The sequence below is a fragment of the Bidens hawaiensis genome, unplaced genomic scaffold (genome assembly GCF_021521415.1).
Source record: "Bidens hawaiensis isolate Kalapana, Puna unplaced genomic scaffold, B.hawaiensis_p1.1 tig00023838_1, whole genome shotgun sequence".
NCBI lineage: Eukaryota > Viridiplantae > Streptophyta > Magnoliopsida > Asterales > Asteraceae > Bidens > Bidens hawaiensis.
Genome location: NW_027493753.1, coordinates 193 through 72281, shown reverse-complemented (window position 1 = coordinate 72281; position 72089 = coordinate 193). Strand labels below are relative to the sequence as shown.

The following is a 72089-nucleotide window of genomic DNA, read 5'->3' as shown; positions in this document are numbered from 1 at the left end:
TCAGAAAACCAGGACCCATTGGTAATATCCCATGGAGGGACAAACAGATCAAAATCATCTCCCAGGTTCGCATATTCGTAATAACGAGAGCCAGAAGCTTCAAGGAGAACAGGGATTGAGGTCGATTGTCGAGGAGCATTCTGTGTTGTCGCCTCCCCGGCACTTTGAAATACATGTACAAATTGAAGATCTCCTTCCCCACCAGTAGTTAAAGGGGAAGAAGTAGCAAAAAGTTGTGGAGGAGGACGAGGCGGAGATTCATCGGTCCTAAAGCCCTCCGCATTCACAGCCGGGCCACCCTCTTGAAAACCAGTAACAGTTCCAGCTTGAAAGAGATAGTCAAAAGAACTATCATTCCCGGACTGGACGTTTGGCTCTTCCGCCGTAGTCTCAACCGGAGGAGTAGGCGGCCTATCTTCTGTTGTCTTCTCAGGAGGAGAACACAGTTGTTTCTCAAATATGGGTGTTGGCGATGGTAAATTTTCAGACACATCGTCCCCAAAGATCAAAGGATCTGCACAAGAAAGTCATACTTAGCTAACATTTCAAAGCAGTAAAGTATGAGAAATGAAAAACATACCTTCTACTGTATCCATACGCTCAGCAAGACTGTACTGTGGCTTCTTGGGACGATGAGTCTTCCGCTTCTTCCTTGAAGATCCTCATCCGGCATCCGCAGTACTTGCGCCCGCATCACTCGCCTGAAAGAACCTAAAAGCCCTTTTCTTCTCCAGCTCTATCAATAGGTGTGAGACATAGGAAAATTCAGAGGCATCGTCATCAGAGCTCCCCTCTTCTTGAGTGGCGGAGTCGTTACTCGATGAAAGAATGGCGATCACCCCATTAGAAGTGAGGGCATTAAGGGGAGGAGGGTTTAAAACGTACGCACCTGATTCAAAGGTCGCGTCTGAAACTAAGGGTTCGGCCCGCACCTTTGTCGGAAAAAGAAATCGGTCTTTCGTTTTCTCAAGGATGGGTTTGTCACTAGAATCGCGGATGCTCTTTCGGACACAACCCCTATCCTCGAAAAGAGCGTTTATCATGGGACCCTGACCTGAAAGAAAAACACAAAAAAATCAGTTATAAAGTTTCAAAGCAAGAGAAAAATCATAGAAAGTAACTTACGTTCGTCCAAGCCAATAAAAACAGGCTCCAAAAACTCCGAAGGCCATAGGCGGCTCATGCCCGCCCATACAAGAGCTTCCTCGGGCAGCGCCCGCATCGGTGTCGGTTCCGACATTAGGATGCGAAACCAATCACGTCCCTCGTGGGCGGTCGCGACAACGTCTGGGAGTGCATTATTGATCGGACGACAGACCATAGCAACAGGCACCACGTCCTCAGATATCCAGAAGAATTTGCTACGCCAATCCTTTGACCCTTTCTCGACCTCGTAACCGATACTCATGTCGGACAACCCTTGGCACGTAAACCAACTGCCACGGTTGGAAAGTCGGTAGAAAACGAGAAATCGGTCAAAGTGAGGTAGTATCCCATGTGCTGTACACACAAATTCATAATGGCGAATTCGCATGACGGCACGTGGATGCAACTGGGATAAATGTATCCCACATGCACTTAAAATCTTCATAAAAAACTTCATAATGGGAAAACGGAAATTCCCATAAACGAAGTAATCAGAGTACACAACCATTTTGCTAGGAGGTGGCAGGCTGGCTATGGAACCAGGGGAGGGAAACTCCGGTTCCCACTCCGGTGGGATACCATAAGTCCCAATCAGCTTTTCAAAGTCAGACCGATCCCACTGAATCTCTATCTCGTCAACCTCAGATTGACCAGCCATCGTATTACAGTAAGAACAATGAAAATTGGAGGAGATTTAGTGATTAATCGGAAGTCTTAAGAAGGAAAAGCAGAAAAATACTTTGAAATCAAAGGCGATAAAACTTCGAATGGAAGATAACTCCCACTATTTATACCCATCACAATTAATGCGATGGGATATGAACAGTGGAGAGAGAAAATCGTCACTCAATCAAAGGTCGCCACGTCACGCGGGAAATTTGAAAAAAAGAGAAAATGTTGCACAGTTGGGTACAGTGACAGCCGCCATAAACATCCCATCGTCTGTTCACGCGCCTGCGAGTGGTCAACTTGTCCTTTTTCATGATTATCCACACCAACAGAAGATATTTTCTACCTAACTTCAAAATCCAAAAACCCCCAATTTTACCTTAAGTCCAAAATTTCACCCGCATAAAAACTTCACGCAGAAGAAACACCGGACTGAGGGACTTATAGAGGTAGGGTACCAACAAGACCTAAATACCCTTAAGTACCATCCGCGGGTCGTAGAGTGACCCCTCATATATCACCCGCGGGACATATGTATCACCCGCATAACATGGTAGAGGAAGAACGTCCTTCCACCACACGCAGAAGCATCCAGGCATCCTCAGAAGTCATCCGCGGGAGCCAAAATGACCGGAAGGCAATGCCAACTGGACAACTGTCATTAACTATCTGCCCTCTGGAAGAATATCCACGATTGTTACTTGAAGAATACGTGACTCGCCAGCCAATGAGCGAAGGACACCTGGCCAGGTTGTTATAACCGTGCACATGGCCAGGGTGTGGTCCATCCTATCATAAGTCGAAGCGTGTCCAGGTTGTTATACCCATGCACATGAGACGTATAGCTCAACCTATCACAAAGGGACACGCATCCAAGCGGTTATCAAGATCTTCTAGAAGAGGACAGCTGGCCCAATCACCTTCCTACATCCTTCGGCTATAAATACCTTGTCAACCTGCCTGAGGTATCCATTCACATTCACTCGCATACTCTCACTGTACTTGCTCTGTTTACTTAGTACTTTCTCTCAAGAATTGTACTGATTCTCACGCCGGAGGGTGGTTACGGGAAGACCCCCCCTCTTGTCATTCCCGTAACGAGACTCACGGTGTCTGTTTTGCAGATTCCGGTCATTGAACTTCGAGAAATTATACTCATACTGTGTTAGTTGTTATCATATCCTACTCTGTGGACTCTTCGAATCCAGCACCCATAATTGAAGATAGGATCCGTGTTTCTTCACCAATGGTTATTCGTTAGCTTGAACCTCCAACCGAACGTACCCTATCAATCAACATGAGATGAGATATTTTAATAGGCAGGCGTGTTTGGCATTGAAGCCGTTAAAATTCGTTAGATAACAAACTCCTCTATCTTCTTCTTCTTCTTCTTCTTCTTCAGATTGATTCTGCAAACCATGAGCAGCTGCATCTTCCATCATCTTCTTAATTCACGAATACTTTTTCAACATGATTTTAATAATCATTGTTGCAAGCTTCAACCATTCAAACAAGTCCCCAATTCTTCCATTCGATTTCGAACAACCCTATCTAAATCATCATCCAGACAAAACCCTAGCACATCAGCTCCACAACGCCCTATTCAAAAGCCCGAATTCGATTCCGAAAAAGATGATGAGAATTCGGATGATATTGATTCACCTTCTTCTAGTTTGTCCTCATCCGATGCATTCGTCTCCATAATTCACCACTTCAGGTACGGTTGGTTTATTAACTCAAATTGGGGACTTTTATAAACCCCTAGGTTGTTTTGATTTGGAGTGCAGAGAGAAGGTGAAGTTTGATGAACTTGGAATGGAGATCATGTCAATTGCATTGCCTGCAGCATTGGCTCTTGCTGCTGATCCAATTACCTCACTTGTTGATACCGCATTCATCGGCCATTTAGGTAACTAAACCAATTCTCATTTTAATGTATTTCAATTACACCAACTAGTTAGATATCCAATTACATGGTTTAATAATTCAAGTCAATGCATAACCAAGTTCTAATAAGTAATCGTTACTAATTATGCTGTTGATGCAGTAATAAAACAAATAAATTTTGTCTAAAACAACAGGTTATACTAACATCTTCAACTTTTTCAGTGCACTTCATGTCAGTAAACCGATGTTTTTCTAGAATTTTGATTAACAGAAGCTTAAATATTTTTTCAGTTTACTTATAAACGTATGATTTTGGGTCACACACACACGTTTGGGCGAGCCACAAGCCAAGCCAACCTCGGCTTGGGCTCATCTCGTTTACAGTTTACAGTCCGAGCCGGCTCGCTTGTTTGAAGACGAGCCATGAGCTTTTTGAAAAACCCTACGCTCATATGCATCTGACAGTGTTTTTGTAATTTGTTTGTCGTTGTAGGTTCTGCTGAATTGGCTGCTGTTGGTGTTTCCATATCAATATTCAATCTGGTGGCAAAATTGTTAAACATCCCTTTGCTCAATATCACAACGTCATTTGTTGCTGAAGAACAGGCAGTATTAGTCAAGACTGATGATGGTAGTGATAAGTTCTGCATTTATAACAACCAAATTTGACCTAATAATTGTTTTTCTTGATTTTGTTTGTTCAGATGACGTGGCGGACCTTCCAAACAAGAAGTTTTTGCCATCAGTTTCAACTTCTTTGGCCATGGCTACCGCCTTTGGCATTGCAGAAACCATAGCACTTTATTTTGGTTCTGGTTTCTTGTTAAACACCATGGGTATACCTGTTGTACGTGATAAATTACCAAAACACCCTTCAAACACAATGTGTCTTGCACATTAAAGGTTTTAACTTGGAGTTGACAGAGCCTAACTTTTTTTCAGGATTCACCAATGCGAGTACCAGCAGAACAGTTTACTTCAATAAGGGCCTTTGGTGCACCAGCAATTGTGTTAGCTTTGGCGGCACAAGGAACGTTTCGTGGGTTTAAGGATACTAAGACTCCTTTGTATGCGATTGGTAAGTATTTTATTAATCTAATTATTATAAGATCATCATGTACATATGATATTTTATCATTTATATCTTAAAAGAGTATATTTTGTTTGGGGGTATCACAGTTGCAGGAAACTTTCTAGCTGCGATACTTGATCTGATATTGATATTCTTTTATGGACTTGGGGTTAGTGGTGCTGCGATTGCGACGGTAATTTCTGAGTACGTCATGCTGTCAACGTTCTCATGTATTTCTAGTTAGCCGCGCTCTATAGTTGCTAAATAGTTATGTATATCATAGGGGTGACAGTTATTAACACGGCACAAAAATAATCAGTTTTTAGTTTGTCATATCTAACATATTTAATAAACGGGTCACATTCGTGTTAACTGGTTTAACCGTTGACCAATTTAACTCATTTATCACAACCTCAAACCCGTCATTAACCCATTTATATAAATGGGGGTACAAGATTTTAAGTGTCTATTGGTTGGAGCTTATGTCTTTGACATAAATATATGCACGGATCATGTTTGGTTCAACGTTTAACCCGCCAACGCTTCATGTAACTAGAGAATATTTAACCTATTTAATAAACGGGTCGCTTTCGTGTTGACCCACGCAACCTATCTAATCAAACAGGTCAACACATCAACCCATTTAATTAAACAAGTCAACCGCCAATTCATTTACAACCCGCTTAACCAATTCATTACAACCCTCCAACCCAGTTAAAACGTTTACAAGTTGATTATTATCCGTTACTCTAAATGTCCTCAACCTGTTTGACTCATTTACGTAATTGGGTTAAACGGATCGTGTATGAGTTACACGATTTTATGTGTCCGATTAAAGTTTACGTGTTTGATACAAATAAATACATGGGTCATGTTCGGGTTCAACATTCAACCCAACAATCAGAAACCTGTCAATCAGACACAAATCATCACTGGCACCCTTAATATTGTACAATAATCCTTTAATTTTCTCACAAGTATCAACTTATGAGCAGATATCTGACTGCCTTCATCCTACTATGGAAGTTAAATGAAGAAGTTGTGCTTGTTACTCCAAATATAGATGGCGAAAAAGTTGGTCGATATTTAAAATCCGGTGTGTTTTCATAACAACATATAAGTAACTGATATGTAAATCTCAAAAAATTATAATACTTCATTATCTAACACAAGCTTTCGTCCTTGGTATTTTGCAGGCGGGCTTTTAATGTCTAGAAGCTTTGCCGTACTTGTAACTATGACTCTATCTACATCAGTGGCAGCAAGAGAAGGCTCTGTGCCAATGGCGGGTCACCAGATCTGCTTAGAAGTGTGGTTGGCTTTGTCTTTGCTTACGGATGCTTTAGCACTTGCAGGACAGGTAATTAGTTATCTTTTGTTGTTTGTAGCTGTTTCAGTTCCTGCTTTTGAGTTGGTTGTTACTGTTTACCTTCATTCTAGAATAACGAATGGATTTATCTAAACTATTTGATAACAAACCTAGGGGTGTAAACGAGCCAAGCCACTCGTGCTACTCGATTGGTTCGCTAGAAGCTCGAATCGAGCCGAGCTTACCAGCTCGAGCCTGAGTTTAAGCCTGAAAATAAGCTTGTTTAGTAAACGAGCCCGGCCACTTGTCAAGCTAAAGCTGGCTTGATAGTCTAAGCTAGCTCATTATTTATATAACTTTTATTTAATATTATATATATATATATATATTATATATATATATTGTAAGATAAGAAAAACGAAATGACATATATTAAAATTATAATTAGATTAATCAATGGATTAATCATCATCGTACTCGGTATATCCCACCAATAGCAAAGCCTTACCTCATAGGGATAGAGAGGCTGCTTCGAGTGAGACCCCTGGCTCGATAGTATTTTTGCATCAAGCCTTGGACATAAGGCACATAGCACTCAACCATCGGGACACCGCCGATTAGTACATGTACCCTTGTCTTTCGGCTATCAACGCCACCATATGATGCCTGATTAGCCTTCCGCCACCTTTAACGTTTTTTTCACGGTCAAAATTAGTGCAATTTCACTTTTGCCCACCCGAGGGTTCACACATATATACATTATATGCGCGCACCGCAAGCAGGGCGAAATCAATGGATTAATCTAAACTATTAAATTATAGTTAGAATAATCATAGAATAACTAATCCATATACATTTATAATTATATTTAATGTTGATTTTAATTATAAGTGTATATGGATATAAATACTCAACGAGCTAAGCTTGAGTTTGGATATAAAGTTTGAAACGAGTCAAGCTCAAGCTCTTGTAAGTTAAATGAGCCAAACTCGAGCCCAGATGAGCTTGGGCCCAACTTGACTCGTTTACACCCATAAGCAGAACTTATGGGTTAAAGGCACTAGGTTTCTGACTTTAACCCCTAGACAGTCACGTATTTTAGCTGGTCCCATTGGTTAGTAGGGTATTGGTGAGTTTTCCTATGATGGGTTCTCATGATTATCAAAGTAAAGTTAGAGTGTTTCATATTCTGTTATAGGCGATTCTTGCTAGTAGTTACTCACAAAGGAACTATGGTGAAGCACGCAGAGTAATACACCGAGTTCTGCAGGTTAGGGATTGTATTATTTGGCTTAAAATATTTTGGCAAAAAAATAGAAATAAATCGGCTACTGATCCAACTTTCTCTTCGCAATGATGATCAGATTGGCTTAATAGCAGGAGCTGGCTTGGCATTTATCTTGTTCTTCGGGTTTGGACAGCTGTCTTATTTAATCAGCACCGACTCTGAAGTTCTAAATATTGCAAGATCTGGTACCTTGGTAAGAAAGTTAAAAGTCTTATTATTGTTCTGTCTGGTGTTTCGGTCTTCTAAATTATAATGAGTAATACATTTAATTATTTGATGTAGTTTGTAGCTGCATCTCAGCCGGTAAACGCTATAGCTTTTGTTCTTGATGGGTTATATTATGGAGTTTCAGATTTTGGATATGCTTCATATACCATGGTAACTTGCTGTTTTATTTATTTATTTTGTTAAATATATTTCCTGTATTGAATAATATACATTTTGCAGGTGTTAATCGGATTAGGAACGTGTGCATTCTTTCTTCTTGCGGGTCCTAAATTCGGTCTTGCCGGAGTTTGGGCCGGATTGTTTCTATTTATGTTGTTGCGAGTATTAGCTGGGATATGGAGGTTAGTTCATTTAAGTAGTTAACAGCTCAAACTGGGTGTTTTATAAAAAGTGTCAATTGAGTTATGGTCAAAACTCAAAACAGGTTGAGGTTCTGACAAAATAGGGCCCAGGTTGAAACAAGTCAAACTGGGTACTTTTTAAAAAATGTCAATTCGGCTAGGTCAAAATAAAGTCTTCACAAAAATGGGCCCGGGTGGGAACAAGTCAAAGCCGGTAGTTTTTAGAAAGTTTCAATTGGGTTCGGGTCAAAATGAGTTCCAACCAAAATAGGCTCACGTTGAAACAAGTCAATTTGGGTAATTTTTAAACGTGTCAATTGGGTTTTAGTCAAAACTGGTTTTCACCAAAATGGGCTCAGGTTGAAATAAGTTAAACTGGGTAGTTTTTAAAAATTGTCAATTTGCCAATTTGGTTCAAGTCAAAACCGATTCGGGTCAGAATGGGCTCAGTTTGAAGAGTCAAATGTCCAAATAACATTTTTGGTACCAACAATATAACATTTTTGGTACCAACAATATGACAGTATATCCATAACCATTACACTTGACATTTTGAACATATGTTTTGCTTATGTAACTTCTAGTTAACTACTCTGTGGACTTCATAGGTTAGGAGCAAAGACGGGACCATGGAAACTTGTTTACTCTGAAACTGATCAAGAAAACTGATGATTTATGAAATCCTAACAAGAATATGTGGCTATAAAACAGTTTTCCACAGGCAAATGATATCTTGGTAACCATATGAAGTGAATCCTTTTGGTTTCCGGGTGGGGATTTCAGATACAAAATATGTATTTGAGGCGACCAGGCAGAAGAACACAACCATAAAACACCAGGGGCGCCTTTAAAGAACACATGAATTTGATGAACAAGAGTGCATGATACGCACAGTTTAAGAACCCGAATGGATATTCAAACCAAACTACATACCTAAAAATGACACGAAATTGATTACTAGATAGATAAGAACAAAGAGGGCATGTATTTTAATTAGAAATTTTAACTGCTTTCATGACCTTTTTTACATAGTACGAGTAAAATCATTCTATTTCTTTTGCTTTATTTTTCCTCATTTGCGTCATCCATAGTTGTCAAAGTCATCTGCATAAGCATTTGAGATCAGTGTGACAGTCATTAATCGCTAATCAATTGTGGGTTGATTCAAGTAAAAAAAAAATACATTTGGGTCCATTCGAGTCTTATATAATGATACGATGGAAAAATTTGGCCAACTAAAATTAGGCGTCTTAAAATGAGTCACTTTTAAACAACGTGCTATCTTAAAACAGATACAAATACGCATTCAAACACAATATAAACCATTTTTACTTGTAACAATTTTGTTCACATTAAAAACTTGCAACATGCGGGTACTCAATCTCATAATAATCATATAAAACAAGTGGTTTAAGAATGGGATTAAACCTCAAATTAATTGAACTCCAACCAAGCCATGATCTCATTCCAAGTATCAAGTACATCCAAAAGTCATTTTATTTCCCATAAAAACATAAACATCTTCATCCCAATTGGCTCCATTCAATTCCTGCAACTTTACACCTCTGTTTCATATTATGCTTCTCCTGTACCCAAACACAATAGTATTTACTAAAATCCTTACAAAAACCAAAATCAAAACACAAGCAAACAAAAAACTAAGAAGTTGTTTGGTAGTCTCTTAAGTCTTAATGGTCATTATGAGGCTACTTCTTAATGGTTCATCGCCTTTTAACGGTTAAGAATTAACGTCAAGTCTGAATGGTTAAGAGGTAACATCTTAGTGGTTACCTTTTACCCATTCAGAGGAGGCTATGAACCACTAAGCAGTAGCCTCTTAGTGACCATTAATTAAGACTTAATGACCACTAAGAGAACTAACCTGTTCGAGAACCCGAGCTGAAGATTGTTCAACAACCTTGGCTAACCCATTCATCTGCTTAATCATATTGCCATACAACTCCTCCAACTCAGCCGTGTAATGAGCCGCCTCGGAACCCATCAAACTCTTCAACCTCCCAATCTTAAACCCATCATCACACAACAACCCAAACTTGTCATTCTCAAATTTACCCTCATCTTCCACCATACACTCATTGCCCAAACCCTTCACCTCAAAGGGCAAATCCGGAAACGGAGAGTTGGGGGTAAAATTACCGTAATGCTCTCGAAAACCCGGACCCAAATTAACAGCATCCAGGGTCTTGGCCTCAAAGGTATCAGTTAAAGATCGGAACTGGAAAGCTTTGTATTCATGGGTGTGGATTAATTGGTCGTGAAACGGGTTCGTAAAGAGGATGAATATGCTAGGACTAAAATGATAACATTTGGTAGAGCTTAGGGTTTGGACGGCGATGGGTTTTCCGTCGGCGGCCAGAGAAGCGGTGACGGCGGTCTCTCTCATAGACGGCCGGATGTGGGTTTTCCTGCGGGCTGAGAACCAGCCGATGAGGCAATCGGAGGTGGAGATTAGGCTGTTGAGTGAGGGAGTGTGGATTTGGCCGGAGGAAGAGTAGAAAGTGGAGGTGGAGGTGAAGGAATAGAAGCCGGTGACGGTGGCGATGAGGGTGGGTTGATCGGAGGTGGAGTCGTCGGAGAGAGTTGAGGGGGTGATGTGGGTTACGCGGCCGAAGAGAAGACCGTCGAGGTCGCCGGAGGCTGAGTTGACGCGGTGGAGTAAGGAGGCGAGGGTGGGGCCCGAGATTTGGATCTTTTCTAAAGAGATGCTGTCGTCGTCCATGGCGGAAGGTGGAAGCAGAAGAAATGTGATATTATTATTATTATTGTTATTGTTTAGACTCTTTTTGAGGGATTTAAATTATATGCCTTGAAGTTTGTAGTAGAAAGAATTGCGGTTTTTTCCTCCTGGTTTGACAAAATCTAGTCTAATAATTTTACATTTATAGTTTTAATTTAATAGTTTTATTTTCATTTTCAATTAAATCCTAATCCAACTAACTTTGTTAACTCTGTTCACTAGGGGAGGGGTGGTTCATTGTTATAATTTTTCCATCACTTTAACCACCTAGTGATGATGTGTCACATCACCCTAACTAAATTCATCACTAGTGATGAAATTTAGTAGAGTGATGGTAGTGTGATGTTTTTTTGTTTTTTTTATTTTTTACACAATATTACAATTTAAAAATTAAAAACAATATTACTAGAACATATTACAACTTAAAAATTATAATTAAAAAATAAAAGTTACATTAAACAATCTACTCCTCGCCCGAATCCGGTAATTTCAAACCTAAACAACCTACAAGTTCAACTAGATCATTTCTCAACCGATGGTGAATATTTTCATCCCATAAGTCTAATTGCACATTCTCAGGAACAGGAACTTGAGTAGGAGGATCCGACACCCAGTCTGAAGAAATTGCATGACCGTTTCTTTTATTAGCATATTGTGCAATATGATGCATGCATATACTATGCTATATATCATGGGTTTTTTAATTGCACGAACCGGTCGACTAAGTATGCACCATCTACCCTTTAAGACACCGAAAGCTCTCTCGACATCTTTTCTTGCCGATTCTTGCAACTTCTTGAACGCCTTTTCCTTGACCTCGACAGGAAATGAAAAGGCTTTCACAAAAACAGACCATGACGGGTAGATACCAACGACAAGAAAGTAGCCACATCTGTAATATCTCCCGTTGACAAAATACAGACCGAAGGGTGTGGTACCATCACTTATGCTTTGAAACAACGATGATATGTATAGAACACTAATGTCGTTGTTTGAGCCAATAACACCAAAATAAGAATGCCAAATCCATAAATCATTTGACGCAACCGCTTCAAGTACGATGGTCGGTCGTTTGATATCATCCCTAACATACGCCCCTCGCAACTCCAGTGGACAATTCCGCCATTCGATATTTGTACAATCGATGCTACCAACCATCCCTGGAAAATGCCATCTAGCCTCCTGCGCGGCGTAATGACGTATAATGTCGTGCCTTGTTGGTTTTCGTAGAAACTCTTTGCCATCAATTTGATAATCGCGTTACAAAAGAATTGCACACATTCACATGAAGTTCTCTGAGACATTTGTAAGTATTCATCGAATTGGTCGAGTGGGTTACCTGTCGCTAACTGACGAATAGCAAATGTGCATTTCTGAAGCGGCGTAAAACTTCGTTTCCCCTCGCATCGTAAGATTCTTGAAACCATTCTTCGCTTGCTTCGACGTCGGCTACAATATTTAAAAATAAAGATTTCGGCAAACAAAACCTATCCCTAAACGTCTCATCATTGTATTTCGGTAAACGATCCTCAACAAAATAGTTGTTCATTAGGCCACCCGTAATGGGCAACAAAAAGAGGCGAAAAGGGCGATATGGGGGGACAACACCGCCCCCTGGGCGAGAAGAGGGGCGTAAAGTGGCGGGGCAAAGGTTATTTTACGCCGCCGATGGGACATTCGTGACAAAACGAGGTATACCTTATTTACTACGTAGCGAGTAAACGATAAATCGGTTAATTCGTAGTGCTTAAACAAGTAACCGACCGATACTAATTATGACCCGTATATATACTGAGGGGTCATATACGAGTTATACATATTATAGAGGCTAACATATTGATATTTAGGCCCCCGTACGTTTAAAACCATTTAAACGAAAAATGTTTCGTTTATTGATAGGCTATAAGTTTAAACGCAATCGTTAACATCAAAACGAGCATTGTAGCATTTTTTTAAGTCGAAAAATATTTATAAAACACCTATATGACATGTACTAAGCAATCCGTGAAAATATTTTGGATTTTTACAACGATTCAGTACGTTTTTCTTATTTTACAAAAATGGGCTGAAAAATACTCGTTTTCGCGCTATTTTTCGTACTCGAATTATTTTTCTTGCAAAAAAATGAACCCGAACTAAACTTGGAACCAAGATCGAACTTCGGGCTGTCCAAAACTTGGAATTAAATGAAAAAAGAGGGGCCTAGAAGCCCCTCTCTTTTGGCGGCCGCAAGATGTGGGAAAACCCACTTTTATATTTTAATACATTCTTGACACTTCTAAGTTCGTTTTACACATTCTAACATATCAATAAGTGCTTTCTTCTGCTCTTCATCGTTCCCAGCCAAAAAAACAAGAAGGTGAGTTCAAATTTAATGATAATTTAATCAAGTTTTAATTATATAACTAACATATAAACATGTCTTGATTAGTATTTAGCATGTTTAACCATTCAAAAATCATAAAAATCAAGTAAAATCATGTTTAGATGTTAAAAAAGTCTACAAAACAGAAACATATAGATTTTTGGTCAAAAATGCGGAGTAGAACATGAATATGACGTTTTTACGGTTTGAAAGTTCGGTTTGAAAGTTCGGCTTGAAACCAAAACCGAAACCCTAGTTAATAAGGATTTTCAATGGACGATTTGTGCTTGGTTTGATGTTATATGATATGTTGGTACGTTGAGTTTGCAACCCAGGACCCGGAAAGTCATTTAAACTATCGAAAATCGCCGAAAACCGACATGGTAATACCGTATTTCTCATTTAGGGGCTGTTTAGTATTAGGTTGTGACGTGCTTGTTTTTAGCTTGTGAAAATTTTCAAGGACATTAGGGATCATATAGATGAGTCCCAGTTAAAATTTGGTAATTTTCAATAAACGGAGAATATTTGACAAATTTATTACCGTTTATTTGGGAAAAATAGTTTAACCTCATGAAAATTTATGAAATTTGGCTTGGAAACATAAAATATGATGGTAGGATCAATGGTAAATTTTGGGGACAATTGGACATGTCTAAGTATGGTTTGTGCAAGGGTGTTTATATCGAGTTTTAACATTCGAATAACGCATAAAACAGCATTTTGGCCAAAGAGTTAGATTCTGCAGATTTTTCAAGAGCTATGTGATGATATTGAGGCCACTTGAAAAAATTATCGGATTTTTTGGATGTCGTTTGATATAAACGGGCTATTTATTACTTAATTATAACACATTTAATGGATTTTTGTAAATAGATAATTAATCTTAAAATTTCTGAAAATATTTTTATTAAATTCTCCATATTTTAATTTATTTTAACAAAAATTTTCATAACATATATATAAGTACATAATTAGTTAAGATTAATCAAAGATTTAAACTATATTTGTTTTAACGAAACTGGCAGTTTTGTGTTTAACGGACTGACTGGTATGTCAAAATGTCAAAAGTGGTTAAATATCATATTTTTAGATGAATTTCATAAAAACGAACTTTTTACGAGAATTTCGGACAATTCGGGACGGATTGTACGCGTTTTGTATAATTAAAACCGTAAGAAAACGGAAACAAACCCTGCAATCAATCCAGATACCAAAACCTTAAAATTCTCTCATAAATCAAATCATATTATCAATCAACATGTTTACTTAAGTTTATGTGATCTTACCTATTTCCGAAACGCGTAAACGAGCAACTTAGCTAGGCTCGAAAAACGGTGAAACCGAGCCAAAGTCGGTTTTAAATATTTCATAGTGTACAACGTCACAATATAAGACTACGATCATGTTCTGGGCTTATAGCTATACCCAGACTAGTGATACAGCCCGATTTAGTTTAAACACCGTACTAGTATTAACAATACGATATCGGTTATAGGAGTCAAGCTATAATCGAGGCACCTTACCTACTGATACATATTACCTGCTCAAACTACGATAAGGTGAGTTACATGACCCCACTTTCTAAACTTTTTTACGAACTTTTGGGGTGGAAAGCGTGTTTACATATATGTTTATACTTGAAAACGTGTGTTGTTGTGAATTATCTAAGTACTAACACTTGAAAGTCCCCACAAACACAAGTGATTAACTTCGTGCCGGTGACGTGTGGATAGTACTATCCGTTTGACAAACCCAACTGACAGGGCCGGTGGGGTATGCCGGAACATGTTAACCCAGTTGCACATTGTCATTTATACTTATTACATTCTGCTATGTGGTGTTAGACACAGTACATACTTGGGGCAAAGTGGCTGTTAAATGCTAACAGGAGTACATGGGCGAGAGTGGCCATGCGTTTTAGCTTGTTTCGATTTCACTTATGGCTTAGTATAATACATCATACACATACATATATACATACGTATTATGAACTTTACGAACTCGTATACTGATTTTGTTCGTACTCGTGAAACTTGAAACTCACTTACTAGACGTAGTTGACCCGTTTTAACATGCTTTTCAGGTAAGCCGAAGTTGTAATGAATTGCTTACGTGCTTGGTGTTAGAAGCAAAGTTGAATAGCTGTAAATAGAGGCAAATACGTAGTAATGAATAAGAAGAACTGGTTGTGTGATTTTCATCTAGTTTGTAAACTTAGTACCAAACCATGTAATATGATGTAAATTAGTTTGTTGAATTTCTTTATAAACAATGTGGTTGATACCAGTGTTATCTGTTACATTCACGTATTACGCTTCCGCAACTACCTAGTCGGGGTGTGACAGAAGTTGGTATCAGAGCTATTGGTTATAAAGAATTAGGATGTCCCTAGGATACCCTAATATAACCATAGGCTCGATTAACTCTGGGAATAAAATAATATAAAATAATATATACTGACGGTTCTCGTGATGAACTAGAATGGACAAGTGGGTTATTATGGTCCGGAACGTAATAACGGACTTGTTTGTATGAGGGAATTCGAGAAAAAGTCGTTAAACAATCCAATAGGTAAAAACAGCAACATATGTGTATAAAATATAATAATAAATAATTAAATATGTATATACACGAGCATGGTTGTAAAAATCGCGCTTAGGCGCCGAGTACTCAACGAGTAATCCCCGCCTAGGCCGGGTTCTCGGTGAGCCATTACCGAGTATACTCCGACTAAGGCCGAGTACTCTCAACTCCCCAGTCGACCGCCTAGGGTCCGCCTAGCTACTTTTGCAACCTTGTACACGAGTATCTGTGCTTATGTGTATAAATACCTGCATGTATTTTATTATGATTAATATAATCGAAGGATATTATTCTTATTACTAACAATTGTGCAGGAACGGTCTACAGATCGTTTACCTATTGCGGTACCAACCTTATCTGGAGAGGAGGAGGACCCAGAAGAGGAAACTGGGGAGGAACCAGAGGAGGAGATGAGTGAGAGTTTAGGAGATGCGGTAGTCCCCCATCAGGTACCCACAGATCAACCCGATTTATCAGGTTATCGTTGTGACACCTATCCCCCTAGGGAATCCCCTAGGAATATTGTAGGACAGGGAGCAACTAGTGCTTATCATTCACCGATTAAGGCACCGATATCCCCTACTCCGCCCGTACAACATACACCAGTACCCCCACCCACTATTTGAAACCGTTATACGCTTGTATTTCAGTGCGCCCACCTGAGCACACCTCTCCCCCACCTCGATCTACGTACCATAGGGGAGAAACATCACGTGTCCACCTGAGATACCTATTCCTACTTGGGGTCTACCCGCACCGATACCGAAGCCACCTCTTATGTCTGATTCCGCATGGTTGGGTTTAGCGACTGATCAGATCGTAGAACAATCACACTCGATAAATAACCTTAATCAATTCAGACAAGAAACTCAGGAAGATGTTTGGTACCTACTCCAGAATATGATGGATGTGAGGATAATGAATGCTGGCAACCGATGGCGAATGGAGCAGATTGAATCTTAGTTGTGGATCGATAGGGCGATCATTGTAGCATTAATAGCGGTTGTAGTATGGTTGGTTTATCTTGTACGTATGGATAAGTAGAACGCTATTAGTAAAGTTCATGTATATAGTCTTTTGATAACCCATGCAACATTTTGTAGTAGCATGTTGAGCTGGCTTGGGAGTTGTTTACAGTTTAGTACTCTTACAAGCACTGGCCCTTATCGGGTTTAGTCTTTATGTCACTTAGTGACAAATTTTGATACGCATATACAAGCGCTGGCCTATACCAGGTTAAGCCTATGCGCTAATTTTGGATGCATATGTACAGTAATGATTACGATTAATACAAACGTGTTTTCTGGCATAGTTGTGTGTTTGTGAATTGTAATATCGTGATATTGTGCATATTATGGTGGAAGAGATATTAATTATTATATATCTGAATATTTTATAGAATGGCCCCAAAGAAAGCTTATCCTATATCTGAAGCGGAAGTGGCCGCAATGATTGCTCGACAACTACAAGCAATGATACCGACAATTGTAGCACAAGTCACTGCAGGCATACGTGCCAACAATACTGTTAATGAACCTACGAGCACCACTACGGTCACTGCTAATATACCTCCGCCAGATACTAATGTAGCCCCGGGTGTTACTACCCCGTTGACTGCTAATAATGTTATAAACACTAATAATACTCGCCCGACTGTTAATGTTGTTGGGAACCCTGAAACCGTTTTGAACCCCAATAATGTCACGAATCCAAACCCCGTACCATTATCAACACAACTGCTAATAATAACACTCGACCAAATACCGGTAACAATGGTAATAACCAAGAACCCCCACATTAGGATTATGCATACAAAAAGTGCACATCGTGTAAACCGACTGAATTCAAAGGTATTGAGGGACCTAACGGACTGGTCAAATGGATTGAAAAGACTGAGTCCGTAATTAATATCAGTGAATTTCCACTAGACCGTATAGTCAAATTCGCTACAAGTATGTTTCTGGATCATGCTTTGATGTGGTGGAACACAGTGGTCCAAATAAGGGGACAAGATGCTATAAACCGTATGTCATGGACCGAACTTAAAACCCTTATGCTAGAGCATTTTTGCCCGAAAAGTGAGATTCAAAGGTTGGAACATGAATTGTGGAATTAGGAGATGAAGGGTGCTGACCATGTGGGATACACAAATCATTTTAATGAACTGTCTCGCTTAGTACCGTGGTTAGTTACTCCGGAAGCTAAACGTATTGAACGCTACATCTAGGGATTGACCCCTGGCGTGAGGAGTATAGTTAATTCAGTAGCCCACCCAACATTGGAAAGTGCTGTATCTCAAGCGGGTGTTGTTACTTTTGATCTTATGAGAAGTGGTGTGATAAGGATGCTGGGGGGAATATCGAGTTTGAAACGATCTGATTATGGGACAAGGATGCAAGAGAACCCTCAAAATAAACGAGCCCGTCCGAATACCCGAAATTATGCCATGACCAGTTCGAATGTGAAACAAGAGGCTTATAAGGGAACTTTACCAAAGCGTGGGAAATGTAATCTTCATCATACTGGTGATTGTAAATTAGTAGTTTGTCACAAGTGTGGAAGAACTGGACACTATGCCCCCAATTGTGGAACCCCCACCAACAATGTAAACCGACCACAACAACCAAACCAACTACCTCCACCTCAACCAACCCGACCACAACTCAATAAACAAACCCCACCTACCATGAACCTCCGTACCTGCTACGAATGTGGTAGTATGGAACATTTTCGGAGATACTGCCCCAAGCTGAACCAGGGTGCAATGAGAAGGCAGAACCAAGCACAAGCATCAACTTCCAATGCAGCTAGGGGACGCGCGTTTGTGATAGGATCGGGTGAAGCTGTCATGATCCGAACGTGGTGACAGGTACATTCTTAGTTTCCGGTCAGTATGCTTCAGTTTTGTTTGATACGGGCGCCGATAGATGTTTCGTATCTGTTAACTTTTTACCCTTAGAAAATATGTCGATTAGTGAGCTAAGAAACCATACACTATAGAACTCTCCAACGGTAAGTCTATACTTGTTAACCGAATAATCCGAAACCGTTCCCTTATTCTAAACGACCACCCGTTTCTTATTGATTTACTTCCAGTGGAATTAGGAAGTTTTGATGTTATAGTCGCTATGGACTGGCTGTCTAAGTTTAAGGCGGAAATTGTTTGTAAGGATAAGACTGTTAGGATACCTCTTTCGAATGATGAGGTGATGATTGTTCAAGGTGAGATATCAGGTACTATACTGCCTCTCGTATCCCAGCTTAAGGCATTAAAATACTTGCGTCAAGGATGTATATTATACTTGGTAAGCATAACAGTCAAGGACCCTGATGAAAAGCGAATAGAAGACATCCCAGTGGTACACGAGTATTCAGATGTATTTCCTGATGAGTTGCCTGGTTTACCACCGACCCGACAAGTTGAATTCCGTATTGACCTGATACCAGGAGCAGCTCCCATTGCTAAGGCACCTTACCGACTTGCACCTTCTGAAATGCAAGAACTGTCCAACCAATTGCAAGAGTTATTAGACAGGGGCTTTATCCGACCTAGTTATTCACCATGGGGAGCACCGGTGTTATTTGTGAAAAAGAAATATGGAAGTTTTCGGAAGTGTATTGATTATCGGGAATTGAATAAAGTGAGAATAAAGAATAGATATCCCTTACCCCGAATTGATGACTTGTTTGATCAGCTCCAGGGTGCGAAGTACTTTTCAAAAATTGATCTCAGATCGGGTTATCATCAAGTAAGAATTCAAGAAGAAGATATCCCAAAAACAGCCTTCCGAACTCGATATGGTCACTATGAATTTTTGGTAATGCCGTTTGGATTAAACAATGCACCTGCAGTGTTTATGGACCTCATGAACCGAGTTTGCAAACCTTACCTTGATAAATTCATGATAGTGTTTATCGACGACATTTTGATATATTCAAAAAGTAAAGAACAACACGAACAACATCTGCGGGTAATCTTGGAGTTATTGAGGCAAGAAAAGCTATACGCCAAACTGTCCAAATGTGAATTGTGGCTACAAGAAGTCCAATTCTTAGGACACATTGTGAATCAACAAGGAATCCAAGTAGACCCAAGTAAAATTGAGGCCGTTAAGAATTGGCAAGTACCTAAATCACCAAAAGAAATTCACCAATTTTTGGGATTAGCCGGGTATTATAGACGATTTATTGAAAACTTTTCAAGCATTTCCCAACCTTTAACCCTCTTAACTCAGAAAGATCGAACGTATGAATGGGGAGAAGAACAAGAAATGGCCTTCCAAACGTTAAAACAAAAGTTGTGTGAAGCTCCAATATTAAGTCTGCCAGATGGAACTGAGGATTTGGTGGTCTATTGTGATGCATCACGTAAAGGTTTAGGATGCGTACTGATGCAACGAAAGAAAGTAATAGCATATGCCTCCCGACAACTAACGATACACGAGAAGAATTATACAACCCACGACTTGGAATTGGGAGCAATTATTTTTGCATTGAAGATCTGGAGACATTACTTGTACGGCACCAAATGTGCCATCTATACTGATCACAAAAGCCTACAACACATATTTGATCAGAAAGAGCTGAACATGAGGCAAAGAAGATGGGTAGAGCTGTTAAATGATTATGATTGTGAAATTAAATACCACCCGGGTAAGGCCAATATAGTAGCTGATGCTTTAAGCCGAAAGGACAGAGTTAAACCGTTGAGGGTACGAGCAATCAGAATGACTGTCCAAAGTAGCCTCAACGAACAAGTACGTATTGCACAAAATGAAGCCTTAAAAAGCAGATCAGTTAGAAAAGGAAGAACTACACGGGAATGAAAATAATTTTGAGTAGAAGATTGACGAAATATATTACTACAAAAACCGAGTCTGGATTCCAACACATCATAAACTTCGCGAACTAATTCTTGATGAAGCACACAAATCCAAATATTCTATTCATCTAGGTACTGATAAGATGTATAAAGATGTTAAAGAATTCTACTGGTGGCCTGGCATGAAAAAGGATATAGCCTTGTATGTAAGAAAATGTGCAACGTGTGCAAGGGTTAAGGCTGAATACCAAAAACCTTCGGGAATGTTACAACAACCCGAAATTCCCCAATGGAAATGGGAACAAATTACCATGGACTTCGTGATGCACCTTCCCAAAACCTCCAAATGGCACAATGCCATTTGGGTAATTGTAGATCGATTAACCAAATCCGCACACTTTATCCGTAACACTTACTCTACTGATGTCTGTGCTGGAAAGTTTCGTGACAATTGTGAATGAAATCAGGACAACTGATTATGTGGTGACTTATTCTGATTTGAACACAAAGATTCTATCATATTAATCAAAAGAATGGTACACTGCCAGCAAATTTATCTGGCAGAAACCAAACTATGATGCACTGAAGCTTGATGATGTGATCTGCTTCTTGCAAGTAGCTGAGATAGAGATTATTGAGAATGATATGATTAAGAAGGACAAACCTTGTTTCCGATTATCAAATGCACTCATTGCACCAATGGGTAACTTGTCTACAAACAACAAACAACAAATTCCATTTATTGAAGAACCAAGTGAACAAGGTGGTGATACACCAAGGGGTTTTGTTGCTGGAAGTTCAAGTAACCAGGGTGGACAATCAAAGTTCAATGTCTAACTAATTGATGATAGTGACTCTGCCTCAATGGAAAGTGGGCATACACCTTATGGTGGTGGTAATGTCAGTCAAGGCAATGAATACCATCCTTTATTTTCAATGTTCACAGATTCCTATAATGCATTTGTTGACAAGAACATGATCCATACAAGCGTTGTTTTGGATGATCTTGAGCAAATCGATGCTGATGATCTTGAAGACATGGATCTATAGTGGCAAGCTGCCATGTTGGCATTAAGAAACAAAAGGTTGTTCAACAGGACATGAAGGTCTCTTGTATCAGGTCCTAATGAAAGAATTGGGTTTGATAAGTCATAAGCTACATGCTACAACTGTCAACAACCAGGACATTTTGCAAGAGATTGCAACCAACCTAGACATTTCTACAACAATCAGGTCAGCAGTATCAGCCCATGCAACATCCCAAAATTTCGAATAATAATAATATTATGTATTGACTCGTTATGACGGAAAAGTTTACTTGTGTTAATAAATAAATAGTAAAATGGTAAAAGGGTAAGATAAGTAGGCTAATTAAATGGAATTAAGCATGAACTAAAAAGGAAAGATGGACCTTAGGTCCATGGGCTTAAGGGAGTATAAATACCCCTTAAACCCTAAATATTTCCATTTCCATCCATCTTATCCATAATATCCTCTACACCTCCATAACACACACAAACCCTTTCCATTTTCGGTCGCAAACAAGAAAAAGAAACCGAGATAAAAAATCAAGCCTCCTATTGATAGATATTTGGGGTACAAGCTAAATACAAGGTCAAGGTTCATAGCTAAAACAAGCCGTAACCGAGAAACGTCATAAAGGTACGTTCTTTACGATAAAGGTTACGTTTTTATGAACGTTTTGCCATGAAACTTGACCCTGGAGTAGCTGGGATCTTGATGTCTCATAAAGATGCAAACTTGGAGATTAAAATGAACCTAATGGTCTTATGATAGTATACGGCTCAAAGATGAACCCTAGATCTAACCTAGAACGTTTTAAACATATAAGGGTCTAAGCTTTATGCCTAAAACGGGATAGATCTTGAAGCCGTGATAGTAATGGGTGTAAAACGGGTATGAATGATGATTATAAAGGATTAAAAGTTCATAATTTGAACCATAGAACATGATACTGGGCAAGATGGAAACGTAAGATAGATAGATTAGCTGAACTGGGGGTTTTCGGCCAAATGCGAGAATCTTTGGTCAAACCTTATGGTTCTCAGTCAAACAGGCAGTCAACAAGGGTTCCCGGTTTACGTGTTCTCGGTCAGGGTTCTCGGCCGAAAACACGGGTTCTCGGCCAGAACAGAACAGGTTCTCGGTCAGCGATCTAGGCCAGAACACGATTTCGGTCAAATCAAGGTTCTTTGCCTTGGGTTTTCGGCCATCCAGTTCAGTTGGGCCTGATTTAACTAAGCCCACAAATGTCAAGCCCAACTTAGAAAATAACTTGGAATGTTAATGGAAAATGTGTTAAGACAGTTAATGGAAATGTGTCAAGCCCAGGTTAACCCCAGCCAGGGGCTCTGCCCCTTGGACCCCGCTAGAGGCTGCTACCCCTAGAACCCCGCTGCCAGGGGCGCTGCCCCCAGACCCCCGTTCGTTGTGGGTTATATAAAGATAGAAATACGATATGGGTAGTAATAGTTAATTAGTACATGTGAATATTATACAGTTAGCCATGCACAACTCAAGAAAGGGATTACGATAAACGGTGAACGTAACCACATTCAGGTGGGTTTCTAGCCCCATTTCCTTGTTATGTTTTCGGGGCTGTGTGCATACTCGATGTGATAGTTAATACACCTATAGATACACTATTGGTCTCGTAGTGTATCTATAAATACACCTATAAATACACCGAAATTGGGTGTATTTATAGGTGTATTTATAGATACACCCAATTATATATCCATAGTGTTTTCGGGGCTGTTATGTCAATTTCGGGGCTGTGTCCTAACTCAATAAGTCAACTTCCAGAAGTGGAACCAACCCAATTGGTCTCGTAGTTCATGAGATATAACATTTACAAAACAACCTAACAGCAGGTCTAACAGCCCAGCTTTGCACAACGTTTTTGTAAAATCATAAAAGTTAACCTTTACTTGTACAAAAATTACAAATTTATATTCTTTAGAAACTAGACTCAACCTAGTTTACTATAGTATCAATAATCTCAACCAATTTTCACATTTACAACTCGTTACAGTCAATTAAACATCAGTAACACAATCTGTCCAGAAACTGTTTGCATCCAAACTCAACATATCAACAATCTATGGACCATCATGCATTCATATAACACTCTAGACTCCATAATCACTATCCATGCACATCAATTACACCTTACATACATGATTAGGGTTTTTGTTTGAACTCAAATCAAAGACACAAGCAATTAACATGTAACAATATTCAATCTAGTTATCAAATCATCATCAATACATCATCCAATCAAACAAAATCATATGAACACAAAACCATATAAAAATCGGCAGCTAGGGTTTGTAATTAACCCAATAAAAGTCAAGATTAAGTATAAAGGATGCATAGGATAATCGATTATACCTTCCTAGCACCTAATTCTTCAATCAAACACTTGAATTCTTGGTTGTATGTGTGTGTATAGGTGACGGCAGCCAAGGGTTCACAAGGGGGGGTTTCCGATCGGGATTGAGGGAAAAGAAAAGAAAAGTGTTTTAGGGTTAAGGTTTAGTATTATTTATAAACATAATATGTTACATTCAAGTCCCTCAACTTCTAAGTATTACTTATCTAGCCTAAATTAACTAGTTTGCATCTTGAGTTAGCGTTTTATACTATGTTATCACATAACACATAAGTCTAACACATAATTATCACATAATTATTGTTTTGACGTTTTTCGTTTATTCACCAATCATTTGCGTCAACTGGTTTGCGTTTCGGTGCAATTCCCGAAAGACTACACATGTAGTAAGTGTTAAGTGTCATTTAAACCCTAGTTTAAATGTAATGAAGTGTGCGTTACAGATTCAGTGATCTTTAAGTTTGAATTGACGGAGTTGAGTTAACGGAGTTAACCTGAAATTGACGATTGTCACATCATTCCCATGTTTAAGAATTTTCGTCCCGAAAATTTGAGTCAAGTCGTGATGAGTGTCTGAAAAAGTAAGAAAAATTTCAGTTTGTCATATCATCCCCTAGTAGAAAGAAATTTCGTCCCGAAATTTAATTCATACCTCCGGTGATTTCTGACGGTTTGCCGGGTTTCGCGGTTTTTTGTGTTTGGTCAGCCCTTCAAAAAGGTGAGGATACTTTTTCATCATTTGATCCTCGCGTTCCCACGTGAACTCCGGTCCACGTCTCGAGTCCCAACGAACCTTAACGATTGGAATTTTGCTGTGCTTGAGCGTTTTGGTTTCCCAATCCAAAACCTCGACTGGTTCCTCAACGAAGCGTAACTGTTCATCAACTTGCAGTTCCTCCAAAGGGACTACTTGGGTTTCATCGGATAAGCATTTCTTCAAATTGGATACGTGAAAAACATTGTGTACGCCACTGAGTTCCGTTGGTAGGTCCAGTCGGTACGCCACCGGACCAATGCGCTCAGTTATCCGGTAAGGATCAACATATCGTGGGTTGAGTTTGTTTCGCTTACCAAAGCGAACCACACCTTTCCAAGGTGAGACTTTGAGTAACACTCGATCGTTCACTTGAAATTCGAGAGGTTTTCGGCGCTTGTCGGCGTAACTCTTTTGGCGATCTCGTGCTGCTGCCATGCGATTTCGGATTTGAACAATCTTTTCCGAAGTTTCGAGTACCAGTTCTGGACCAGTGATTTGGCTGTCACCCACCTCTGCCCAGCAGAGTGGTGATCGACACTTCCGTCCGTACAGCGCTTCAAACGACGCTGCTTTAATACTTGCGTGGTAGCTGTTATTATACGAAAACTCTACCAAAGGTAAGTGAGGTTCCCAACTTTTTCCGAAATCCAATACGCATGCACGCAACATATCCTCCAGGGTCTGAATAGTTCGTTCACTTTGCCCATCCGTCTGAGGATGGTATGCTGTGCTCATATCAAGACGGGTGCCTAGTGCGTTTTGCAGCGACTTCCAAAAGTGCGAAGTGAAACGAGAATCTCGATCAGAAATGATTGAGACAGGCACTCCGTGTCTAGACACTACTTCCTTCATGTAGACGCGAGTCATCCTTTCCATTTTGTCCGATTCCTTAATCGCTAAGAAGTGTGCAGACTTAGTCAACCGGTCAACGATCACCCAGATGGCATCGCATCCCGTCGGTGTCTTAGGTAAACCCGTGATGAAATCCATTGAGATGTGTTCCCATTTCCACATTGGGAGTTCCGGTTGTTGCAGTAGACCAGATGGTTTTTGGTATTCTATTTTGACTCTGGCACAAGTCAAGCATTTGCTCACGTAGGTGGCAATGTCAGCTTTCATGTTCGGCCACCAGTAAAGTGCCTTTAAATCATGATACATTTTATCTGAGCCAGGGTGGATAGAATATCGGGACTTGTGTGCTTCGTCCATCACCAGAGTTCTCAACTCTCCGTACCGTGGAACCCAAATCCGGTTCTCAAAATATCGGACCCCGTCCGATCTGGTTTCAAGTTGCTTGTTCATGCCCCGCATGAGTTCCGATGGAAGATTATCATCTTTCAAAGCTTCTAGTTGGGCATCGTGAATCTGGTCGGGTAAGTTGACATGAATCGTGAGTTGCAATGCTCGCACTCGCCTGGGTTTATCTGTTTCTTTTCTACTGAGGGCGTCGGCCATCACATTGGCCTTTCCAGGGTGGTACTTGATGGCACAATCATAATCCTTGAGCAGCTCGACCCAACGACGCTGTCGCATGTTCAGCTCCTTCTGATCGTAGATATGTTGGAGACTCTTGTGGTCGGTGTAAATGGTAAACTTGGTACCGTACAAGTAATGCCTCCATATCTTAAGAGCAAACACCACAGCTCCGAGTTCCAAATCATGGTACGTGTAGTTCTTCTCGTGAACCCGTAGTTGTCGAGAGGTGTAAGCTATAACCTTCTCGAGTTGCATCAGCACACAACCGAGACCTTGTATCGATGCGTCACAGTGTACCTCAAAATTTTCCGTTCCCTCGGGGAGGGCTAGAATAGGAGCGCTGCAGAGTTTGGTTTTCAACAGTTGAAAAGCGGTTTCTTGCGCGTCACCCCAATTGTACTTAGTACCCTTGTGAGTCAAAGCGGTGAGGGGATGAGCAATCTTTGAAAATCCCTCGATGAAACGTCGGTAGTAGCCAGACAGTCCTAGGAATTGCCGCACCTCAGTCGGAGTCTTAGGTGCTTCCCAGTTTTTGATGGCCTCTACCTTACCGGGATCGACATGGATACCATTCTCGTTTATCACATGTCCTAAAAAGTGAACCTCGCGAAGCCAAAACTCACATTTCGAGAGTTTAGCATACAGTTGTTCCTTCTTCAATAGTTCCAGAATTAACCTCAAGTGCTCTTCGTGGTCAGCCTCGTTCTTGGAGTAGACGGGAATATCATCAATGAAAACAATCACAAACTTGTTGAGGTACGCCTTGCATACTCGATTCATGAGATCCATAAATACGGCTGGTGCGTTGGTTAGTCCAAAAGGCATAACCGAAAACTCGTAGTGACCATACCGTGTTCTGAAAGCCGTCTTTGAGATATCTTCTTCGCGCACTCTTAGCTGATGGTAACCAGATCGCAGATCGATCTTCGAGTAATAACTCGATCCTTGAAGCTGGTCAAACAAATCATCAATTCGGGGTAAAGGATAACGGTTCTTGACCGTCACCTTGTTCAACTCCCGGTAGTCGATACACATTCGGAAAGTCCCGTCCTTCTTTCTGACAAATAAGACAGGGGCTCCCCATGGCGATGAGCTAGGTCGGATAAAACCCTTATCCAACATATCTTGCAACTGAGTGGACAGTTCCTGAAGCTCCGCCGGTGCGAGCCGATACGGGGCTCGTGCTATGGGTGCTGCACCGGGTGTCAACTCGATTTGGAATTCGACTTGTCGTATAGGAGGGAGTCCAGGAAAATCCACCGGGAAAACTTCCGGAAAATCTCGCACAATCGGTATATCTTCAATTCGCTTCTCCTCCGCGGGTTTCTCAACAATCTGCGTCAAAATTGCCGGATGACCCTTTCGTAGGTACTTCTGCGCCTTCATGAGGGTAATAACGCTGGTGGTCATGCCGCTTCTCTCACCTCGGACCGAAATGATCTCGCCGGAAGGGGTAGTAATGTGGACTATCTTGTCGTGACATATAATCTCCGCTCGGTTCTCGGATAACCAGTCCATGCCGACAACGACATCAAAACTACTAAGCATAAAAGGAATAAGGTCGATATCAAAAACATGACCTGACAGTTTTAACTTGCATCCCGCAAGTACATGAGTCGTTACTATAGTCTTACCGTCAGCTAATTCAACAGGAAACTTAGCATCTAACGGAGTTGGAGTTAAGTCTAAGAGTTGGCTAAAGGCTTTCAACACAAAACTCCTATCAGCTCCAGTGTCAAACAATACAGAAGCAAAACAATCGTTTACATGGAACTTACCAGTCACCACGTACGGATCATTGCGGGCTTGACCCGACCCAATTACAAAAGCTCTTCCTTTGCCATTGCTTCCACCACTACTGCCACTTCCATTACCTCCATTGTTGTCGTTCTGTTTCAGCTTGGGACAATCTTTCCTGAAATGACCTTCCTGCCCACATTCGAAACATCCCTTCGTCGTCATAGGTGGTTTAGGAGCACCCTTTGCCGCAAGGTCTCCTCTACATTCCTTCGCCTGGTGACCCATCTTTCCGCATCTCTGACACTTGACACGGTCACACGGGCCAACATGATGATAGTTGCACCTATTGCACTTCGGATATTTCCCAGCATATCCGCTCGAACCCTGCCCGCTACCGTTGTTATTGTTGTTGTGACTCTGATTGTTAAAGCTCCGAGTGAATTCGGGCTTACGGTAGTGTTGTTGCTGTGGGAGGTTCGGGGATGAGGATATGGTGTTGTCAAACTTTCTCTTTCCGCTGCTCGGGTTGCTGTTGCTGTTGTTGTCATTACTCGGGTTGTCACGGGCTTTAGCGGTTGCACCCCTCAGTGGTAACGCACCTTGGGTCACAGCTTGATCCGTCAGTTTGTGAGCTAAACGGATCGCTTGTTGAATCGTGGCTGGTCTGGAAGACGTCACCATGCCCTGAATTTGCGGTGCTAACCCATCAATATACATTTCAATCCTCTTACTCGGCGGATCCACCATCCGCGGACATATCACAGCCAACTCGTGAGAACGGGTAGTGTAGGATTCGATTTCCGAACCCACCATCTTCAATGACCAAAATTCCGACTCTAACTTTGCAATCTCTTCTCTCGGACAGTACTCTTCTCGCATCATGTTCTTGAACTCCTCCCAGTTCATAGCGTTAGCCAGTTCCAATCCAAGAATTTGCACATTTGCACATCGTCTGGGGACACCTCTGAGTGTGCCTCTGGCTCAGCCGGTTCTTCCTCCGGTTCCTCTTTGGGTTCCTCCTCGGGATCTTCATCGGGATCCTCCTCAGGCTCTTCCTCGGGATCTTCTTCAGGTTCCTCTTCAGGCTCTGCCTCAGGCTCGGCTGCGTTCTGAGCAATTTGCATTTGTAAGACATCGCAACGCTCTAGAGCTATCTCGGTTCGGGTCCTTGCTACTTGGAGTTGTTCTTGCAAGTCTATCATCTCGGCTTGCATCTTTCTCAAAATCTTCATTTGTTGATCACTAGCCTCTTGCATTTCCTTCATTGCCGCTGCCATGCGGGCAATTTCCTCCTTAGTCTCGGTTCCGTTTTTTAATAGTCCGGAAACGTTCGCTCTCGTATATCGCATGTAACCCACGTCACGCTCCAAGCATGAAACAACAGCTGCGAGAACTCGCTCTACAGGTTCGGTTATGGGTGGTAGGGTGTTGGGGTAAGCAGGATGGTTCGGGTGAGGTAACAGGGGAACTTGTTCGCGATAGACCATACGTTTGATCATGTTAGGGTACCAATCCCAGCTAACTTCATTTTCGTACATGCCTCCGGATAAGCGGTACCTCTTCGGTGCGGGAGCTTCGAGTTCCGGGACTACTCGGGGTGGCGATGCGGTAGGTAACTGTGGTTTCTTCCCGTGAGCATGAGTCGTCGGATCAGATGATGATGAGGATGGCGGCGTCGACATTCCTACAGGTAAGCCGTGTATGCGCGCGCGTATGAGTGAAAGAGGTAAAGAGATAAGATAACAAAGACTACACAAATCTATGCAGTGCTTATCATTATAACTAATGGGTCGTCGCGGTTATAGTCTAGTATGCATGCAGCTTCTAGTTCGCTATAACCAATGGCTCTTATACCAATCTGTCACACCCTCAAAATCCACCAACGGAGTTCTACCGTCAGAGGGTGTGAACTAACAGGATCGGAATCATTAGTTATAATCAAACCATAAAACAAAGTTTCAAAACCATGAAAACGTTTACGAGTAATTAAATGCGGAAGCGTAAAACCATAGAAAACAATGTTGCGTCACGCAGGACGACTTAAAACCCAATGATAACCGTTTAAAATAAGTTTGCATAATTAAAAATGTTTCAAGAAATGCATGTTCCTAAACCGCGCGCCCGCCTCGGCTACCTGAGAATAACATACTAAAAGTGTCAACACAAGGTTGGTGAGTTCACAAGTTATATAAAAATAAAGCGATTAGCGTTTGCGTTCAGCGTGTTGCGTTAAGCGTTTTGCGTTACAGCGTTTTGCGTTACAGCGTTTTGCGTTACCAGATAGTGTTATGTCAATTATATATCTATAGGTAGCTAGCCTATAAAGCAAGTATCACTAAGTGTTCAACACCGAAGCTGACTGTTTATCATTTGCCTTGCCACCAGGTCATCCAGACCATGGTATGTGTTTAGCCAAGATTACACCCACTCGACCTCCAGTCGAGTTTAGCGTTGGGTGGGGTTTGTCAAACCCAGTAGTACTACTCAACAATGACTCGCTATTATCCAATATTAAACGGTTCGATGTGAATGAAGGACTTTAGTTAACGCGTTTGCCACTTAGTCTTTACAAGTGATATATAATCTATATTAACAAAATCTTAAATGCGTTTTCGGAGTATGTTATCTCCCCCAAGTGAAAAGCATTTAAAAAGTTTAAAAGGGGAAAGTGAAACTCACTGTTTGCGAAGTATTCCCAAAATAATTCACCAAGATGCGCGTCACAGAAAAACTCTCTCTAGCGTTCTAAAACAACAAAGAGATTTTTATAAGTGTCGGAATATTATCGAGTCTCTAGACTCGGCACATAATACCTATGCACATAATATGTTTCGTGTTTCGTTTGTGAATCGTGTGTGACTTTAACAAATGTATTTGTGATACGTTACATGTGTAAGCAATTATATACGTGTCATGTATTCATAAAGTACATCACTAGCGATTACTCCCCGTAAGGGCATTTTGGTCAACAAATAACAATTAACTAGCCATTATTCCCCATGAGGTCAATTTGGTCAAAACACGATAATAAATTAGCAATCATGTTGTTTCATGCAACTTTCACAAAACTCAGCAACTAGTTTCTTAACAACAGAATTCTACTTGAAAAACTAGTCTATCTCATCGATCATAGCATCACAATTAATTTACCAAAAATCATCACAAAAGCATATATTTCTTAGGTTTCCAGAACCTACTTTATTATATTTTTATTCCACATAGTTTTCTCACAAACATCAAATCATTACAGCAAACTCATAACAGTCAAATTCATGCGCAACAGAATTTTATTTGAAATTCCCGTTAAACGAAAAATCCAATAAATGCAAGACCACTTGGGTTAGGTTCCTAACTCAATAAGTCAACTTCCAGAAGTGTAACCAACCCAATTGGTCTCGTAGTTCATGAGATATAATATTTACAAAACAACCTAACAGCAGGTCTAACAGCCCAGCTTTGCACAACGTTTTTGTAAAATCATAAAAGTTAACCTTTACTTGTCCAAAAATTACAAATTTATATTCTTTAGAAACTAGACTCAACCTAGTTTACTATAGTATCAATAATCTCAATCAATTTTCACATTTACAACTCGTTATAGTCAATTAAACATCAGTAACACAATCTGTCCAGAAACTGTTTGCATCCAAACTCAACATATCAACTATCTATGGACCATCATGCATTCATATAACACTCTAGACTCCATAATCACTATCCATGCACATCAATTACACCTTACATACATGATTAGGGTTTTTGTTTGAACTCAAATCAAAGACACAAGCAATTAACATGTAACAATATTCAATCTAGTTATCAAATCATCATCAATACATCATCCAATCAAACAAAATCATATGAACACAAAACCATATAAAAATCGGCAGCTAGGGTTTGTAATTAACCCAATAAAAGTCAAGATTAAGTATAAATGATGCATAGGATAATCGATTATACCTTCCTAGCACCTAATTCTTCAATCAAACACTTGAATTCTTGGTTGTATGTGTGTGTATAGGTGACGGCAGCCAAGGGTTCACAAGGGGGGGGTTTCCGATCGGGATTGAGGGAAAAGAAAAGAAAAGTGTTTTAGGGTTAAGGTTTAGTATTATTTATAAACATAATATGTTACATTCAAGTCCCTCAACTTCTAAGTATTACTTATCTAGCCTAAATTAACTAGTTTGCATCTTGAGTTAGCGTTTTATAGTATGTTATCACATAACACATAAGTCTAACACATAATTATCACATAATTATTGTTTTGACGTTTTTCGTTTATTCACCAATCATTTGCGTCAACTCGTTTGCGTTTCGGTGCAATTCCCGAAAGACTACACATGTAGTAAGTGTTAAGCGTCATTTAAACCCTAGTTTAAATGTAATGAAGTGTGCGTTACAGATTCAGTGATCTTTAAGTTTGAATTGACGGAGTTGAGTTAACGGAGTTAACCTGAATTTGACGATTGTCACAGTATGATAGATATATGTACAATATATGAATATGTATGAACGATTAAAGAAAGTATGTATGTTATGGGTATGTAAAGACGGTCTGTACGAAGATGAAGAAAGAGGGACCAGACCCTAATAATATCTGAGATAGAAGGGACCAGACCCTAATAATATCTGAGATAGAAGGGACCAGACCCTAATAATATCTGAGATAGAGAAGTAAAAATGGACCAGACCCTACTAATATCTGAGATAGACAAGAAAGGGATCAGACCCTAATAATATCTGAGATAGACAAAGGAAAGAGGGATTAGACCCTAATAATATCTGAGATAGAATGGACAGTAATTATAAAGTATGAACGTAAAAAAGTATGTATGTATGTGTGAAAATATGAAATAAAAGTAAATTAGTAAAGTAATTATTATGTATCTTTGGATGTATTATTGAAGGTAAGTGAATGTATTATATGATGTATGATTAACTAGAACTCACTCACCGTAGCTGACTTTTAGTATGCACGCAGGTGAGTAGGATGCGACAGCTGGCGTGAGCGGGACACATGGCAGGAGAATAAAAGCCTGGCGTCTGAAGATCTGCTATGTTTTATAAGTTATGTTTTGATTTTGAAAAGACTAGAAGAATGTTTTAAGACATGTTTATGATTTGATATGTAATGTTTTATGAAAGTTTTTATATTCCGCTTAAGTTTTAATTAACTCTGATATTTAGAACTGCGTTTATGAGTAAATCCAACGCTAAAGTAGGGCTACCAGGATCGGGGCCTTACAGCCAAGAAATCAGAACCAATTTCAGAATCAATACCAACAAGGTCAACAAAAAAACTATAACAACAATTTCGACAACAATTACAACAACCAACAGCCACAACAACACAACCAACAAGTTGTTCCTCAAAATAAAAATTACCAAAGAAACAACAACCAGAACTCTCGACATGCTCTTATTAACACCAACCGAGACAATGGTAACCAAACCAGAAATGAAAGCAATGTGGCATTGGCTGCTCATCAACAAGATGGAGAATTTGATTGGAGCAATCATGCTGAAGATATAAGCAAAGCCAATGTTTCACTGATGGCTCAAGTTGTTAATGAAGCTGGATCTTCTTCAACACAAGTACATTCAATCCCGACATCTGAAATATTTGAAACCATTGAATCACTAAAATTGAAGGTAGGAAAACTTGAAAGTGACTGTTTCAAAAATCAAAGCATGCTTAATGTATATCAAGCAAGTGATTTAACATATGATGACAGAATCAAAAGCCTTGATCAAGTCTGTTGGATAGTTACAGAATACAGTTAAGATATGTAACTGAGATTGAAGGTTTGAACAAGATGGTTATTGAGGAGAAGGTAAAGAATACCACACTTCAAGTTGAGAATGAGTTCTTGAAAAATCTTGTCTCAACTGGAAACATATGTGGTATTCTAAACAAGATCAAAGAAGAAGACAAGTATAAGGAAGTTCCTCCACCTTTTAACAACAACTACTCACTGAAAGTTGACAAAGAAAAGAGAAATGCATATCTCAACCAGTTTAGAGATGTTTTTCAAGATAAAGAAGAATTCACTGAAAACTACAAGATGGTAGAAGTGAGTAAAGAAGGTGAGTTTGTGTTGAAGGAGGATGTGAAAGAAGAAAAATATGTGGGTATTCAAGTCTCATAAGATGACTTTGATGAGGATTCCTTGGATAGAGATGACTTGAGTGATTCAAGTGATAAAATCTTAGTTGAAAGTGGCAATTCAAGTCCACCAAGCAAATGAGAAGAGAACATATGTCATTTGACATATGTGAAGGATCTAAGATGTCAAAGGTGACTTATAATGCTATGAAGCCACCAAGTAAAGAAATTTTGAAGAAGATCAAGATTAATAACCAGAAGAAGACTAAAGAAACCTTTACAAGTGATCAATTCATTCCTTTGTACCTAGTTTTCTCAAGTCAAGAATTATTTGATATAGGAGAAGTTGAGACAGTAGAAGAATATGAGAGGAGACATTCAAGGCACAAAGGAAGTATGGATGATGTACCAATCAAGATGGATAAAATTTGTTGTGAAAGGAAAAGTTGAGAGGAAAAATATCAAAATTGAAGAGTTTGTACATTTTTCAATGGACTTTAATGGTCTCAAGAACCAAAGGACCATTGGAATTGAACCCCTTAGGCCTAGTGAGAGATTCAAGAAAGGGAAAGCAAGTGAAAGCATGAAAGGAAAGGTTTGGTGTAAGAAGTGTGATGTGTATGGACATCATACTGATTCATGTCAGGAAAGATTCACTTTCAAACCATTTCATGTTCCAGACATTGTCAAATTTGGACAAGACTTAGTCTATATAAATTGAAATATGATGAGTATTTGGGCAAAGGGACGAGGTGTGAAGAAGTGGTTGATAAAGGTGATAACTCTAAAGTTGAATAGAGAAAAGATGAAACTATGATGAGTGAGAAAAAGACAATGGATGCTGATGAAAAGGCAAAGAAGAATGTAGTTCACCAAGTGAGAAGAAAACCTGAACTTGTGATGAGAAAGAACACACAACCGATAAGGATTGTTCCCAACAATGACTCCAAGTCAGTAAAGTCTGATGAGTCTGAGAGGTCACCAAAAGAATGAAAGAAAAGTAAGAAGGCTGTGTTTTCAAAGAAGAAGCCAAGAGAGCTTAATGGTGATGAAAATTTTTTGTTTAAACATGGATATGAACCCCATGGATTCCTACGGAAACCAAGGAATGAAACTGTTACAGCCACTGTAAAGAAAGACTATGTGATTCAAGAATGAAAAAGTATCATTTCATATGGGAAAAGCCCAATTGACAATGTATATGAATCCGATGAGTTTGATACTTGTGAAGTTTTTTATGAAGATCCTAAACCTATTCACAATCCTAATGGAACACTTGACCATGTCACTGATGATTTGCAAGTTGACCCAGCTTGCAGTTCATTATCTAACTGATCATTTTCTTTAATATGTGCAGGGAAAGTCCACACCAATCAATTAAGTATGGTATATGGACAGTGGATGTTCCGGGCACATGACATGTGACAAGAGGTCTCTTGTGAACTATGAAGAAAAATTTAAAGGACCAGTTGGTTTTGGAAGTAATGAGAATAGAGGAAAGACAGTTGGAAAAGGAATTCTAACTAATGGAAAAGTCACTTTTGATAATGTATTTTATGTGGAAGGATTGAAATATAACTTTTTTAGCATCTCTCAAATGTGTGATAAAGGTTATAAGGTTGAGTTTGATGACTCTCAATGCTTTATTCTCAAACCTGACTTTGTGATTCTGTAACGATCCCGACGAAACCCGATATACCCTAACCGGTAGACAATAGTTACGTCATATTTAATGTCGGGTACATGAGTTACCATGGTAATTATACGAGAATACATGGTTCATTGTATTGATTGTGCGTGAATACATAATTCACCGCATTGAATATACGATTAATCGATCGATAATTATTGAAACCCGAACGAATCGAGGGTTCAATTATAGACGATATCTATAATATTTAGTGATGTTACGAAGCATTAATGCTTCGGGATAAGTAAAGTACGGCACATAAAAAGAATTTCGATTTAATGGTACGTCGGTACATTAAACGAAACATTTAATACCAAACCGAGCAAGAGATGATCGATCAAGCCGTAAAAGATGCGCGATAATTAATGATATGATGTTTTAAGTTAATAAATGTCATGGTTTAAGTTTTTAAAGTTTTTAAATCGGTTTTATATAAATTTCATTTTTAAGCCGAAAAACGACCGTTTTAGCCTCGTTTTAAGCCGAATTAAACATTTAACCGAAAAACGAACTGAACCAGATTATCCAAAACATTATCCGGATATCCGAAATCCAAATATGTGGCTAAGAATGAAGAGGTGGGTCCCACCCTACCCCCTCATGCAATCCGATCGGACTCAATGGGTAATACCCCATTTATTTCATTTTTTTTTTCTAAACAACATGGCAACATTTCATCAATTCTCTCCACAACTTCATCCAAAAACCGAGAGTTCTAGCAAGAAAAACAAGGTAATGATCGAGTTATGCACGTGTTCATCTTCGTTTCTTGAGTTTATTTGCAAGAAAATGAGGTTTCAAAGATGAAAACCGATTCTTACATTTTCAAGTGATGTATACGGGTTATACAAGGGATCTTGGTCCAAGAAAGGAGTTAAACGGACCAAAAACGAATTTTTACGGTTAAATCTTTGTTTTTAAAGCAATAACCGAAACTATAGTGTAAGAGGCTTGATCGTGAGTGTAACTTGCTAGGTATTGTGGTATGTTGGTTGTAGGTTCTGTATTTAGTGGTAAATAAGGCGGAAAGACGAGTGTGTAGCTTGTAGTGGCGGAAAACGAAAGTTATATTCGGTTATGTTCGGTTTTGGAGTTTTTGGACAGATTGTGGTGTGTTTAGAGTTGGGTCATGAAATTTTACAGAGATTTTCTATATATGAAAATAAGAGTTCTGTGAATTTTTGGTAATTTTTGGATAAAGGATGAATATTTGGTGAATTTAATGCTCGGTTTTGGCTAAAAATGGTGAAAAATAGTTAAATATCATGAAAAATTCTGGAAAATTGCAGATAAGCTTTTTATATCATGTATAAGTCACACACAAAATTTTAGGTCAGTTGGAGAAGTCTAAGTAGGCTTTTCGGTTAAACGAGTTCTAGGGTTTTCTAGCTCGGTTTTAGTGAAAATGGCATGTAAAAGAAGATTTTGGTTCTGGAAAAATTACAGGGGACTATGTGGATGGCAGGGGACATCCAGGAAAAATTTGGGATTTTTTTAAGATCGTTTGGTATTTACGACATATTTAGTGTTTAAATGGTGTTTAAAAATAGATAAATAAATTTTAAATATAAAAATTAATTCTGGAAATATTTCTATAAATTTCCCCACTATCAAAATGTTATTTGTGCAAAATTTCAAGATCCGAGGTTAAACGGATAATTATTTGTGCTAATTATCAAACTTTTAAAGTTAAACGCGTAAACCGGTGAAGTTCGCTTAAGCGAGCTGACTGGTGTATAAAAACCCTAACAATGAACTATTTTCATATAATTGAGTTAAACAAGTAAAAATGAATCATCCGAAAATAATTCGGATGATTTGGGTATTTTTAACCGATTTAACAGTTTCCGGTACGCCGAATACGGAAACGGGTCCCACGGCCAATCGGGGCGTCTAAACCGAGCTCTAATTTCACATCTTTAATTAAATTATCAGTCAACCACTACTCTCGGGTCGTGTGTGACCAAACTCATTTTTGAAACGTAAAAACGGATAACCGTGCTAGGCACTCAAAACGAGAAAAACGACTAATAGTAGTTGTGACCATGGAACTCTAAACGATATCACAATCTGAGTCCGGAGAAGTGTTTCTGGGTTAACCTTGCCCCCAGAATGGCTACAGTACTGGGTTAACAGTGTCCCCAGATGTACCGGTTGATACGGTTAAAAGGTTATATAAACAATAATTGTATAATAACGATCGTAGGAATCATATTACAGATTGGACGTGTTAATTGATAATGATTGTTGTTACCTGCTTGCATGTGCTAAGGTGAGTTTCACGAGCCCCTTTTTCTGAATTGTTTTCAAATATTTTCCCGGGGCGGAAAGCATGTTACTATTGAAATGTTTAAGTACATACTGAACGCATGGATTTGCGTGTAATTATAATTATTTGATTGTACGGGAATCGTATGGAATGGGTACAGTACTGGGTTAACAGTGGCCCCAGATGTCCCTAGCAGTGTTTCTGGGTTAACTTTGCCCCCGGAATGAGTACAGTACTGGGTTAACCGTGTCCCCAGATGTCCCTAGAAGTGTTTCTGGGTTAACGTTGCCCCCGGAATGGATACAGTACTGGGTTAACAGTGTCCCCAGATAATATTATATTATGATATTGATTTTATCAAGGTTTACTCAAATTGTGAAACTCACCAACTATTCGTAGTTGACCCGTTTTCTCACATGCTTTTCAGGTACAATTAAGATGAAGTGATTGCTTACGTGCTAACTGCTTGATGTGTGTAAGATTTGCGTGCAGGGTGTTAGGAAACATTATAACAAATAGAATTGTGTATCGTATTGTATGATGTGTGTATCACCTAGACGGTAATGAAATACAAGATAATGTAATTTGAAGTATATTAATGTATTCAGTTTTCTTTATAAACAATGTGGTTGATATCAGAGGTGTCTGTTGCATCCCGCTTACGTTTCCGCTGCGGTTGCGGGGTGTTACAGATTCCTCCAGTTATGATTATGATGATGGCTCCAAGAAATGGGAACTTGTATGAATTAAATATGAAATATGCCATTTCAATGGGTGGAACTTGTTTTGTATCAAAGGCCACTGAAAATGAAACCAAATTGTGGCACAAAAAATCTTTGTCATGGCAACCTAAAGAACATGAACAGACTAGTGAAGGGTGAGCATGTAATTGGTTTACCCATAAGAGAGTTCATACTTTATGAGAAATCTATTTCATGTCAGAAGCGTATGCAGCATAAGTCCTCACACAAAACATAGCTCATAAACTCAATTGATCAAGTGCTTGAAATGCTTCACATACGTCTCTTTGGTCGTGTGAGTGTACCAAGTATTGGCAAAAAGAGATATTGTTTGGTGATCATTTATGATTTTTCAAAATATACTTGGGTTTATTTCCTAACTACCAAAGATGAGGCTGCTGAACTAATTAAAAGTTGTGTAACAAGGGTTTGAATCAATTGGATGCAAGGGTGAAGGTAATGAGAAGTGACAATGATGTGGAGTTCAAAAATGGGACAATGGATGAGTTTTGCAATGCACAAGGGATTATTAAACAATTAACTGCGCCTAGAACTCCTAAACAGAATGGGATTGCAGAAAGAAGAAATAGAACACTCATTGAAGCTGCAATGACCATTTTAGCATTTGCTTTCTTGCCTGTTATCTTTTGGGCAGAAGCAATCAATACTGCCTACTATGTTCAGAACAGGGTACTTGTCAACAAAAGTCAAGAAAAGACTCCTTATGAGATTTTGTTTAAAAGAAAGTCCTATATCAAGTTTCTCAAGCCATTTGGTTGCAAATGTTCACTATTGAACACCAAGGATTATCTTAACAAGTTTCAATCAAAATCTTTGGATTGATTCTTTTTGGACATTCAACGCACTCAAAATATTATAGAGTCTATGTGAAAGACCATTAAGTGTGATTGAATCATCTGATGTTGTATTCAATAAAAATCAGTTCAATACCGTTGATGGAGCAGCATGGCTCTTTGATCTTGAGAAGTTGATTAAGTCCTTTAAGATTTATCATAAAGACTTTGATCAAACTTTTTACAAAATAAATGAGCATGAAGAGAATACTCAAAAGAAGATTGATTTGGACAAATTGTGGTCCAAGGTTGCTGGTAAAAGACGTGAATATAGATTGATTAAGGATCCTTCAACTGCTGAAAATGAACAAGATCAAGATCAAGAACAAGGTCATAATCCATGACAAGATCAAGAAATTGGCAATCAAGACAATCAAGAAGTTGAAGATGATCATATCTTGAATGGGGAAGATCCTAGCAACCAACATGAAAGTCAAAGACAAGCTGAAAGAGAAGCAGAGTTTGAAAATTTGTTTCAAAGTTTAAATATTAGAAACAATGATGCTTCCAATTCACAACAGAATAATGAAGAAGCACCCGAATTTCATGATGCAACAACTGATTTGGTCATTGATCAACCTGATCTCAATGACACAAATCTTGATTCAAATATGTCTACTGATGTGATTGTATAATCCTCATATGTTGAAAGAAATTATCCACCTGAGAACATCATTGGAAACATCAATGAAAGAGTAATAAGAAGTATATCTGAATCTGCAAACATATATTTGTACTCCTGCTTTCTATCCCAAGTTGAACCCACGAACATTGTTCAAGCTTTAAAATACAATTGTTGGGTAGAAGCAATGCAAGAGAAGTTGGCTCAATTCAGAGATCTGCAAGTGTGGGAACTTGTAGATAAGCCAAGAAACAGATATGCCATTGGAACCAAGTGGGTTTTCAGGAACAAGAGGGGTGAAAGAGGAATTGTGATTAAGAACTAAGCAACACTTGTTACATTGGGATGCTTTTAAGAAGAAGGGATTTGATGAAGAATTTGCTCCAGTTGCAAGACTAGAAGAAATAAGACTTGTTGCATCTGGGGCTTAGCTCCCAAAATCTGAAGAATGGTCACCTCATCTAAACCAACCACCATCCAGTCAACCAAAGAATTGGAAAAATCTTTGACTTATGATGCAGTTCGTATGGGAATACTGAAAGACACTGGAAGGAAAACAGTCACCCGAGAACCCGAACAAAATCCAACCAGTCTGAATCGAAAACTGGACGAACTCAAGCGAAAGTGGAATGGATACCCTTGAGGACAGTTCAAAAAGGAACTTTGGAGCTGGAAGGATGTTTGTTGCTAATGCTAGTGGACCCAGAGGAAGAGTCAGACGCCCTCATGCAACAAGTGTGGCGAAAATCATGCTGGTTATTGTTGGAGATGTAACCGATGCAACCGGTTTGGGCACGTAACTCGTTACGCCAGGATCATACCATCCGGTTCAGAAACACAAAATCCCGGATATTTCGAATGCGGTGTTACGGGGCAATATAGGAAGTATTGTCCTAAATTCAATGGTCAAAATACCAAGGGCAATGCAGCGAGTCAGAAAGTAAATAAATCATTAATATGATTAGTTGACCGCTGAAATTTAAAATATATGTTAAAACACTGGAGACAACGTATAAAAATAGTTTAGGAAGGCTTGAATTGCGAAAACTGAGAAATAAGTAAACGAAAGCCAGTACAGGACCAGTACAAGACTCGAAAACTGAGAAAAAAGTAAACGAAAGCCAATCCATACTGTCAGAAATTTGATTTCTTTCAAAGTCTGACAAAAATTATTAAAAACGAGATCCGATTGATTATCTAAAACTCGAAATATGTTAAACCGATTAAACAAGATTAGTTAGTTATAACCAACCCTTCATCTCCTCCCCCCCACCCCCCTTGGTCGGCCCACCCTCCACATCATCACCTCTACCACTCCTTATATGATTACACACATGTTAGAACCTTCCAAATAGGAATAAAGAATACAATCGTAAAGTATTGATTTGGCTTGTTGTGTGGGCAACATAATAGTAGGTTGATATCTGGATTTTTAAGTCATATTATAATGTTTGTTCATATAAGAAATGATAAGCTTGATTAGTGACATTAATAATAAACTTAAGATATGAATCAGAAGCTTGAAGTTGATTTAAATGTGTTTTGTGAAACTAAGTGAACAAATATGGAAATTAGAGATGAATTATGTGTTATGATGTATATTTAGTTCATTGGATTATTGGTGTGAACTTACTTTCCTTATTTTACTTGTTGGTAACTTTAACGGTCGAAAAATAGGCTTTTAAACGTGAACCGACATGACAATTATGGACTGTTTTAGAACTGCCCCTAAAGTTGTAAAATACTCATACATAACATAAGTTAATATATAAGAGGAGGACAAGATAACAAAAGTTGGTCCTAAATGGTTCGTGTCGCGAAAACCGACAAGAAAACGTCAAAAAGTTTCTATTTTAAGAAAATATTAACGAAAATGAAAAATAACATATTTTTGTAAAATAACTTCTAAAACTTAACTAACATATATGTAACAAGTGTTTTTCAAGAATTAAAAGTTATATTTTATACAAAAAGTAGAACAGTTCGTTTTCAAACGCGAAACCGACAAAACTAACAAGATTCATAAATTTATTAAACCTTTCCAGCAACTGAAAATTTAATATTTTATTATATTATATATTTACTTTATTTATTAATTTAGTTATTAAGAAGATAGTTAACGAGACCCGAACTAAATGAACTCGTTAAATAAATAGGAAATCACTTACTTATGTGCTCGTGTGGAAATTAGACTAGGGCTAACAACTTAAAGATTTTTATAAACGAAAACTTAAACCAAGTTTTATTAACAAAACATCTACTAATATTGGACACGTAATTTTTGGAACGAACAACTTCAACCGTGAGTTTCTCTATCGACCCCTCATTTTCGAAATGTTGTTTATGTGTTTTGGGGGAAAAGCATATTATTTCTACATATTTTATTGAAATTTTTATAAAACATTTTATTTTACTAACCATGTAAAAAGTGGGATAAGTCAACAATTGGTTAAATAACTGTTAACTGAATAAATAAGGGAACATAAATATTGGTAGATCTATAGGGGTGACGCCCCACATTTCTAATTGCGTTGGGTTAAATATGGGAATATTTTGAGTATGGTAGGTATCGAGTTATCAATTTTGATAGTCATACACTTGTTGTGTTCCTTGCTAGTCTACAACAGTATGATGTGTTTAAAAGATAGAATGTTTCGTTTTTATGGCACGGTCGATTATTGAGGATTTTGAAAAATATAATTACCATGTTAAAAGAACGGTAGGAAAAGATTACTACCGTTGCTTATGGTAATGGATGATAAAAGAATGGTCGTTGAACCATTCTATGGTGAAAATTATATGTACTCGTATACCCTATTTTTCGATAAATTGATATTGTTATGACGAGTTGAATGGAAACTTCGTTTGCCTTATTTTTAACTATAATATATATATATATATATATATATATATATATATATATATATATATATATATATATAATTTTCAGTAAAGAGAACTCACCAACATTCGTGTTGATGTTTGTTTTAATAAACCTTTTCAAGTAAGTGATGGCTTCGAATGGACAAGGAAAAGAGAGCATTGGTTGTGTGTTTGAAAATTATAGGGAACAGGATTTTTAATAAACCATGCGGTAGCACGGCTACAACTCTGATGATGTAATGGATATTTATTAAAACTTTTATTAATAAATATTCTTCCTCTATTATTATTGGCTATCGGCATCTGTCACGACCCGAATGACTTAAGTAAAAGTCTTTCGCTGTCTTAATTAAGATTTTTTGGGTGGGAAATTTTTTCTACACCAAGGGCTTCAGCTTCTAATTATGATAATGTTCCATAAGTTGATTATCATGATACGTCTGATGTTATTTCCATTTCATTGAATAATGGTCATTTTGTTGATTCTTCTTCAGTTCCTTTTCCTGAAAGTCATGAGGTTATTCCCACCATTATCAGGTGGAAGAACTTGAATATTAGTTTTAAATTGTGTTTGTATCATGGCATAAAACAAAATAAATTTACCAAAAACTTCCGATTTTTTTAGAAAATAAATCCATGTCATATGAGTGCAATCATCGACTAAGAGGACGAAAAATGAAAATTTTGTCCTCCAATAATTTTTGTCAGACCCCATAAATCAGAATGAATAAGGGAAAATGTTAAACTAACTCTCGTATTATTAGGCTTAAAATTATGTCTATGGCCTTTGGCCAAGACACAAGTTTCACAACTTAAATCTTCATTAAAAGGAAATAATTTTGGAAATAAAATATGTAAATAACCGATAGATGGGTGTCCCAATCTTCTATGCCATAACCAAGCTTCTCTATTAGTAGTTCCATTAGCAAATAACACACTACCAAGTTTGATTACTTTAACCTTAAACTTTCAATTTTAGCAGTGTTTTCACCGTACATTTTTTAAAAATGGCAAACTTTTATGCTATGGCTTCTCAAAATATGATCATGCAATAGATGCTAACCTTAGATGTTGAGATTGGGTCTTATACCAAATGCCCGAGACTCATGAAGCTGAGTGATTTTTCAAAGTGGGAACCAAGGTTTCGTGCACATTTGGGATTAGTTCATCCTGATTGTACTCGTAGCCTAGATAATGTGCATACTCCTCCAATGCTCGGTGATCCTACTACAAATTATACCGAGAACCCATTTTAAACTTACATGGTTGAAGAAAAAGCAAGCTTTGGAAATTGAGACAAGGGCTTACTCAACCTTGACAATGGCATTACCCGAAAATATCTTTCATCAGGTTGCAAGTATTAAAATTTGTGTTGCATTGTTTCAACACCTAAGGATGAGAAGTATGGAAAATACCCAAGAAAGAAAGAAAGTAACGCTCAAGTTTTAATTCAGAAACTTTTATTTGTTGAAAGGGGAAACTGTTGAATAAATGTTAACAAGGTTTTGTCATTTAATTGCTGAAATGGAAAATTTGATGATGGAACCGAGTCAATGTGATCAGATTAACAACGTGAACAATGATTTACCAAGTTCATATTCTACCTTTCTGCTAGTACTGAAAGACAATTGTTTCTTCAAAAATGATAATCTTACTGCCATGGATTTTATGCAAAAGACTGCAGAAAGAGAATATGACTTTAGGTGTTAAAATTTCATCAAAGAATAATAAAGACCGTACCTTGTATTGTGGATCACTTCCCATGAGTATCAATTATGTTCCAAACACTACTTCTATTCACAAAACTGTCAAGAGATTCCACAAGGTGGAGATCCCATTCTTATTGTATGCTTTATGGCATCTGGATCTAGTAATTCATCTGTTGGGTCAAGTTCTCAGATTCCAATACCACCACAAGTAAAGAAGTTAATACAAAAAAAATGAAAATGACTTGCCAGCTTTGAAAAAGAGGGTTGGATTTGATAAGTTGAAGGTCCGATGCTTCGACTGTCAAGAATTTGGTCACTTTGCAAAGGAGTGTGACAAACCGAAGAAATAATATATTCGGGACACTGGACTCAAGATAGAAGTTCAAGAAATAATTATAATCCTGAGTCAAAAGAGAAGACTTCTGGGGGTGACAAGCTTTGATTGTTGCTGATGGCATTGATTGGAATCAAAGACTACTAGGTAACTCATCTAATAGTAATCAAGCAAATTTGGTTATGTTTGATACAGTTGAGAAATTTGAGGATTCTAGGGGTGACAGATTGACTGAAGAAAGTGATGAATCAAAGACTGAGACTGATTATTATATTTCAAGCCATGAGCCACAAGATTCTTTTGCATATATGGCCAAAACCAAAGAGGTTAGTTATAACTATTCTACTCATGTGTTAATTGAATCTGTTAAAGTAATTCCATAAGTTGTGAATGAAACTTTGATTTCACAATGCTCTCAATGTGATGAAAGCAAGTCAAAACTTGAATCGATTCAACATAACAGTGAGACATCGGTGAAAGATTTAGCAATGGTTCGTAATAACAATATACAAGCCATAGATCTTGAACAAAAGTCTAAAGTTAAAAAATTAAGGCTTTGGCTAATAGTAATTATGATCTCAAAGCCGAAGTTTTAGGCATGTTAGTTATAATTGATCTATAGTTTTAGGAAATTTTGAAATCTTGAACTAAGATTTCTAAACTCGAAAATGAGGTTCTTGAGTTGAAAAAAAATTTAGAGAAATTTATAAATTCCTCATTGTTGTTAAATGAGATAATTGAAGTAACTGGTAAACAAAAAAGGAACTAAAAATGGTTTCGGTTTTGTTGAAGTTCCTTCGCTATTTCAAAATGATTATACAAACAATCTATTTACAAGAGAACATGCAAATTTTGATATTGATAGTCTATTAACTGTTGATACTCCTATAATTGTCGAAAAGATAATAAAAAATAAGAAACCTAAGTAAACTAAACAAGAAAAACCAGTTTCTAAAAAGTCAACTCTTGAAACTCATATTCGAAGTGATAAAGTATTTTCTGAATCTGTTGATGGAGTTGTGATTGAGGATGTGTTTGAACCTAAAGTGGTACACAAAGAACAGAATATTCCTCGTTTTAATCATACTCTTTGTGAACTGCATGAGTTTGAAAAAGTGGTTATGGTTCAAAAATATCAAATGTGAGTGAAAAGAAAGCAGAATAACCAATCATTTCTGATGAAGATTTAATGAGATTCATTACTCCTAGTAAGGTTAAAGTTAAAACTAGGAGGGCTTACAAGTTGAAGGGAGTAGCTAAAGTATTTGATGAAAAAGATATTCCTTTACACTTGATTAAAACTGAATTGATTGAAAGTGTTTTTTAAAATGAGACGTCAAGCTTGAATGAATTTGAAAAAGCTTTTGAAAAATCTAAGTTGATTAACAAGAAAAATTCTAAGACAAAAGTAAAAAATCATGTAAAATTTGGGGAACCCGTGGAAGTTGTAAGTTCAACTAGAACAGATTCTCTTCAATGTTTTTATATTTATTCTAATCTTCAATTTTACAAAAATAAATGTAATAATCAACTGGATATTTCCAAAGTAACTGTTGCATCTTTTCAGTCGAGGTTTCACGTAATGTTGTTGATATACCACACACCTTTGTGGATACGAGAACTTTCTTCTCATGTGGTGAATGTGGTCACATTGCATGACAATGTGGATCTAGGGTTAAAATGACAGAAAAACTTTTAACCAAGGAACAACCACCTAAGGTACCATTGGTTAAGCAAAACTTTAAAAACAACCACCTCAAGTTAAGCTTGATGATACTAACATTATGTTTCATGATTTTAATGCACGAAAGGTGGTTCATGTTAATGTAAACGAGTCTAATGTAAAACACAAGTCTTTTGACTTTGTTAAACTGATTTGTAATAACAAGGATTCAAATGTGATTAAGGATGCTTATTTTAAAACAATGTCTAGGAAACCTATGACTTATTCTTAAATGCATCAATCACAAGTGAAACCTATTATTATCGTTCATGAAAAAGAATCAAAAGAGGAAAACAAGACTGAGGCCTGGGCAGCCTTTTTGAACTAATCATTTACCTTGATGTGCAGAGTACATGCAAGACTATTTCATGAAATAAATGGATTATGGATTGTGGATGCTCTTGACACATTACTTTCAACCTTGACCTTCTTTCAAATGTTAAAAGCATTATATGTAGGGTTTGCTGGTAATAATGGTGGAATGATAACGAAATAGGGAGAAGTCTCAAATGGTTGTATTAAATTTGAGCATGTTAATTATTATGATAAAGTGGATCACAATCTGTTGAGCGTGTCACATATTCGTGACAAGAAGTCCACTTTATTCGCAAACAAGAAATCTGTTATCCTTGGACCGGGTTTCGTAATTCGAGAAGATATGATTGTCATGCGATATCCTCGATCGAATGGTTCTTATGTACTTGATATGAGTTCTAACGTATCTTCTACTTCTATTGTAACGTGTTTGTACTAGAAAGAAACTGAGAAAGACACAATCTTATGGCATAAAAGGATGGGTCACGTTCACATTTGTAAGTTGAACCGACTGACTGCAAATAATTTGGTGGACGGTGTTTCGCTGAAGCATTTCAAGATGACCGATCATTGTGTTGCATGTAAGAAAGGCAAACAGAAGAAGAAGTCACATCCGTTGAAGTATATTAATTCCATTGATACCCCTTTGGAACATCTTCATATGGATTTGTTCGGTCCAGTGAATCGTTCGAGTATTCCTGGAGATTTGTATTGCCTAGTCGTTGTGAACAACTATTCACGATTGTCGTGGGTGTTATTTACGAGTAGTAAGGATCAGACACTAGTTTTCGTACGGAATTTGTCACTAAGATCAAATAATTTTCAAACATAAAGTGAGACATATTCGAAGTGATAATGGCACGAAGTTCAAGAATAATGTTTTAGAATTTTTCCCTATTCAAAAGATAATTCATAGGAAATACAGTGCTCCGTATGTGCCACAACAGAATGGTGTAGCTGAGTGAAAGAACAGAATATTGATTGAAGCGGCGAGAAAAATGTTGGCAGATTCTAAGCTTCCCGTCCAATTCCAGAATGAAGCTGTGAACACTACTTGCTATACTTTGAGTCGTGTTATGATTTATAAAAAGCTCAATAAAACGAGTTATAAGTTGCTTAATAATCGTAAGCCTATCATTCAGTTTCAATCGTAAGCCTAACCTTCGTAAGCTCAAGAAAAAGAGTTATGAGTTTCTTAGCCAATGTTGCTTTTAAGAATTCCAAGGTCTATTAGATGGATGTTAAGAGAGCGTTTCTTATTATGGAACTTCATGAAGAGGTGTATGTGAAGTAGCCTCTTGGCTTTGTAGATCCTTAATATCCCGAGTGTGTTTATCGATTAAACAAGGTTCTAAATGGTCTGTACCAAGCCCCGAGAGCTTGGTATAGCATAATTGCTTACAAATTTGATCGATAACTGCTACAAACAAGGAAATGTTTATTATACTCCCTTTTAAAAGAATGTCGAAAACGATTTCCTCCTTGTCCAGATTTATATTGATGACATTATATTTGGCTTAACAAGCGACAAGTTATGTAAGGACTTTAAGAAATCGATGCAAACAAAGTTCGAGATGATCTCGATGGGATAGATGAGTTTCTTCTTGGGGTTGCAGGTTAATTAGTTTGACGATTGGATTTTACACCAGACGAAGTATGTAAACGATTTCTTGAGGCGATTCAAAATAATTTCCGGAAAAGTCCCTTCAACTCCTCTTCATGTGGGTCAGTATTAGTCATCGGACGAATTGGAGGATACCGTTGAGCCGACCCTTTACCGAGCGATGATTGGTTCTTTAATGTATTTAACTGCATCGCGTTCTAATATAATGTTTGTTGTTTGTCCTTGTGCCATGTATTAAGCGAGTCCCCGAGTGACGCATCTGGCAGTTGTAAAGCGTATTTTCCACTATTTGAAGGGTAATCCTGACACCGGGTAATGGTATCCCAATGATGATAGTTTTGATCTTACTGCTTTCTCGGATTCCGACTATGGAGGATGCAATATCAACTTCAAGTCTACAAAGTTTTAAGGAAACTGGCTTGTTTCTTGGCAGTGTAAGAAGCAGACGACGTTCTCCACTTCAACTGCTGAAGCTGAATATGTGGCAGCCTCGAGTTGTTGTTCATAGGTTCTATGGATCTAGCAACATATGCGGGATTACGGTTTGAATTTTCTTATTACTCCAATTTTTATTGACAACTCTGTTGCGATATATATCACGAAAAACCACGTGCACCACTCTAAAACAAAACGAAAATTCGATACCATTTTATCTGTGACTGTTATTAAAAGAAACTAATTGACATTGAAAAGCTTCACACGGAACATCAAAAGGCAGGCATTTTTACCAAATCTTTTGAAAAAACGAGATTTGAATTTTTGCTTGGTTTAAATGGTTTAAAATCCTTTGCAGACATTCCTAACTTCGGGTAATCATTTTATTGTTTTTGTAAAGTTTTTGTTTGTTACTTTTTCTTCTATAATATTTTGGTTTTTATGGGGAGAAAAATTGGGAAAATACAAAAATATTGTGATTTCTGTTTGTTTAGATAAAATTCCAAAACATCGAAAATTTTGCACCTCAATATGAGTTTTGTAGCAAAAGGGAAAATGTGTCAATCGATTAATCACTTATCAACCTCGTAACCAACAACTAATTGTTGTCAAGACGGTTACGGAAATTCTTATGTGAAAACCCAATGGACATCAAAGGCGGAATCAATGATATTCAATGTGTTGCTCAAATAACACAAAGAATGACAAAACACACAAGTCACTCAAAAGATTTCCACTAAAATTAGCTAAGAATACAAAGAAAATCTCTAGGGTTTCTTGGTGGAATTATATTCAGGTGGTGGTTAGTTTCCGTACGAAATATTCTGTTTGCTAAGAAAGTGTTATCAGCCGTGAAATCACTCACCACCATAAATGTGACCTAAACTTTCCTTAAATAGGCACACCTGACACCTCCTAGAAACCCTAATGATTGTTACATAACATATTCAAGCGTATTCAAAATAATACAAGTGTAACAGGTCTTCGAGTATGCTTTGTCTTTGTCGAGCAAACCTTGTAAACCATAAGTGTGCTGGATCATTTCCTTCGAGCAAGCTTTACTTAGAATTATTTTCTAAGAAAATGTTCTTCAAGCAAACTTCAACCCTCATGATAATATCAAACTTTGCTTGATAACATCCTACGAGCAAACCTATTCTTTTTGATCCCTTCGACCTTTTTGATCCATATTCATATTTGGCTCATATTCTTCAGCTCTGACAGTTTGCAAAGGGACAACATTTATAGAATCTTCAATGGGACTTTCTTTCTTTTTCTCCTTGTCTCTTGGCTCATCTTCTTTACATCCTTCTTCTTTATGTTTTGGTATTAATTCATCAGGTATATTGTCTCCAAACCTTTTCTTCTTTCTTACAAACTTCACAAGATCAACTGGACATTCTTTTTTATTTGATTTAATTTCATTCTCTAGACTTTCAATTACTTTATCATTGGCCTTCTTTATTATCTCATCTTGGATCCTTTTTGCATCATAATCTGTCACAAACTGTTTATCAGCATTTTCAGTGGATGGTTCAGCAGTTGGTACAGTTTGTTAAAAGCTTTCAGACTGGAATTTGTAGACTACTATGGCTAGAGCATTATCAGCCTCTTTAGCATGTTGTAGTTTTAGTAGCCATTCTATCACCTCCTGTTCTTCCTCCCCCTTATCTTCACCTAACTTCTTCTTCAACTCAATCTCCTCCATAATAACCATATGTTCTTCTATCTCTTTTTGAGTGAGAAAGTAGTTTAAAGTGTCCCTTTGAATCCGATCATTTACAATCTTGTCATGCATTTTCTTACCTTCTACAGCAGATTCATCAACAAATAATGAATGGTCATTTGACTCATCTAATTATCTTTTAATAGGCTGCAGTTGGCCTTCATGCTCTGCTACTGCTTTCCTCCTTTCTCTCCTCCTTCCTTCCTCCATATCCAACATCCTTGATGGTCCAACCTCCCTGATAACAGTAGGTGGAAACTCATCTATCTCCTTGAATAAATCTTCCAACTCTTCATCTACATATTCTTTCTCCTTCACCAACTTAGAACTGACTTCATCACTATCAGCATTGAGTTCTTCTCTTTTGTCAATTAAAATGATAGTTTCACCAGAAATAACAGCTTCTTCTATATTATCATCCAATACAGCTGTTTTATCACTCTCATCATCAGTCAATGCCTCATCATTATCAACCATATTATCATCAAAAGTCTCCTTAGAATTTTCAATTACATTATCATCACCCACATCTTTATCAACATTATCATTCACATCCACTCCGTTATCAACCACATTCTCATTTTTGTCCCTCACATCAGCAACCTCATCATCCTCCCTTTCTACTTCAATTTTATCATCATCACTGATATACAACACTTTAATCAGTTTCAATGTATCATCAACTACATTTTTTTCCATCTACAAGGATATTCTCCCCATTTTATGGTGTATCTGAGGTCTTCTCAACCTCAGACAAAAGGGTTTGAATTTCAATCAGTGCTTGTTTATGTTCCCTTGATACCCCATAGTTTCCTAAAAAATTATCAATAATCCATGTGGAGAATATGGTAATTGAACCTCAAGATTATCTTGTAACTTGAGGCTTGCACGAATAAGATTTATACTTATTTCAACCTCCTGGCCTAGCACTTTGGCCTCGATTCGCCGTCCATCACATCGGCAATCAGTTGGGCGGAATTCCAGAACTCTAGATGATGATATCTGTAAATTATTGGGCTTTCTGTCAGTGTGAACCTCAGGTTGGAGCGTATCAACCGATTTATCATGAGCTCCAACTGGCGATTCTCCTCAGTGATTTGGAGAAACGCGCACATCTTGTGCTTGGGCTCAAATTTATAAACCATGTTATGCACAGACAAAAACATAAATACACATTCAAAGCATAAATTAGTCAGCATGAACATCAATTGAACATGCATATATGTATAAAGAAAAAGAAAGTATAAAAGCATAGTCTTTATGAACCTGTTCTTCGACAATATAATAACCTACACATAAATAGAGATGTCAGTAAAATTGAAAATTAAAGAACAAAACCCATATAATGAGTGTCGGAAATCATTCAATTAAAGCTTACCAAGTCGGAATTAAGTGGATGATAATACTTGTGAAGGATTAGTGAGCAACATTTGGGTATCTTAGGTCGCAAGCAAGTGTATGATAATAGAAGAGAGAGAGAGAGAGAGGGAGGGAAAGGATGAATGAAAAAAAAATTAAGTCCCACTTTTATAAGGTACGCTTTGTGCATTTGAAAGTGGGTTTTAAATAATTTTTGTCATTTAGTACATGAATACTGCCAAAAACCAAGATTTCAAATATTCAAGCACAAAGCTTGCTCGATAAAGTGTTTTACCCAAGCTTGATCGTGTCTAAAGTTTATTCGTGTTTTAAAGTTATTAGAAATATACTAAGTAAATAAAATGAAAGAAGTTTACTTGAATATACTGGATTGCTCGAGAAATTAATCACAAGCCATATAATCAAGTATATTTGTTTAAATAGACAACTTTGCTCGTGATCAATAAAGATCCCAAAATAGTAACTTAGAAATGTTCCTAAATGTCAAACCTTACTCGAATATCTTAACAACACAAAGTTTACTCGAATCTACTTAGATAAATAAAGAGTTAACATTGTTCAGAGATATAATTTCAAGTATACTCGAAGAACAAAGTTTACTCGAAAATACTTCAAAAACATAAATTATGCTTGAGAATACTTATAATGTTAAATGTTAACATAAAAGTGTTCTCAAAGCATAAAGTGTACTCGAGAAACAATGTTTGCTAAAAAACACTTAAAATTTGAAAGTATGCTTGAAGAACACTTGAGATATTAAATTTTTAATATACAAGTGTGCTTGAATCATAAAGTTTGCTTGATAAATGAAGTTTACTAGAAAACACTTGTAATTTAGGAACAAAGTATTCAGACATAATCAAAACTTAAGTAAATCAATATTTTAACAAGTATGCTTTCAAAATATACCAAGTTTACTCGAAAGAGCTAAACAACAAGTGAATAGTCAAGTTTACTCAAAAAAATTTTTATTTAGATCTTTTTCAATCAGAATTCATCAAGTACGCTTGAAATAGAAAAATTTTAAAATAAAAACACGAGTTTACTCAAAACACATATTCAAAGAATAGTAAAACAAATTCATATTGGACATTATCAAGTATGCTCGAATGAGTTAAACTTCAAATAAAACAACTTAGTTTACTCGAAAGTTCATAAACATTTCAGCTTACTCGAAAGTACATATTCAGAGTAAAAATGCAATACTTTTTTTTTACTTAAATCTTACTTTTAAGCAGTTTTCTCATTTTGGTTCAAAGTTTAAGAGCAATGGTGCATTATGAGATCAAATTTTAGTTTAATCATTTCAAATCTTTTTTGGTGTTGACTAAAAAGGCTTCTTCATGAAATTTTTCTACAACCATAGAAAAAGACTTCTCAACCTCTTCATTTTGTTCAAGCTTCAAGAGTCCTTCAGGTAGAATCAGTCTATTGAGCTTCAATTGACTAAATAATCAATTAATAATGATTAATCAATCAGATCTAGTTATCTGATATATGTATGTAATAGATTAAAGAACGAAGTGAGTAAACAATTTGGCAGAGTAACGGCTTAGGAGAAATAAGTTAAACACTTGTTAAATTATGAAGGCATGAACAGCCTTTTATAGAAGACGATGTCATTCGTTACACATGTTGTAAAGAATGGCCTTCATTCATCTTCACTACAATAAGTAACATAATGGTATAGTGAATGACTCATTCGCTATACCCCATTCGTCAAAATTCCATGACGAATGGGTACCTAAGAATAACGATTAAGGTTCATTCGTTAAACATCCTTAACGAATGAGCGTACATAACATAACAAATGGCTTGGTAATTACCAAAATACCCTTACATTGTAATAATAATAATAAATTACAATCGAGTACAAAGACTCGAGACGACCAAAACTGTGCACTAACAAACACCCCCTTGTCTCGTGCCCTTTGTCTTTAAATTACTTGAACCTCTTGGTTTTCCAATCACGACAACAATGAATCCCGAACACGTGACACATACGTATAATGTGTTGAAATTGCATAGCGCGGTCATAATCTTCACGTCTTGCAAAAATTATCTTGTTCTCGAACAAGACATCATTGTCAGTTTCTGATAAATTAGCAAGCCAGATAGGATCTATGACTCGTATAAAGTTAGACTTCAGACCTTTACCCAAAACAATGACCTCCTCATCCGTTCAGTTGTCGTAGTATCACTGATTGAATGACAGGTAAAGATCTTGCGGAAATATCTTCACCGACACTCACTTCATCGTTTTTGGCGGCTTGAACTTCAACACAAGCTTTCTCCAACTAGTTTGAGGATCAATTTCATCAATATATTTCCTGGTTGGCACCTGTGGCTTAAAAAACTCAAACTCATGGTTGACCTCAAAGAGAAGATGTTGGTGAAACCATCCTGCTAACTGATTTCCACCATAGTTAATGAAAGGTCGATTGGCGAGTGTTCGCACATCCCACCTCGACGATGAGAGAACGTCAGTAATATACTGAAAGTACTAAACACCATTATCCCACTTGATAATACATATCCGCACCTCCGAATCATATAACCAAGAGACGATGTCATCTTCTACCGTTTGCACGGCCTTGAACGTAGTCTTCTGATTTGCTTTAGCATGTGCACAAACATCCAGCTTGTGCTCTTGATCAACATACCTATAAGCTGCAATGATCTTCCAAGTAAGGGATTTGTTGTGATTCTCGAACCATCCCTCAGCATCAGGATCTAACGAACTTGACCCCTTTGCTGATACTTTATCTTTATTCTTTGTCATATTCTCAAGACAATCTTCGGCAGCTTTGACATGTTCTTTCGTAAATAACGGAACACCCTGATCAACATTAACATAAGGGTACTCCTCTGCCATCGCATCTTCAATCTCAATCTCCTCGTCCTCATAAATAAATAACGTATTCCCATGTGGAATACTCGTATCGAGCAGGACTTCCTCATTGTTAATTACCTCAACATCTTCCTTAGACTCCAATGCGTCCAACTCTTCATCGTTCAAGCCCAACAATAAAGATATTTGATAGCGAGTCAGGGCATGAACAACGAACTCACCCTCCTCGATCTCATCAGCATTCGCAGTACTCATCAGCATCCCAAACTCATAATCCATAAATAATATGGTGTTGGCTTTGATCGACTCGATTGGCTTGATATTGGTAGTATCTTGATATACTACCATATGTCGATCAACACTCGCACCACTACCATTATTCGTACCTGTAGAAAATGAACCGTGAGCTTGTTTTGGCTCACTGCCACTTGCACCAGCAGCATCAGGATCCTTATTTTCATTGCCGTTCTTCAATTTCTATAAAGCATTGTATTTACATGTTAACTAAAGAATAACGTCCTCTTGTTCTTTAATCCTCTCCCCATGAGACGTAACAATCTCACAAAGCTCTTTCGTCTCCTTCTAGCAGCCCGAGATATAACTCATCAATCGACATTGATTCATCAACATCTGATCCTACTGTTGACGATCAGCTGTCATCCGATTCTCGTATAGATGAATCAGGTTAAGGAGCATATCCATTTGTTATGCATGAGAAAGATATGAAAATTAGGAGGAATATGCTGCACCGGGCCTTGCGGACGAGTAACTCTCATATACAATAAAGCTGATGGTTGTATTGGCATCGTTGTAGTTGCAGGAAACATTACCATCGATGTCATAGAAGGTGTGGGTAGAGGAGATATCAACTATTGGGGAATCAAAGCAAATCTCGGAACTGATGAAGTTGTCGTCGTTAGAGTGATTTTCGGGGTGCTATCAGTAAGCGACACCACTGGCTTTTGTTGCACAGAAGACCTTGGCATTTGTGGACCTATCTCAACACCAGAACCATGACTAGTATGATGCTTGGGTGGTTGTTCAATTAGCTTCTACTTTCCCTTACGTTTTAGTTGAGTAGCATACTAGCTAGTTGCCTCAGCCTCAGCATGCCTACCATCACCCCCATTCCCACCGTCTGCATAGTTTCTGTCATCATCACCACCTATGTTCCCACCTGCCTTCACGTTCTGAATCCGAGTCGTCATGGATCCAACAGTCATTAGAAGGACATACATAATCAGGATTCGCTAATGACCAATCAAGAATTTGGTCCATGGGCAATCCTATGCCGTTCGCTGCTTCCGATAAGTCTTCATACGCTTCATTGTATCAGCATTCATGTGTTCTAACTTCAACACATCATCTTTCAATGTCGGATCGATTACAAGATCCAGAATCAGATCTTGTATAATTAGCTGAACGAATCGTGGATAAATCGAAAACTTGCTGCGGCGATTCTTGACTAGAAAATTCTCCTTAAGATGCTAGAATATGAGCTCGGAGAAATTGAACGGTTTGTTCAATATAAGAGCAAAAAATTTGGATTGAAGCATTATCCGACATTTTTCAAAGCCACCCTTTCGTCCTCCAAGGCAATGGATCAAAACATGTAATAAGTATTTATATGGGGAACTCAAGTACGCCTTGTTGTATCGGGAATGATCCATGTCTCCTGTATGGAATAGTCTCTGAAATAATCCATGGGTCAGCGCCTTATCGAACTCACATGGAAGGTCCGTGTTATCAGCAAACCTCAGAACCCGACGTATCACACCAGGAGTGATCGTGATAGTCGTCTTGTTAATCTTTGCAACGATGTGATTCTCTGACTCCACATACTTAGCCGAATCCTAAAAAAGTACAATCATGCTAAAACGTACAAGGACATTAGCAGTTATAGCATGGTAGATATGGGATTGGCGTAAGAACGCAATGATATCACTGAAGTTGTCATGATCGGCAAAGCTATCCTGCGCAAACACACAAATAATGTGCTTCTTGTCAGATGCTAAATCAGGAGCAGCTGGAGGTTGTTGTTGCTGTACTGGAGGTTGTTCTTGCTGTGCTGCAACTTGTGGATCAATAGCTGAGGCATCTTGAGTTATCTTTTCAGCCATTGCTGTAGTCACAAAAACCCAAATATTATTAAAATCAAACTTAATTAACTTAAAAATCATATTCATTAAATACGTAATGAAGATTTCATTCTGACCAAATATCATTCGCTATCTCATTCGTTATAACAAATGGGTTCATTTGTTATAACAAATGGGTTGATTCGTTGTCTTATAAAAACGAATGAAGGCATAACGAATAAGTAAAACTATTCGTGTATTTTGTAAGATGAATGGAAATTCATTCGTTATAATATCAAACGAATGTGGATGATTTGTTATAAAGTGTCGACAAATGAGTTCATTCATATTAATCAGACACGAATGACAAAATATTCATTGAGTATAACGAATAAGCACCAATAATTATACAACTTTGACTCAAAATTGTCAAAGTCTAAATTGGTTAGAACATAAACAGTCAACATGCATCAGAATTACAATTAACCAATGAAACATGACGAATTAGTGCAAAATTGCATCAATAGACTAGTATAACCATCGTATATTGACCCCAATCAACTAAACCTCAATACACTATATGATACGATTTCATATGATTGATAAGCATATACGGTTAAACATTTGATTAATTGACCCGTCATATGTTAACGAAAATCAGCAAAACTTATTGCGTTTGATTCGTGTTTAACTAAAGTATCTTAATTAATCAACAAATTTGATTTCGTGAAGGTCGGAAATTATTGAAATTTTGGTAGACTTTCTCTTAGGTGAAAGTGATAATCAATGTGAACGAATGAGAGATTCGTTCACCCAGTATTCATTATAAAGGACATATTTGCACGCAAACCAAGCCACACGGATGAACCCATTCGTTAATTCAAAATTATCGAATGGTTCACATTCGTTGTCTCATTCGTTAACAAAAGTTAACGAATCATTCATAACTTAAAACCAATAATGAATCAAAAAACATTCGTTCATCATTCGTTATCACTATCAATGACAAATGAGGTCATACGTTATCAGTGTAAGCATAAGCGAATAGGATAGCGAATGAGTACATTCATTATTATGTTTAAAACACGAATGACCTTCGTTCGTTATCAAAATGATAGCGAATGGATTGTATTCGTTATGAGCAAACATAATGAACAGAGAATAGATAAACAAATAAAAAATAAAAAATTTCATTTTCAACTTCCATGAATTAAATAATGCATTGAAACTCGTGTCTCGATTAACTTTACCTTAATAACATACCACTTGGGGTAAAATGCAATACCCTAACGTGTTTTGCGTTCAAAACACATAAGTTAAATGAATTAACTTAAAGCCAATTAACTTAAAAAGAATTAAATAAGCGAATTAAATAAAAACGTGGGAAAATCTTTTTGGTATTTTCTTTTTCAACTTTGTACCCTTAGCTCAGAAATCGAAAATAAAGCAGAAATCAGAATAAAAAAAAAATACTTTTGAATTTTGTATATTTTCAAATTAAAGTAATTAAAACTAAACAATATGAAATATATTCCATGAAAGTAGCACGTATTTGTGTGAGTTGAGCAGAGAATCATATTGACCAAAACGCCCTTCCACCTCAGTTTTATACTTCAGCATTATTATGACTAGCGTTAAGTCAGTCATTTATATTATTATCCACTTAAATGTTAGAACAAACTTTCAAGAATTTGTGATATCATTTAGGTTCAATTAAAGCAAATATTATCAGAAACTATTAGCCTATAATCTTGATTCAGACTCAATTTGACTTTTAACATGTCACCACAACTTGACTTAAACCATTATGCCTGAAGATCAAAAGTTTATGATTTATCAATTCGAATAAGTAATCTAAGCTCATAATCTCCACTACAAGGTATACCCATGTTATCAAACAATACATAGAGCTTTCTTTACTGAGAGTGAGTACGCACAAGTTCATCTATAGGCTTACAGACATTGTATCCCATGGGGTTCGTTTCTTACTGGTATTAAGAGAAACGCAAGGGAGTCACAATATATGACTCACAGCGGAATTTGATCAAGTCAGTAATGATTTTGTACGAAGTACAGTGGTGATCAAGCTTATTGACTTAGGGTTTGCTCAAAAAGCTTTTGAAATATTCAGATTATGAATATCCAGACAATTAATCGCATAAAGACTCACAGTATGCATCCCATCAATATAGGATTTGAGGCCATATGACCATACACCGTTGAAGCGTTAACCATAAACTAGATGCATTTTATTTAGGTTGAGGACTTTTGTTTTTGGCTATCAAACGAACAAAGGCTTGCGTATGACAGGCTATTACATTTCTGCCTTCATTACCGAGACTTTTGGAATAGACCAACACCTCTTTCAAATTGGCAATTCTTATGTTTATATCATACACATTAGTCTAACGATTTTTTAAAACCCACCAATGCACCAATGCAGCTAAGCACACAGTTTGTTAAGCTTATTTCTTTCTGGATATTGGACTAGATGATCAATATACTATCATCTTCTCTTTTTGCTTCAAAACTCATTTTTGAGGAGCATTTTTTAATGTTTTTGAATTTTTGAAGTATTTGAATGTTTTTGGTTTTTCTCTCTACAGACTGAAATCACAATATTTTTGTATTTTTCCATTTTCTCCACCAAAAACCAAAATATTAAAATAACCAAAATATAATAAAAGCTGTACAAATGAAAAGTTGACTATCCTAGATTAAGGATATCAGCAAGAGTTTTCATTCCCTTCAAACCAAGCAAAAATTTAAATCGAGTTTTATCAAAGGCTTTGGTAAACAAACAGGTTTCTGACAATCCGTGTGCACCTTCTCCCATTCGATTAATTTCTTTTCAAAATAATCACGGATAAAATGATATAGAATTTCTATATGCTTTCCGTGATACAAATTGCAGCTGAGTTATTAATATATATGGGAGTAGTAAGAAACTTCAAACCGTAATCCCGGAAATATTGCAGGATCCAATGAACCTACAGCAACTCAAGGGTGCCATATACTCTGCTTCTGTTGTTGAAGTGGAGATTGTTGCCTGCTTCTTACACTGTCAGGAAACAAGCCGAGTTCCTAGAAATTGACAACCCGCCGTAGTTGACTTGAAATTGATTTTGCGACCCTCTTAGTCTGAATTGTAAAATGTACTAATATCAAAACTATCTCAGGATTACCCCCTCAAATAGTGAAGTATACGTTTAACCGCCGCCAGATAAGTCACTCGGGGACTCGATTGGTACCTGGCACACAAAGAAGCAGCAAACATGATATTAGGACGAGAAGCAGTTAGATGCATTAAAGAACTTATCATATCTCTGTATACGAAAGGATCAACGATATCCTCCAATTCTTCTGGTGACATATTTTAACCCACGGGTAGAGGTGTCGAAGGGATTTTTCCGGAAGTTATCTTGATCGGCTCAAGACGCCGTTCACATATTTCGTCTAATGTATGAAAATTCCAGCGCCAAACTGATGAACCTGCAACCCTAAGAAGAAATTCATCTCCCCCATCGAGCTCATATCGAATTTCGTCTGCATTGAATTCTCAAAATCCTTACATAGATTGTTGTTTGTAGAACCAAATATGATGTCATCGACATATATCTGGATGATGTGTTGCAAAACACACTTATTTTTCGCACCTTTTTATCATCTTTTAATGGCTTAATTATATAATAAATAATTATTTTAACTTGTTTTAGTATGATCTTACAAAGTTATTTATCTTTCGTAGGTTGCGGGTTTTAAAGAGGAAAAGAACTAGTTGTTGCAAGACTTAAAAGGCGTTTTTTATCAATGTTTGAATAACCAAGTTTAAAGCCCCGACCCAAGCCCACTAGTGTAAACCCTTCCATGAATATTATGTATTATACATAAAAAAATAAAAAACCCTAACAAATAATATTCAGCCGATCGGAAATTAACAAGAAAAGAGAAAAGTTTGTTGTTTGTTGTTTTGTGAGTGTCTCCTTTAAGGAAACACAAAAAAATATATATATATTTTGTGGCTGGGATTATTACTCATGCAGCAACAAACCAAAGGAAAATAATATAAAAACTCAAACTAAAACTTCCCACTTGGCAGAAGTTACGATCGGGACAGCAAGAAGAAGAAGAAGAAAGTTAGTTTATTGCAAGTTTGTGAGATCAAGGTTGGAGGAAAGAAGCTAAGGTGACTCGGGATAGCACCTCGGGGTATTTTTCATCATGTAACTCAGCCACAATTAATAGTATAACACTCCTTACTTTAGTTTTCTTGTTTATGTTCACAACTATATTGTTTTTGATCTTGAAAGTGAATTGTTTTGCACTAGAATTAAAGATTGAGTTGTGCTTGATTTATATTGATTATTGAATGAGTTTGATTATGAATTGGTTGAGTTTTATGATGGTTATAACAAGTATTTGCTGCTGTTCAAAAATCATGAGTAGCTAATCTTCTTTGTTCTACCTTGGTTAAATGATTATTGTTCGCTTTTAACTAGTTTAGTGGATTGTTTGATCAATATGACTTGATTTGCTATTGAGAGTTTGGTTTAATATTGAATTGGGTTGTTTTTAGTGGCTGTGATTTTATTAATTATTCTAATAAACCTCTTGCTTTGATTGGTAGAATTTGTTTTGATTGATTTTAGCTTATTTGATTCTTTACTTGGTGTTGAGAATTTGTTTGCGGTAGATATCACCGTAAGGTTTTGTTGAGTGTGTTAATTGATTGATTTCAGCGGGTGAGCACCTTCTTAGAGACCGAGAGGTGATAAGAAGTAATGTTGAGGCATAGCTTTTATTTGTTAGGATTAGGATTGCGCTAGAGCGGGTTCGGTTCTTGTCAGGTTTGGGTTTGTGAGCGATTAGTTTATCTAGTTTAAGTTAAACCAAATTGTTCCTCTATCATTGGTTGCGTAGTATTCGTTTCCATTAGGGTCGTGTGTCGGTGAGTCCGAGAGGAGAGTCGGCATTAGAACACCTTAGAATCCGTTTCCCAGTTTGTTCTTAAAATCAATTAAGTGTAAGTTAGGATGTGTTAGTGAGACCAAGATGTGATCTAGCTTTCTTGAGCGAACCTTAGTTGTGTCATCCTTAGATACCGGTGTCGTGAGATCATTCAATCCACTAGCTTGTTAGACCTACAATATGATTCTTACCTAGGTAGATAATTTCTCCATTGTTTCTAAGTTTCATTAAGTGTTTCGTCTAGTTAAGTTAAGTTTAGTTAATTAATTTATTTAAAGCAATTTAGGTCAAGTAGTTTAATTATTTAAAAATCATTTATAAAATATTATTCTTAGGAAGGTCTTGTCGAGGTTTTATTTATCATAGGCGTTCTCACGTGTCCTTGTGTTCGATACTCGGACTTCTTTGGTCTATACTACTTATGATCGGTACACTTGCCGGTTGTGTCTGGATTCATTAGGAGTTTCGTTTTATAAATTTAAAGCTTAGTTGTGAGTTCCCTAGAAATAGCACTCGCTAGACACACATCAAGTTTTTGGCGCCGTTGCCGGGGACACGGTTTGAGGCGTATTGAGAACGACTCGAGTTAGGACCTACCTTGTTTGCTACTTATTTGGTTTTTATTTTGCTTTATTTAAATAGTTTAGCTAATTGTATTTCCTTTTATTTATTTTAATAGTTGTATGCGACGTACACGATCTCTAGGACCGCCTGAATCTGAGGGATTTTTCGACCCAGAGAGAGAGAGTTCCGTGAGAAACGTGGTACCAGACCGTCTTCCAGTTCTTTTACGTCCGTTGGTAATACATCATCTTCTCCTAATTTTCTGAATCCGTCATTGGGGATAGGATTATGAGCGACACAGTTCCACCACTGAGGAGGACAGTTGCCGGCCGGGCCCTGTCCGGTCGATGCGGGCGCGAGATCCAACATTGCTCCACCAGCCATCGCAGGTAACATGAATTGGCAGATTCCATTGAACATTCTGAACACAATCTCTCATTCTGCTCAATTTCACGGGTTGCTCCACGAGAACCCACATTCTCATCTCACTCACATTGCACGTATTTGCGAAACCTTCCATCTTGCCGCCCTATCCGAAGACGCCATCAAACTCCGCGTCTTTCCATTCTCACTCGTTGATCATGCAAGTTTGTGGCTTGAGTCCCTCCCACAGGGCTCCATATCCACTTGGGCCAACATGCCGGCCCAGTTTCTTGTGAAATACGATCCTCCGGCTAAGGCCACTCATTTGCATAACCAGATTTATTTTTCCAAATGGAAGACACCGAGAGCTTCTACGAGACATGGGAGAGATTCAAAAATTTACTCGCTTTATATCCGAACCATGGCCTGCAAGACTGGGCAGTTGTTGAAAAGTTCCATAACGTAGTGATGTACGCGACTGAAAGTATGCTAGACACTGCTGCGGGAGGTAACTTGTTGATGACGAAGGATATGGATGAGATCATTGCTTTGTTTAACAGGTTGCCATGAGTGGATACCAGTGACCACCGGCTAAGAGCACAGAGATCGTTGACTCCTTATCACGCGGAATACATTCGGTTGACACGAACACCGCACTCGCGGCACAGGTTGAGGCGTTGGCGAAGATTGTGAAGCACTTACAGGTGAAGAGTAAGTTATACGAGATCTGTAGAGGAGGGCATTATAATGTTCAGTGCCCTGTAGGTTTCCAGGAGGAGGCGGTAGACTTTGTTAGTAATCCGAACCGAAATCAAAATTCTTTCAATTCTTATAATTCAGGTTGGAGAGGTAATCAAAATTCTGACCGAAGGAACGGAAATCAGTCTGGCTTCTAGAAGAGTCAGAGTCTATTCTAGGATTCCAGCAAGGGAGCGAGTAGTGGGGAGAAGACGCCCACGTTAGAGGAGATGATGGCACAACAGACACAGATGTTGTCGCAGCTTACGACTCGAGAGGACTCCCGCACAAAGAGACTCAAGAGAAATTTCAGGAGCACGAGTCATTCACGAGGAATCAAGGGGCATAAATTCAGAATCTTGAGTGTCAGATGGGGGAGATTGCAAGTCGATTAAACAAGAGGTCTCCAGGAACACTTTTGAGTAATACTGAGCAAAATCTGATGGCATTCGCGAAGGCTTTGACGACGAGGAGCGGTGCCGGGTCACGTAGCGAGCCCGTGAGTCAGGAGACGACGAGAGGAGTCGTTGAAGAGCCTGCAGTAGATGTAGAGGAGCTGGTGGACAAGGAGATTCAGTTGGAGTCTCCACCGCCAAGGTGCATCAGAGGCGCAGCCCAGGAAGTACAGCACATGCCGAGGAGCACAATTACCCAACACACCAGTGAGAGTCTACAAACCTAGACTTCCATATCCCGGGAGACTCCGCAGGGATAGAGACGAAGATTAGAACACCAAATTTCTTGATATTTTGAAACAGCTTCACCTTAATATTCCATTCCTTGAGGCACTCACTCAAATACCGAAATATGCAAAGTTCCATAAGGATATTCTTTCAAATAAGGAGAAGTTATCTGAGGTCTCTTTCGTTCCTCTTAGTGCTAGTTGCTCTGCAGTCTTGTGGAGAAAGATGTCCGATCCATGAAGTTTCACGATTCCCTGCATCTTGAGTGATGATATGGTGGTTTATGGGCTGGCGGATCATGGTGCCAGTATTAACCTCATGCTGAATTCCGTGAATCGGAAGTTGGGTCTAGGCAAACCACGTCCTACCCGGATGAGTATACAGCTTGCTGATCGTTCAGTGAAATACCCCCAAGGGGTGGTCGAGAACATGCTTGTTCATGTCGACAAGTTAATCTTCCCAGTGGACTTTGTCATATTGGACATGAACGATAATGATAGTTGTTGGTGCACATTGTGTGGCCGTCGCTTGGCGAATAGTTTAGAATGTTTATGTTGTATGCTGTACACCTAGGTAGTGGTTCACGCTGAAAGTGATCCATTTGAAAGAGCATTTTCAAATGGATACTCATTCGATCGAATGAGTTTCTGATTCGATCGAATGAGTCTGCCATTCGATCGAATAGGACTCATTTGATCGAATGAGTCCTGACCGAATGGCAGCGGGTATAAATACCAGCTTTCAGGCGTGAACAGGTAAGAGTTTAAGGATTTGCGTGCCCGGAGCCCAGGTGCTGTCCGGATGAGGGGGGAGGCCATGCTCGACCTCCCCCTGCCATAGATCGTGATTTCTCTGTTTAAACAAGCATGTAACCGTTCGCGTTTATCAATAAAGTGTTTGTTTTTATCTTTGATCTGTGGTTGAAACCTTCCGTCCCGAACCTGCTCGGATCGTCACCGGTCCTACAATTGGTATCAGAGCCTTTGGTTCTTGATTCACGTTAGATTCGTGGTGAAATTCGTGTTTTTCTCGCGAAAATCGTTATTTTTGCCGGAAAATTCCGAATTTTTGGTGTTTTTGATCTTGGTGTTCGTCGTGTTCTTGTCAAAAACTGTTAAAATTGTCATATTTTGGTGTTTTGATCTTGGAAAAGTGTGTTAAAAGTTCGAGTTTCGTCAAGAACGTTCTTCGCGTTCTTCGTGTTCTTCGTGTTTTTGGTGTGTTTGATCCGTTTTTTGGTTGGTGTTCATCTGTTTTTGTGTTAAAAGTCTCATTTTGATCTTACTTTGCTCCTTGATCTTCTAAGATTCGTGTTTGTGGTTCAAAATTCGAAAATCCGTCAAAATCTCCTAATTTTGGAATTTCCAGATTTTCCGATCGAACCAGTCTATTTTTGGAACTCATTCGATCGAATAGCCCTCCTATTCGATCGAACCAGTTTGAACTTGGACCGAATCAGTTTTTCCCGCCTAGAAATACTCCAAGTTCATTCGATCGAACCAGATTCGTTCATTCGATCGAACCAGTCTCCAGTTGATCGAATAAGTCACACATTCGATCCGTCCATTCGATCACTGTCTTATTCGACTGTCAGAACCCGTTCGATCAAACCATACACTCAATCGATCGAATCTGTTAACCCATTCGATCGAACCAGTTACACATTCGATCGAATAACTTTCAGAAGATCAGTTCGGTTTTCCAGAGAGACATTCGATCGAATCAGAACATATTCGATCGAATAAGGCACTCGTCCGATCGAACCAGACTCATTCGATCAACAGTTCAAAGTTAACCAAAGGATCAAAAATGGCTTCAAGTTCGAGTACCAACAAGAGGATTCAATCGATTCTCGAAAGTGATTCTGAATCGGGAAGCTATAACAAGCCACCAAAGCTAATGACTTTAAACGAATTTACAACCTGGAAGACAAGATTTCAAATTCATATAACAGGTGTAAATCCTGGACTTTGGGAAGCTGTCCAGACAAGTTGGGTGCATCCAACGAATGATGATGGTGAGTCGTTGAGCTACTTTAGGCTATCTGAAGAACAAAAGATAGCCTTCGATGCTGAGAAGAAAGCCTTCTCCTTACTATCACAAGCACTCTCCACTGATCTTTTTCATCAGTTTAACCAGTTTACTACAGCGTCAACTCTTTGGAACGCACTGGTTGACCGATGTGAAGGATCTGATTCCCTTAGAGAAATTCACGCACGGGAGCTCAAGCGTGAATTTGATCTGTTTAGTCCAGAGTCGGGAGAAGATATTGAGTCGTTACTGTCGAGATTTTACCATCTAATGTCAGAACTCAAGTCCTATAACGTCAAAACTACAGGGACTGAGAAAGTTAGATGTCTTGCACAAGGACTTCCACCTAGCTGGAGCACCTTCCTGACAGTAATGAGAAGAAGTCATCAGCTGGAGACGATTCTCCTGTCTGATTTTATTAAAGAAATCAGACACGAAGAGGCTGAACTAAGAGCCTCTTCCAGAAAACCGAGATCAACTTCTGACAAATCACTTTACATGTCAAAACCTCCTTTGTCAGATTCAACTGATCATGCTCCGATGAAGACTGCTTTTGTCTCCTCAACGTCAAATCAATCAAAGGGGACTGAAACGAGATCTTCCGTCCCACTATCAACTTCTGGAAACTCAAGTACTAACTCCGGACCCAAGTCAACGGAGAAAGCAACGTTGAATACTGAAGGCTTGGGAACAGTAACAGTGGAGGTTGCCAAAGAACACATGGCAACTCTAGGCACGATAATTGAGTCCTACAGTTTAATGGTGGCGGGTAAGCTAGGAAATAGTCATCTGGACAGCGATGACTATGAACAGCTTGACGAAGATGATATGGAACGCATAGACATTATGTGGGCTCTTGGCAGTGCGTTCCGAAGGGCCAGAAAGTGGACGAAGAAAACAGGTCAGGCCCTCTCAATAAACAACAAATCCAAGTTCGGCTTTGATAAAAGCAAAGTAAAATGCTACAACTGTGGCGAACTTGGTCACTTTGCCAAGGAGTGCTCGAAGCCAAGAAGGGAAGGTCACCAATATCCCTTTCGAACCACTTCATCATCATCCACTCCTGCTGCAGCAGCTGCAACTGTCAACCTTGAGAGACAACTGGTCCCTCAAAATCAAACCGCAGCAAACAACGTCGACATCAACAACGAAACTGCTCTTGCAGTTCAAGGGGATGAAGGCGAGACATGGAACTTGAGCATCAACATGGCTGATGTCACAGTAGTAGATGAAAACTCTGAAACAGAGTCTGTTGTTTCCTCGACCAATGAAGAATATACTGTCGATGAACCAGCTGCTGAAGTCCATGAAGGAGAACCTGAGGTTGAAGTGGTATCTTTGGAGATTAAGGAGGATCACGAAAAAGAGTCAAATGTTCCTCAAACATCTCCATGTTCGACAATTCCCGCAGAGGCTGCTAAAGTTGAAGAAGTCAACGAAGTAGAGTCTAAAGCAACTTCTGCATCGTTTCTGGAAAAAGCTGGGAATCTTTGCTTTGCATTCATGGCAGAGACATCAAATGCCAAGGTAAGTTCTAACCCATCAACTCCCAAACCAGAAAATGTTAAATGTTTAAAATGTGAATTGTATGAACAAGAAATTCAATCTCTAAAAGAGAGAATTGAAGATCTCGAGGCTTACAAACAAGCAGCCTCAAGATCTTTAATGGAACTGACTGACGCGCTTGCACAGAATAAGGCTTGGAAGCAGAAAGAGTCTGTTTTTAAAGAAAAGATTGATAGCCTTAAGCGTCAGAACAAGGAACTTGAAATATGTGTTCTGAATCAACAAGACTCTATCAATTTTCACATAAATAAGAATAATGTTTTGAAAAAAGAATTGGAAAACTTGAAAGCTGATTTTGAATCATTGAATTTCAAATTAAAAAGTTACTCAAATTCATCTTATTTATTAGAACACATCATTCCCGAGTTCCGAGGCAAAAAGGAAAGAGGCGTGGGATATAACAATGTCCCACCCCCGATCCTGAATCAATTTTCAAGCACACCAGGAGCTGTGCCGGATGATGAATCAAATGATTATATACCCGAGGACACAAACCAAATTTCTAAGTCTAAGGGTAAAGAAGTCATTGACCCGGCTCCTGAGTCCAAACAAAATGTTGATGCCACAGACTTAGGTTCCACAACTAAATCGGGCCCACCACCATCTAAGTCAAAGGCAACAACAACAAGAAGTTCTCAGAAGAAAAAGTTTAATCCTAAATCTGAGAAAGTCTATGTGGAACATAGTACCCAGTTTGTAAAGGAGGGTAACGTTAATGAAAAACATAATTTCCCAAAACACCCTCCTAGACAAACTTCACCCCAAAATGTCAAATCCAGGGGGTACTATGATAACAGACAAAACCAGAGTTATTTCTCTCCACCAAGTCAAAGGGGGAGAAACTACTGTTTTTCGTGTGGAGAGGTAGGGCATATAGCAAGATTTTGCTATAAGTACACGGATCCTAAGCAGTACATATCGACTCCGGATCCGAGGTATGTCAAGTCACCTCCTAGGAGGCGACCGACCATTGACATTCAAGGTCAAGAACGGTTTCACACACCGAGGTCGGTTTCTCCACGGAAACCTCAGCCAACCTCACCACACCAATCCCCAAACCCCTCAGATCCAAGTGTTTCCACTTCGACAAGTGAAACTCAGTCTTCAACCAGCTATCTCAAACATGCTGAGAAGAAGACTGACTTTTGGAAACCTAAGAAAACTAACACTGTTGATAACAACGTCAAATCTGAAAACAGTGTTAATGAGGGTAAATGGATTGAATTGTTCATTCGTGATGAAGATGGAAAACCCAAGACCTTAAGGGCTTGGGTTTCCAATGATATTTAAACCTTTTGTTTTTGTGTGCAGGTTGCTCTATATGATCCAAGATTCAACATGTGGATCATAGACTCAGGAGCTTCCAGGCACATGACTGGAAACATGAATCTCCTTTCAAGTGTCAGACAAATAAAAGGAGGTGCAGTTTCCTTTGCAGGAAATCAAGGAGGTTATATCACGGCCCAAGGAATGGTGTCTAATGGGCGAATTTCGTTTGAGAAAGTAAATTTCATCAAAGAGTTGGAGAACAACCTGTTGTCGATAAGTCAAATCTGCGACAAAGGTTTCAAAGTTATGTTTGACGACCGAGATTGCCACATCTTGCCTAAGGATTTCAACTTTCCTGAAGACAAGGTTTTAATGTCAGCTGCACGCCAGAGTGATCTTTACATTCTGGATATGGCTAAGGCAGGGTCAACGTCTCCAACGGCGACATGTTTCGTGTCCAAGGCATCCGAACGTGATACTGTCTTATGGCATAGACGGATGGGACACATAAATGTCAGGAACATGAACAAGCTTGTGCACCGCAGACTAGTTGAGGGAGTTAATCTGAGAAGTTTTCGTCTCCCTGATTCATGTGTGAAGTGCAAAGCCGGAAAGCAGATAAAAAGGTCCACAAGTCTAAGAGTTTCCACTCAATTGATATTCCGTTGGAACTCCTTCATATGGATCTTTTTGGCCCAATAAGCGTCAAAGTATCTCTGGGCACTCATACTGTCTAGTGGTTACTGATGAATATTCTAGATTCTCTTGGGTGTTTTTCTTGAAAGTAAAATCAGAAACGTTTGGGTGTATACAACTGCTGGTTACAACTATTGAGTCTCAATACAATCTGAAGGTTCGAAGAATGCGGTCAGATAACGGTACAGAATTTAAAAATGCGAATGTTGAAAATTTCTGCAAAGAAAAAGGGATCGTTCAGGAGTTCAGTGCCCCATATGTTCCACAAATGAACGGGGTTGCTGAAAGGAAAAATCGTACGTTAATCGAGACAGCAAGAACAATGTTAGCCGACTCAGTGTTACCTGTTACGTTTTGGAGTGAGGCAATTGCCAACGCCTGTTTCACATTAAATCGGGTAGGCATCGTCAAGTGCCACGGCAAGACAAGTTTCGAGCTTCTTCAACGACGAAGGCCTAACTTAGAGCACCTGGAACCATTCGGGGCTCTTTGCACGTTACTTAAAAGGCAAGTCGATAATAAGTTCGAGGAGAAGATCATCAACGGCTATTTTCTGGGTTACAGCATACCTCTCAAAAGGGTCTTCAACAGAACAACAAAATTAGTTGAAGAATGGTACCATGTCGATGTTCAACGCTACACAGAACCAGCCAAGGGGACAGGAGAAGACTGGTTGTTTGATTATGACAAACTGTTCAAGTCATTCAATCTGTATGAGATTGCTATTCAAATGATGTATGAGGCGCAAAATGCACCTCCTGATGAATCTTTGCAATCTTCAACTCATCCTGGTCCGTCATCATCTTCCTCCACAGAGTCTAGCGATCAAGTTCAAGAATCTTCCGAATCTGAATCTGAAGATGAATCTCCAGCAGATGATGTACAATCGGCACCAACTCAGGTTACGTCACAACCTTCATCGTCAAATCAAGAAGTGTCGAATGCAGATCAGCCTCTAACGTCTACTTCAGAGGCACCACAATCCGCTCCAGTTCCTGAGCCGAACTTAACTAACTTGGAACAAAATGTTGTCGTTTCTGACAATCCGGTTGTTAGGACTGAACGTGATCATCCACAAGACAACATTATAGGGGACTTTCAACAGGGTGTCAAAACTCGGCGACAGCTGAATTTTGGTCTCTACACAGAAATGATGGAGTCAGGATCAGTTGCTCTTAATGCCCATGAATGCTTCTTAGCACAAGAAGAACCACACAGCACCACCGATGCGCTGAAAGATTCCAACTGGGTCTCAGCCATGCAAGAGGAATTATTGCAGTTTAAAAGACTTGGTGTGTGGAAGCTGGTGGATCTCCCCATAGGACAGAAGAAAATTGGCACTAAGTGGGTACTAAAATGTAAACGTGACGATCGTGGAGTGATTGTTCGCAACAAAGCCCGCCTGGTGGTCCAAGGGTTTAGGCAAATCGAAGGCCTAGACTACAATGAGGTATATGCTCCGGTTGCTCGTTTGGAGGCAATCCGGATGTTCTTGGCGTATGCATCTTTCAAGAAATTCAAAGTATATCAAATGGACGTCAAGAGTGCCTTTTTGTACGGTCACATCGAAGAGACCGTATATGTGGCACAACCTCCAGGTTTTGAAGACCCATATCACAAGGACAAAGCCTATCTGCTCAACAAGGCTTTGTACGGTCTTCACCAAGCCCCGAGAGCTTGGTATAAAGAACTATCCAAACACCTTCTGAACAACGGGTTTAGAAGGGGAACCATTGACTGCACACTATTCTCAAAAGAAAAAGAAGGAGATCTAATTATGGTACAAGTGTACGTGGACGACATCATCTTCGGGTCCACGAATAAAACACTTTGTAAGGAGTTCGAACAAGTGATGAAAGAAAAATTTGAAATGAGCTCCATGGGTGAGATGAAGTTCTTCTTAGGACTTCAAGTTGATCAAAAAGATTCCGGTATCTTCATTCACCAGACAAAATACGTCAATGACATCTTGAAACGGTTTGAGATGTTGAGTTCTTCTTCACAGGGAAC

General features: G+C 38.4%; 3 protein-coding genes across 3 annotated transcripts; 2 read left to right on the top strand and 1 right to left on the bottom strand.

Moving 5' to 3' along the window:
• Positions 1 to 3160: 3160 nt before the first annotated feature.
• Positions 3161 to 8902, top strand: LOC143568212 (protein DETOXIFICATION 44, chloroplastic-like). The gene is made up of 13 exons (XM_077054420.1): positions 3161 to 3532; positions 3603 to 3724; positions 4196 to 4333; positions 4407 to 4549; positions 4645 to 4780; positions 4882 to 4978; positions 5770 to 5870; positions 5971 to 6134; positions 7282 to 7353; positions 7448 to 7564; positions 7654 to 7749; positions 7819 to 7940; positions 8549 to 8902. Exons 1-13 carry the CDS (start codon positions 3234 to 3236, stop codon positions 8607 to 8609), a joined length of 1668 nt encoding a protein of 555 aa, XP_076910535.1. The 5' UTR covers positions 3161 to 3233; the 3' UTR covers positions 8610 to 8902.
• A 440-nt stretch (positions 8903 to 9342) lies between these two features.
• Positions 9343 to 10680, bottom strand: LOC143568214 (uncharacterized). Its single transcript, XM_077054422.1, has 2 exons — positions 9823 to 10680; positions 9343 to 9526 (listed from the first exon to the last, which is right to left on the bottom strand). Exons 1-2 carry the CDS (start codon positions 10678 to 10680, stop codon positions 9464 to 9466), a joined length of 921 nt encoding a protein of 306 aa, XP_076910537.1. The 3' UTR covers positions 9343 to 9463.
• A 30092-nt stretch (positions 10681 to 40772) lies between these two features.
• Positions 40773 to 47939, top strand: LOC143568213 (uncharacterized). Its single transcript, XM_077054421.1, has 4 exons — positions 40773 to 40939; positions 47141 to 47259; positions 47344 to 47435; positions 47547 to 47939. The coding sequence occupies exons 1-4, from the start codon at positions 40773 to 40775 to the stop codon at positions 47937 to 47939; spliced, it is 771 nt and encodes a 256-aa protein (XP_076910536.1).
• Positions 47940 to 72089: the final 24150 nt, after the last annotated feature.

Excerpts from the sequence above, each read along its gene's own strand:
- LOC143568212 (XM_077054420.1), top strand. The coding sequence starts at position 3,234 with ATGAGCAGCTGCATCTTCCATCATCTTCTTAATTCACGAATACTTTTT. Across the intron at positions 4,334-4,406 it reads ATTAGTCAAGACTGATGATG|ATGACGTGGCGGACCTTCCA; the intron begins GTAGTGATAAGT and ends TTGTTTGTTCAG. Across the intron at positions 7,750-7,818 it reads GATATGCTTCATATACCATG|GTGTTAATCGGATTAGGAAC; the intron begins GTAACTTGCTGT and ends TACATTTTGCAG.
- LOC143568214 (XM_077054422.1), bottom strand. The coding sequence starts at position 10,680 with ATGGACGACGACAGCATCTCTTTAGAAAAGATCCAAATCTCGGGCCCC. Across the intron at positions 9,527-9,822 it reads CAGCTCGGGTTCTCGAACAG|GAGAAGCATAATATGAAACA; the intron begins GTTAGTTCTCTT and ends GTTTGGGTACAG.
- LOC143568213 (XM_077054421.1), top strand. The coding sequence starts at position 40,773 with ATGGATACCCTTGAGGACAGTTCAAAAAGGAACTTTGGAGCTGGAAGG. Across the intron at positions 40,940-47,140 it reads GATGCAACCGGTTTGGGCAC|AGTACATGCAAGACTATTTC; the intron begins GTAACTCGTTAC and ends CTTGATGTGCAG. Across the intron at positions 47,436-47,546 it reads TTATCCTTGGACCGGGTTTC|AAAGAAACTGAGAAAGACAC; the intron begins GTAATTCGAGAA and ends TGTTTGTACTAG.